This window comes from Gossypium hirsutum, chromosome D07, assembly GCF_007990345.1.
Source record: "Gossypium hirsutum isolate 1008001.06 chromosome D07, Gossypium_hirsutum_v2.1, whole genome shotgun sequence".
Classification (NCBI taxonomy): Eukaryota; Viridiplantae; Streptophyta; class Magnoliopsida; order Malvales; family Malvaceae; genus Gossypium; species Gossypium hirsutum.
In genome coordinates, this window is record NC_053443.1 from 51,133,075 (window position 1) to 51,205,163 (window position 72,089).

Here is a 72,089-nt window from a genome sequence, read left to right on the forward strand (position 1 = left end):
GACCCTCTCGTTTTAGAAAGAGAAAATGTCACACCCAATGAATTAAGGCACGATATTTTACCTCTTCAGAAATGAGTTTGTCTAAAAACTTGCACCATAAAATTTAAAAGGATATTCAATTGTTTAAGTCAAGTGAAAAAATTGCAGCCCAATACATTAGGGCACAATTTCTCAAAATATTAAACATTGAATATTTCATTTATAAGAAAAATCTGTGTCTCGAGAAAATAACGTGTCATATCCAATACGTTAGGACACAACGTATTGAATTCTTGATAATAAGCTTTTTATTTAATTTTTTTGTTTAAAGGGGCATTCTCGATTATTTAGTTTCAACGAAGAAAATTAGAACTCAATACGTTAGGGCTCAATTCTCTCGAAGATCCCAAATACCGAGTATTGCTTTTATTTTGAAATTTTTCCCTTTTTTTGACAAATCCGAGTAAAGATGGATGTAAAATAATGATAAAGTGAATAAAATAATGCGAGCAAAATAAAATATATGTAAATAATAAGACTAATATAAAAACAATCGTGCAAGCACAATAACAAATAATAAACAGATAAGAACTAAAGCAGAAAAATAACAATAACATACATGTAAATAAATGTATGAACAAAATTAACAAAATTATAAAAATATAAAAGTTATATATACATATATATATATGTATAAAATTATGTAAATATGAAAGACATATGCATGTACACATATTTAAAACTATTGTACATGAAAATTAAATGTAAGTATGTATGTACATATATATATACGTATATAAGAATCATCAAATACAAAAAGGTATATATATGTAAGTATATATAAATAACAAAGTATAAACAATATAAACAATATATTTTTTGAAAATATAAAGAATATTTAAGAATATATATATTTATGAAAATGAAATATATACATACATGTATGTAGGTATAAGTAAATATTATAAAATATAAAAACATATATGTGTATGCATATATATAAAAATATACATATATATTATGAAAATAAAGCTAAAATAATGAAAAAAAAGCTAATATATTCACATAATTGTAACGACTAAATAAAGGAAAATAAAACTAATAACAATAATAATAATAATAATAATAACATTAAAATAATTAACTAAATAATAAAATTGCTAAAAAAATAGACTAAATCGAAATAAATACTAAAATACTGGGCGAATTAGAAATAAAAAAATGAAAAGGATCCTGACCCTTGGATGCAAAACGGCGCCGTTTTAGTTAGGGTATTTTTTAAAAAAAATTAAAAGAACATTCAGCCCCTCATTTTTAAAAAAAAAAATTGAATCATCCCCCTCTTTTCACAAAACCTTCCCCCCTTTACTCCGGCCCGAGGTTCCGGCGCACCTTCGCCATAGCCCCGCCGGCGGCGGTAGTCGGAGGTGCAAAATCGGGTCTTTCTAGCCCCATTTGAAGTCGATCATTCCTTGGAACCCGGATTCGAGGTTGGGTTCTTAAAAAGGGGGCCAAAACCGAAGGGAAAAGGAGGAAGCCGTTCGCTTTCCCCCATTCTCCGGCGCGACGCAGGTAAGGCTTTTCCTTTTCTTTTCTTCTTATTTTTTAGTATGAACAATAAAGAAAAACAAAAATAAAAATCAAAAAGGAAAGAAGAAATGCGAAGAGAAAAAAAAACCTTTTAAGAAATCTTTTTCTTTTTATTTCTCTCTAATGCTTTTTTTTTTACAAAAAAATTCCCCCCTTTTGTTTTTACAACGATAGGCTTTATAGTCGAAAAGAAAAAATAGAAAATGAACCCCTTCCCCGTTTGTGGTCTGCTTCTGTCCTTGGTTGCGTGTTTACAGGTCAGAGACGTTAGAGGCGATGAGACAAGGCGAACGGCGGTGGCAGGGTTGGTGATGCAGAAGTGTACGGTGCACATGGGGGGAACTAGGGTTTTCTATTTTTTTCATTTTTCTGAAAATGGGTTTTGGGCTAGGGTTTTTAATTTGGGCTTGTTATGTGGATTTTAGGCCTATTGGGCCCGGGTCAAAATGGGTCGTACAGCTGCCCCTCTTTGCTCGTTGTCGTGTAACGAGAATAGAGCAAAGACTAAAAAAGGTCCATTTTGCCCGATCTTGCCAAATCTTGACTTCTTGGTGCCTTTCTTCTTCAGGTAGCCTCCTTCCCCTCCACTGGGTCTTGTTGCTTTGATCCACCTTACTGCATCTTCTGAGAGATTCGACTTGTAGCTTCGATCTTCTTCGCAGCAACTTCAGGGGGATGAAGTTCGTGTTTTTAGTCTACTCCTCTGCAACTTCAGGGATATAAGACTTGTCGTGGTAAATTTAATCTGACCTACTGCAATTTCAGAGGTATAGGATTCGTAGCTTCAGTCTGCCTCACTGCAATTTCAGGGAAGTAAGACTTGTATATTGAACCTGTTCCACTGCAACTTCAGGGGAATAAGGTTAGTGGCTTTAATCCGCCCTACTGCAACTTCAGGGCGATAAGATTTGTAGCCGGTCTTCAATTTGCTCCACTGCAACTTCAGGGAGATAGGATTAATAACTTCAGCCTGCTTCACTGTAACCTCAGTGAGATAGAACTTGTAGCTCCAATAAATTTTGATGTGATCCTTTCTACTGCAACTTCAGAGAGATAAGATACATCATTTTGACCCACTCCACTGCAACCTCAGGGAAATCGAACTCATATCTTCAACTGGTCCCACTGCAACTTCAGGGGAATCAAACTCATATCTTCAACTGGCCCCACTGCAACTTCAGGGGGATAAGATTTGTGACTTCAACCTGATCTACTGCAACTTCAGAGAGACAAAGTTTGTGATTTATAGCTTCCATCTATTCCACTACAACTTCAGGGGAATAAGACTTGCTGTCTTCAGTCTACTCTACTGCATCCTCAGTGAGATAGAACTCGTGGCTTAAATCTGCTTCCTTACACTTGAAGATAAGATTCACCATCTTCGATCTATCCCACTGCAACTTTAGGGGGATAAGACCTACTTACTTAGTCTGCTCCACTGCAACCTCAGGGAGAAAGGATTCGTGGCTTAAATCTGCTTCCTTACACTTGAAGATAAGATTTTTCATCTTCGATCTGCTCCGCTACTGCTTAGGGAGACGAGATCTGTAATTTCCAACCTATTCCACTGCTGGTCAGGGACATAGGACTTGTGACTTAAATCTGCTTCTTTACACTTGAAGATAAGATTCGCCGTCTTTGATCTGCTCCGCTACTGCTTAGGGAGACAAGATCTGTAATTTCCAACCTATTCCACAGCTGGTCAGGGACATAGGACTTGTGATTTCACCGATTTGTTCTCTGGGGAACATGACCTGTATAATTCGTTTATGAACTTAATTATAGTGATTAGGATGTCATGATCAGAATGAATCAAATGCTCCTAACTAGACATGTGTGAATGCAGAATTTTATTTTTTCGAGCATGATCCCGCTTAGGTTGTCATTACTCGAAGTTTATTAAGGCTTTGTGACTGACGTGCTACAACGCCTTCTCGCTTGACTGGCTTTTTTGAAGAAACATTTAGCCAAGTTGCCCCCTTCAAAGTTTAGTCCATTAGGGCGTACAATTTGTGCCATCATTCTCCCACTGCAATCCACGGGTAAAAATATGCGGCTTTTCATCAATCTTCTCTTATCCCAATTCAAGGATACAGGATCTGAATCGTTCTGGTTTCTTACACCATTCTTAGGGTGTCATACCAAAGACTTATGCTCAGATAAAGGCTCTCTTCTCTGAGGTAACCTCTTCCTATTGCCTGATAATTATTGCTTGCTTGTTCATTTAAGCTTTGTCATTAACTCGTCATCTTATCATTTTGTTCAACCAATGCATTTGAAAACAAAATCCAAAGAGAAAGTCCAAATTTAGACTCTTCCTTCTCAAATTTCCAACCTTTAAACCTGGTGCGTTCTAAACAATAGTCCTGTTTCAGGCTCCTATATTATTTAGAAACTTTTCAGAGTAATATACAAAACTTCCTTTGTGAAAGTTTTATCATTATTCCAATGCAACATGTTTGCAAAAAAGGTCATAACAATGGATAAGAATAAAGTTGGTTCTGAGCATAGCTCGAAAGAACAAATTATCGAAAATAGTAAAGAAAGGTGACAAAGAAATAAATTGAGAATGTATATCTTGGAAAATAAAAAAGTATTCCAAGAACAACAAATTCAATATAAATAATATGATAATTGAGTGCCCCAGATATCGCAGCTTGAACTTCTCTGTACAAACTTTCTGAAGGCCACTTTAAGTTTTACATGTGCTTAGGAGATCTACAATGCTTTGTCGATGCCCCAAGATGTCGCCTACTCTTTCCTGTTGATTCAAGTATAGAAAGATCACCACATGCCTAATCTAATCAAGATTCGAGTGACTTTGATTACCTCATGCCCTATTCTGGTCAATATTTGAGCCACCCTTTTCAGGTTTTCAACTCAAATCCCCTTTGGCCTAAGGTGCCCTTTGTGGGTTTTCCCCTTAGCCTCTCCATTTTTACTTTTTCATTTTTCCTTTCTCATTTTCATTTTCATTCATTTTTTTTGCTCAAAGCCCCTTTGCAGGTTTTCACCTTGGTTCTTTCTTCTTCTTAGATTGAAGTATTTCTTGACTAGACCTGAGTTTATAGGACTAGCAATCTCACTCAGGATCAGTGCTCTTCTGAAGAATGTCTTCTTTACAACATAGGGACATTCCCTGTTTGGCATTCATTTCTCTCTAGAATCCTTTCGAAGGATCTTTTTCAACATCCAGCCCTCTCGTGGAATTCTCTAAGACGACCCTATTTATTATGGGCTCGCATCATTTGTTTCTGGTACATCTGACCCTGATAAATAGCTTTTAACCCTTTTCCTAGGTCCAACTGGTCACGTCGCGATTGGATCCTTCCAACTCTAATACTCGGAGAGAGGGGATTTCAATAGGTAAAACTACCTCAATCTCGTAAACCAATGAGAACAACGTTGCTCTGGTAGAAATCTTGATAGATGCTTGGCAAGCAATGAGGGAAAATGGTGATTTCTCATGCCAGTCATTGTAAGTCTCAGTCATTTTTGCAACTCATTGCAGTGATGAACTATGGTATCTGATTTTGAATTGATCACAGACCTCAGCTATCATACTAACATTCATGATATCGTCTTCTCCATAATTCCATACAGGCATATGATGACATTGACGCATGAAGAAGCCTCTAGCAATGCCCATTAGAAACCTTCGATGATGATGACGGCCATGCCCCATTTGCTTAAAATTTGAGTCGCCCTTTTCGGGTTTTTAACTCAAAACCTCATTTGGTCACAAAGCGCTCTTTACGAGTTTTCATCTCAGCCTCTCATTTTCATTTTCCTTTTTTCATTTTTTTATTTTGATTTTTTTCATCTAGATTTTTCTCTTTTTCATTCTTCATTCTTTTTCTCTTATTTTCATTTTGACATTGATTTTGATTTTTCTTTTTTCTTCTTTTCGTTTTTTATTTTGATTTTTTTTCACTTTTCATTTTTTTACTTTGATTTTTTTCATCTAGATTTTTCTCTTTTTTCATTCTTCTTTCTTTTTCTCTTATTTTCATTTTGACCTTGATTTTGATTTTTCTTTTTTCTTCTTTTTGTTTTTGATTTTGATTTTTTTTAATTGGATCTGAACTCTTGGGATTAGGCAAGTCCTTGTTACCTCTTTCAAAGAATCTCCTTTAATATCAGATTTCTTTCATAGAGCCTCTTGGGGCGAAACTACGACTAAAACTTTAGATCGGGATAAAATCCCACAACATCTTGAAGGGATGAAAACTCGACTTCAAATGGGCAAATCTATGCTGACTCAATGAGAGAGGCATTGCCCCGGCAAAGAATTGCATCATTCATTCTGCAAATTTTTGACATCGCGCTGTTATGCAGATTTCACTATCAGCGGTTAACCCGGGCATATCCTGGTATGACCTATGCAAAGACATCTTTGAACTCTAGAGATCACACAACCAGGTGTTGCTTCGTCTTTGCAATCAGATCAATTCTAATATTCACCAAGCTCACAATTTCTGATGATTCCTTGTGAGGTAGGATCTGTCTATCCTCTTGTTCAACCATCCTTAACAAGCAGGAGATAAGCTACAATCTTTGTCATTTTCAAAGTTATGAGACTCCTCTTAGCACATGCCCCGCTCAAAAGGAAAACCTGGGTCCGTAGCAGAGTCATTCACATAATTGATATCTAGGGACCCATAATAAGTACCGAAGAATATACAAAAGAATGCATAAATTCATGAATAATTATTTGTACCATATGATTATGAATGAATGAATAACAAGAAAATCCAAAATAATGAAAGAATCAGGAATTGTTTGTAAAGAATGAAAATATTGGCTCAGTAATGATTGCAAAGATATATTTCATTAAAACAACAACATTCAGACATGAGCCTATTTCACAAGGAATTTCTATCATTTCTAGGCTAAAAACAACAAAATGTTCTGAACATTACTCTAAATAAGCTCTAAAAACTATAGGGATTTCTTCCGCAGTCTAATTGCTTAGAACACTCCAGATTTATAAGGGCTGATATTTAATAAGGTCCCTTTTCATTTGTGTCTTCATATATGTCATTGCTGTGAACTTTTGCCAACATTGTGCGCATGTTTTCCTCCTCTTTAATTTCCTCACAAAGCTTCATCCCCTTGTCGTCCCTCATGTCCTGAACCAAAGCCTTGAATTCCACACTCTCTTAGGTCTCGGACCCCCTCTCGTGATGGAAATCACCATGGCTTCCACCTGAGTCAGAAACAACTAATCCTCTACCTGCTCTAACGTCTACCCCATTATCAGTATGATTGGGTAGTGGATTTTCTGCATTAGACGATTCATCAAATCTGACAACACCCATGTTAATGAGGTTTTCAACCAGTTTCTTGAAGGCGATGCAATTCTCTATTGAATGCCCTGTAATTCCCGCATGGTAGTCGCATTGTGCGTTCACGTCATACCATTTGGGGTACGGGGGCTATATGGGCTTTAAGTAGAAGAGGGACACCACACGTGTATCAAATAAGCTTCGGTATAACTCACTATATGACATCGGAATTGGTTTGAACTGGAGCTTCTCAGTACCTAGTTTCACTGCAGATTCTTGCTTTAAAGGGCTCTGATGGCTGGTGGTTTCCGTCTTTGGTCGGCCCGCAGTGATTGGTTTTGAGTGGCCCTTGTTATACCTGCCTGCATTATCCCATTTATTCCCTTTCTTCCTCGGGGCCTTTGTAGTACCTATGTACTCCACCCTCGCTGCTTTGTTTCAGCCGGGTTATCGAGAGCAACAAGAAAATTGTTCCTCACATTGGACTTTGGGTCTGTCAAGCAACCCACTGGTGTTGTTGTACCAGTCTGATACTGTTGTGATCTAATAGTAAAGAGTGCCCCTTGTGGACACCCATCTGACTGGACTTGGACACTTGTCGGAGTATAATCTAGGGATTAGGCAAGATCCTCATTATCAACCCCAATGTGGACCACCAGGTCTTTCTTTTTTTCTAACTCTCCAACTAGCAATCGGTTGAACTGGCTCATCGTGGTTTTCTGTAATTTTAGCATCTGATCTCTCATCTCCTGTTGAAATTCAGTCAATTGCTCTTGCATCTGCATTTGCATTCGCTCTAATTTTTCCAACCTTTGTTCCATTTTTCTAACCTTTGTTTGGATACCGTAAGGGTGTTGGGTTGGTTGGTTTTCCAGGTTAGCTGAAATAAATTTATTCAGTTAAACTCTTTTAATGGATTTTAATACATGTAATGTGAATGCATGAAATGCATGCCTACAGAGACGTTGATTCTAATTCAATTACATTTAGGAAACTTTTCTAGAAAGCAAATTCTTTTACATAAAATGGATACATGTACGACCTCACCCTCATATTCCAAGAAACAACATCGATTTTTTTCTTCATCCGCACGTTTGAGGTAATCTCGCCAATAGATGCCATTGCTAGCTCCTTTTCTTGATCTTGGTCGCGATCCATCATATGTCCATCTTCATAAGGCTCGTCAACTTCTTTGAGGGAGTTGGGTCATTGAAGGCTCTTAGACAATCGCCTTGAATCCTCAGGCCACGAAGTAAAGATCACGAACTCTTCCATCGCTCTTGTGTTTCTCAGAATATATTCGGGAAGTCGTATTGTTTTCCACTTTATCAAGGAATTCATATTCCATGACAAGCTTTCTAATTTAGTAATCGGACTTGAATCAATATCTCTTTCCTAAGATGCAAATGCAATGCAATCACAATAAAAAAAACAAGAGGGGTTAGAACAAAACATAAGCAAGCACGGAAAACAAAAAGTACCTAATCAGGTAAATACTAGGGATTTGGAGTGGCTCTACCTAGGTCAAGTTCCTAAGTCAACTATATGAGGTTTGGCTCTAAAGGTAAGGTACCCGAACTAGCAGATTCCTCGATCTTCACCCATTATAGGCTCATACAGACTGAGTTCGGTTCAGGAGAATACATTTCCCTATGGCTGGACGGAGATGAAAATCTCACGAAGACATAGGTACAGATGTACTCCGAAAGTGATCCACTATCCTGCACGGAAGTGAAAACCTCACGAAGGAGTAGCTTCTCACTCCCACTTAAAAAGGGTAAGACTAAACAGTCTTTATGCAATATGATGACAAAATATAGAACTCAATCCATACTAATCAATCACAAACAATGCAATGAGAGGATCGTAATTTTTTCAAATCAAATTTTCAATTTTTGACAATAAGACCAAAAATAATTAATTTTGCGGCTTGACTCTCTAAAGCTCCCCAGTGGAGTCGCCAAGCTGTTGACACCATTTTTTTGATAAAACGGGGTCAACTTGGGTTTTAAAAAAATGAAAACGAAAACGGGAGTTGCCACCAATCTTTTTTAATGAGGTGTGATCGTGTCGCCTCATAAAAGTGGTTGTTTTTAATAAACGATTTGATTTTATTAAAACAACGATTTTGGTCCACGAAATTCAAAAAAAATGGGTTCGGGAGTCAGTTACGTACGAGGAAGGATTAGCGCCCTCGTAACGCTCAAAATTGGTACCTAGTTGATTAGTTAATGTCTTAATGTCAAAAATTGAAAACGTTGAAGACTTTTAAAATACGGTCCTTATTCTTTTAAAAAGCTTATATAAATCGGGTTACTTCTTAAGACCCTCTCGTTTTAAAAAGAGAAAATGTCACACTCAATGAGTTAAGGCACGATATTTTACCTCTTCAGAAATGAGTTTGTCTAAAAACTTGCACCATAAAATTTAAAAGGGTATTCAATTGTTTAAGTCAAGTGAAAAAATTGCAACCCAATACATTAGGGCACAATCTCTCAAAATATTAAACATTGAATATTGCATTTATAAGGAAAATCCCCGTCTCGAGAAAATAACGTGTCATATCCAATACGTTAGGACACAATGTATTGAATTCTCGATAATGAGCTTTTTATTTAATTTTTTTGTTTAAAGGGGCATTCTCGATTATTTAGTTTCAACGAAGAAAATTAGAACCCAATACGTTAGGGCTCAATTCTCTCGAAGATCCCAAATACCGAGTATTGCTTTTATTTTGAAATTTTTCCGTTTTTTGACAAATCCGAGTAAAGATGGATGTAAAATAATGATAAAGTATATATATATGTATAAAATTATGTAAATATGAAAAACATATGCATGTACACATATTTAAAACTATTGTACATGAAAAATATATGTAAGTATGTATGTACATATATATATACACGTATATAACAATCATCAACTACAAAAAGGTATATATATTTAAGTATATATAAATAACAAAGTATAAACAATATAAACAATATATTTTTTGAAAATATAAAGAATATGTAAGAATATATATATTTATGAAAATGAAATATATACAGACATGTATGTAGGTATAGGTAAATATTATAAAATATAAAAACATATATGTGTATGCATATATATAAAAATATACATATATATTATGAAAATAAAGCTAAAATAATGAAAAAAAAAGCTAATATATTAACATAATTGTAACGACTAAATAAAGGAAAATAAAACTAATAACAATAATAATAATAACATTAAAATAATTAACTAAATAATAAAATTGCTAAAAAAATAGACTAAATCGAAATAAATACTAAAATACTGGGCGAATTAGAAATAAAAAAACGAAAAGGATTAAATTGCTACACGAGCCGAAAGAGGAGGGACCAAATCGATAAATAAACCAAACTCCAAAACGTAGCGCCAGAACAGACTAAAATGAAACAAAAATAAAACTATGTGGCTAAATTAAAATAAAAGAAAATAACGAAAAAGGGCTGAATTGCAACGCACTGCAAAGTCAGAGGGACTGCGCGCGCAAATATCCCCTTTTGAGAAAACACGCAAATCCTCCCCCAGGGTCGGGTCACCATTCGGGTTAGGACCAAAACGGCATCGTTTTGGCACCTGACCCTTGGATGCAAAACGGCGCCGTTTTAGTTAGGGTATTTAATTTAAAAGAAAATTTAAAAGAACATTCAACCCCTCATTTTTTTTAAAAAAACTGAATCATTCCCCTCATTTCACAAAACCTTCCCCCCTTTACTCCGGCCTGAGGTTCCGGCGCACCTCCGCCGTAGCCCCGCCGGCGGCGGTAGTCAGAGGTGCAAAATCGGGTCTTTCTAGCCCCATTTGAACCCGGATTCGAGGTTGGGTTCGTAAAAAGGGGCCAAAATTGAAGGGAAAAGGAGGAAGCCGTTCGCTTTCCCCCTTTTCCAGCGCGACGCGGGTAAGGCTTTTCCTTTTCTTTTCTTCTTATTTTTTAGTATGAACAATAAAGAAAAACAAAAATCAAAATCAAAAAGGAAAGAAGAAATGCGAAGAGAAAAAAAACATTTTAAGAAATCTTTTTCTTTTTATTTCTCTCTAATGCTTGTTTTTTTTTTACAAAAAAATTCCCCCCTTTTGGTTTTACAACGATAGGCTTTATAGCCGAAAAGAAAAAACAGAAAATGAACCCCTTCCCCGTTTGTGGTCTGCTTCTGTCTTTGGTTGCGTGTTTGCAGGTCAGAGACGTCAGAGGCGATGAGACAAGGCGAACGGCGGTGGCAGGGTTGGTGATGTAGAAGTGTACGGCGCACATGGGGGGAACTAGGGTTTTCTGTTTTTTTTCTTTTTTCTGAAAATGGGTTTTGGGCTAGGGTTTGTAATTTGGGCTTGTTATGTGGGTTTTGGGCCTATTGGGCCCGAGTCAAAATGGGCCGTGCATGGTGTGTTGGGATGGTCGAAGTTGGTGTGTAAAGGATGGGGGTAGGATTTTGCATATCTGTACCTATGTGATTCCGTTATAATTCTATTTCTACAAAAGATTTACGTCTGTATCAGTTCTGCCATGAGATTGAAACTGAATTTATGTTTATGTATGCATTACACTTTGAGTTATCAAAACTCACTTTCTGTTTATCTGATAATTTCAGGTAGCCCCCAAACTTAGGCAGGTCAGTGCGACAGGAGCTTAGTTGTGTCCACGTTTTCATAAAACTACTTTTGCTTTAATTTGGCTTACTTAAATTTTATGTTTTGAGAGTTTTGTATAATTTGGACTCTTTAGACTTTTGGAACTATTTTTTGTTTCAGATTTTTATTTTGGTATTCTAGCATAACGATTGATAAAACGACTTTTATGAAAACGACAATTTTTCTAAAAATAACGGATTTCAAGGAAACAAAATAGATTTACCAAAATATAACGTTTTAAAAAACTCCACAACAAATTATCTGATTTATTTGAAAATGTAAACAATTGATGGTTTTAACTCATACGTATAACAACACTTTTTTAAATAAGTGGACTCTTTTAAACAATTCTCACTATCAATTTCTTTCCATTCACAAATCTCACCATCACAAATAACTTTATCACTAGAATAAGATCCAACAACATGAACAAAGTCACACTTGCTTTCTTCTTTGGGTAGGTATCGAATCAAACATTTGAAACTTCTACGACCTTTATTAACACACCAAAAACATTTAAAAATAGGTATGACAACATTCTTACTCTCCTTTTCTTGTACACATCTATTCTTTAACTAGTACTTGATCATATGCCCAGCTTTCCAATGTACCGTTTGACAATTGGATGAGCAATAAGAAACTAATTTACATCGAAGACACTTTTTTGAATGCAGGATTGTCACAAATGGCACATTTAGATCTCTCCATTTAAGAATCTGAAAGCCACAAACACTCAACAAAGAAAATATTAAAATAAAAAAACCTCACTGGTAACACTCACAAAAAATAACACTCTTGGAAGCAAAGAAAAAAAGATTAAGAAATCAAATCTTGTAAATTTTAAAGTGAATTCAACAATAAACTTCCATAATGATAAATTGGTGTTAATTCACTAACAATGAAATCTTAAGGCACTAGGAGACCAAGAAAAAGCTTGACACTAAAGATTTGAAGTTGCATGGAGGAAGAAAAGTACAACTAATATCGTACCTACTAACACAAGAAATAAGAAAATGTTAGGTAATGTAATAGAAGCAAAGAAAGCTAAATCAAATGAAAACTTAATACTAAGAGTCAAAAGAAATCAAATTTAACCTTGAAACCTTAAAATTGCGAAACAACTTAAAATTTTCGTTTGAAGTGTTCCAATGTACAAAAATTACAAACAAATTATGAGAGGCCTCCTCAAATGATGACAACCGAATCCAAAACTTTTGGGCACAAAATGTGTAGGATTATTTTTTTTTATCTTTTTTTATTTTTTTGTCTGCAAATATTTTTTCTTTAATGAAATACAATTGAAAACGACCAAAAAAAAGTTTTGGGGGTAAAAAAAAACAAGTTTACCCACCTTTGGAACAAAATGGTCCAAATTTCAATATAAAACAACTTATTTGAGAGGCACCCAAGAAATGACTAGTAAAAATGCAATTTTAGCATAACAATGATATCAAGAACGTCCCAAAATCTGATACCAAATGATAAAAGGCAACGGATGGATTGATTTCACGTTGCTGAAAATGTTTAGAATTTGAATCTAAAAATTACACAAACAAACAATTAGAAAGAATGAAAATAAAACATATTTGAAAAGAAAGGGATTGAAACAAGAGGAGATAAATTTTAGCTCAATTTGATGGATTTTGGAAGGAGAAAAGTTGAATCTTGTTCTCCAAAGAGATGATGTTGCATCTAAATTCTTGAATCTGAAATTAAAGGATAAATAAATTAGGAACAATTCACAAATAAAAGATTAAGAATAAATAAAGAGAAATGGGAAATTGAAGGGTGATAAAAAAGATGATGACAAAATGAGAAAGAAAGATATCCAATGGAACCCATTGAATAACAAGCTTCAATAAACTCCACAAATGGCTTTAATCGACCCTCCAAGTTAGATAACTTGACAAGCCAAAGGGTAAAAAACTCACACCAATAATCCTAAAGAAGATTAAGTTGAAAACTCTTCTAAAAGAACAAGAAAATATTTCTTGCAAAATGAGAAGAACTCAAAGAGTACTTTTATTCAAATTAAAGTTGGGTCCCTCTATGGTGTGTGACTACCTCTTTTTATACAAGAATGGAGTTGAAAAAAAAAGAAACAGATCCCTAAAAACTAGCCTAAAAATATGTTGATGGATAAGAAAAACCAAATCCATGGAATGTAGCCTAAAAATGTGGGCAACTATGAAATGTAACTCTTTCGTCCTAAGAAATTTAAAGAGGGAAGAAAAGATTAAATGAATCTGGTCAACTTTATGGGAGTTATGCATGGACTTAATTTATAAGAAAATAAATTAACTTGGGCTTAAAAATAAACTTCCTGATTGGACCATTGACAGATTAGGCCAAAAAAACAAAGCAACTAAATCTTCAAGTGATCCAAATGAGCTTCAAATGGGCTAATATTAAAAGGAGTATGCATTTGACTTGCTCACTTTAATACTTTAACTCTTTCAAGCTTAGAAATATCTTCCAATCAAGTTCAACTTTTGGGTTTGCATCCATGGTCAAGTTTGCCTCAAAATGGAGTCTTAAATGTTTAACCACTCAAAAACACTTCTTTGAAGGCCTCTTGTCACAAACTCTTGGACCAATACATTCAATTGGGCTCTAATCTATTTGGACTAAGAGTGAGCAATTAGGCCTTGAGAAAGCTAACCCATCATGTTCATGTTCTTGAAATTGGGCCTTGATTCTCACATCACTCAAGGTATTTGTATTACATTATTGAATATAAAAAATGTCGACGCGCCCTCAGGGTATTATCGTCTCATTTCATATAACATAAATCAATCTCAATATCAATACTTTAAACATAATCCATTATCATTTATAATTCACATTCATTTTATTATTTTGGCCCATATTAATCAACTCAGACTCGAGGATGGATACACTGATCAATCCACCAACACGCAAGAATATGTACATAAGTGCCAATCGGGCATAAATGCATCAATTCCTCCACAATATTTGACTCAAGGGTTTAGGTTCTTTCTTGGACCTTGGTGAATACTTTTCTGATTCTTGTTTGGCAGATAGCTATGTGCCAACCTCTACACTTAACTACCTTTTACACATTTCGTCCAATTGGCAGATCATATACTTCACCCCATAATTCAAATCCCATTACACATTTTATTTGCAGAAGGTAGTTGAATGCACTCCTCAAAATGATACTCAGCAGATGTTATTCTTGACGGATTCTTCCATATAGTCTTATACCTTCATGCCCTCTTGGCTTATAACATATGATGCCATGGCTATCGACTTTCCACATATTTATTTAGTGATCTGCCAGTCGGATTAGCACCATAGCTCTCTCACTGAAAGTTACACAAAAAAATCCCTATTTCACAATGATTTGTCTGTTCAGTTAGCAATATATCTACCATACTGGAGGCTACACAACATAATTCTTCTTCGCATTTATTCATATCACAGACTCGCCTGTACTGGACTCGTACCACATCAAAGATTTTTTTTTACTTAGACTTTGATCGTACACACACAGGTAACACTAATTATACTCTCTAACAAAAACAAAGACACTTATCATGCTACATTGTATTCAAACAACTTTTAATACTCATCTTTCAATTCTATACAGATATTTTCCTCAAAGAGATAAACCTATCTACAGAGGCATCAACCATTTATTCAAATTAGAATGATATACAGAAGTTGTTTCTAGAGACTCACCAGAGACTCACATTTACCTCGGTCTAGAGCTTCTACTTCGACAGTCCTTCCTGATCCAACAACACCAACTACTTAAATGATCATAAGATTTCCATTAGAATCCAAATTACAGACACTTTAATAATGTTTAACTACAAGCAACCCCCATGCAGGGCCTTCCTATAACACTTTTCCCTTCTACAGTCGTAACATGCAAAGTTGTAAGACTTACCATAAGGTAGAACCATCTACTCATTAAACGAGATCCTAGTCAAATCTTAATGAAGAAGAAGAAAAAGAGAATGTTGAGGTTAGAAAGAAGAACCTGAACATCAAGCAGATAGATAAACCATCTGAAATGTCCCTTTCCCATATATACTCTCGGTCCCCTTGATTTCCCTTCCCATACATATACTCTTCTATTGTTGCAAAATCCCAAAAACTTCTAACTAAACCCAATACAAAATCCAATTGGACAGTACTTATACAAATTGGGCGTACCATATCTTAGAGGTAACTCACATTTGGTGTGATCTTGTAGAGAATTAAGTCTCCTACAACTTCCTTATACGTTTGACAGGCTCTTATTGTTCAAACAAAACTCTAGAGCATACCCCATCATAGGCGCGTACTGTCTTGGGTGTAATTTTTGCGATCAATTCTTTAGATACCGCCAATAGACAGATACTTTAACGCTAGTTTGTGCCAATACTCTAACTCATCATCAAGCCAATAGGGTGGCAAATTATGTTACCACAGCGAGCCTAATAGTTTACATACCCACCTTACCAATCTTTTCAGATCTCCCGATTTTTAAGGTATGGCAACTCTCCCCTCTTTTAAGAAATTTCGTCCTTAAAATTTTTACTAACTTGGAAATCCTCATTACTATCGATGCATGGCCAATCTCCTTGGACCAGGCGTATTACACTACTTGGCAGAATGCCCAAACATAATCATAACAGACTTTTCATCTGTGGCGTACATTCTATGGATCCGAATTGGAACAAATGTAAACAGTCAGTCTCGATTCGTGGATTCTAAGCTCTTGGGCAAATATTAGTAGATACTCCCGTGTTTTCAAATGTCCTGTAACCTCAGCCTTGATGTGTTGAGCTACGATTAAATGATTTAAATAGTTTTCCTAAATTTTAAAACTTCTCATAGACGTTTGGTTCTTTCTTCATCAAAATCTTATATTTATTTTCTGTTAAAACTTCTTACTTCTTTTCGTCTTCAGTTTACATTTTCTTCAGAGGTAATTTCCTTTTTTCATCTTTCTTTCAAATTTTCAAAAATGGTTAGAACAACTACTCGTGGAAGAGGCCGTGGTGGTCTGCGTAAAATAGCAGAAGTAACTGTCTCTGAAACACTATCATGATCTGACCCAAGGGTCCCGATGGTATCAGTCATATACTGGCTCCCATGTAAGAATGTAACACAACTGAGAAGGAACTATCTTATCACTTAGGGCCTGAGCCATCCTTCGTCCCAACTTTGCCTTTGATTTTTGTTTAGTCAAAGAAGCATGCCACTCAAGTGACAACACCCTGGGATTTATTCTTCCCCCTTTTTACACATGGTTTCTTTTGTTCGGTACTTAACGAGTACAACACTGCACTAGGGCAACTCTCCATCCTTTCCTGATAGATTTTGGTAGCCTATTTCATTTACTGTTATTTGCATAATGAGCCACCCGTTCTTGGTGTTTTCCAAAATATTTACCAATTAAAAATAAAAAGACAGGGTCCTTTAGTTGGAATAGTCCATTTCAGTACACACTAAGGCTTCGAGCCCATCATCCAAAATTGGGCCTCAAAACATTACCTCAAAAAGAATAAGTTTGTGGGGATCAAATGTAAGCTTGAAATTGGTTTTGGCTTTCCCACTTTTTGGTCCCTACCCTCGAAGGATATTTGCCAATAAAGCCAGCATGTTGATTCCAAGGTTGCTTGGGAACAATTTAAGTGATTAAGGAAGGGTATGTCCTAAAACTAGGGGAGATTGTTAATGTCTAAAACATCTTCCAGTACTGTCTATAAAGGTTGAGCCCAAACAGTCGTCAAGCGAATGGTCTTCTACTTTGGGCGGCTCTCACAGTTCTTCTTATTGATAGGACTAGGCCTTACCACACTGACGATGATTTGGCATGGATTTTAGTGGGGAGGATAAAGGAGCCTCCCTTCTTTTTCTACTGTCATTGTGGACTGCGCCCACACCATTGGAACATCATATAGGCTAATTCTCCTGTTGATGCTACAGGGTCTACTATAAGTTCTCATACCTCTACGCTTGTTCCAATAGCCAACATGGATGTCTTAACCTTATTAGATAAGGTTCTTAAGAACGAAGGTGCTACCATTGTCCCAACAAGAACAATGACTACTAAGAAAACTTAGAAAAGGCCAAGGGTGGAAAGAAGCACCCAATGTATTGAAGATAGTGATTGCCTGCAACTGACTCGACGTAAACTCAGAAAAGGGCCTACTCTTCCGAGAGTCAACACTTCTCCAGTCCTTGCCCTCCCTCCTATACCTACCTAGCCAGTAGAGTCTACCAATTCTGTAGACTCTTAAGTTCACGCCGTTGATCCTCCTACGGCTAAAATTCCACCAAAGACAATATGCCCAAACCAGCCAGAGGCTCATTCTAGTTCCTTACCCAACAATGCTTCCACTGGTAAAGTAGATGAACTTTTTCCTTGGCGAAATTTGTTGAGGTTAGGGCCTTAACAGGTGGAAGAGGATTTTCTCTCATTCCTTTCTTCAAATTCTCAATTATATTCACTCTCGATATTGGCGATGCCTTCCTAAGCCTTAGCGGTTAAATACATGCTTATGAGTTGGGTCTGTCGTGTGTGAATATGATATGTGAGTTGCAAAAAGTATACACGCTGGATCAAGTAATAAAGTAATGAGTGATTATCGTTCCTATGAGAATCGGATTGATGCATTAAAATGTCAAGATTGGAAGAAGTTGTACACTCTGGCGAACAGTCTTTGGCTCACTTACACTAGACTTATCAAGAAGTTGTGAGCCAGACCGAGGATCTCAACTCTTATGTCCTAGCTTGGAAGGCCAAGTATAATGATGTAGAAGTAAGGTGCGCACAGGTGGAGGAAGAGAATAGTTGGTTGAAGGCAAGAGAGTCCTCTTGGAAGGAAAAAAATTCAAATCCTAAAAATAAATCCACTTATCAGAATTAGAATGTCTACGCCAATCCAATAAAGAAGCTCTAAGAAAGAACCAAGAGGACACAAGGAAAAATCTGACAAAGGCTTTGCCCAAACTGAGGTCCAATCTAGCCCTCCATGCCCAAGTTATTACGAGCCCTTTAAATATGATCACGGTGGACTTTAACTATCTTTAGAAGGTTTCTACCAAATCCCTGAACTTCAATGTTTAAAATCTTAAGGGAGAAAATTAGGAAAAATTCCAGAGGGAATGGAAGCAATCAACCAACTTCTTCATTCCCACTGTGCTCGAAATAGAGGAGGATGAGGAGAACTTAGAAGGTTCAATGGATCTGAAAGAAGTTTCTTGAGAACACCTCCATACAGAATAAGCTTTAACCAAACCAACTAACCGGTCAACTAAAAGAGGAAACTAAGGATTTTTCTACTTTTCTTTTATTTAAATCTCTTTATTCAGTTTGTAAGATCTTCTTGTCAATGAAATTATTATTTTCCCTTCTCAACTGTCTTTCTTACCCTATTATTAACAGTATACTAAAGTAATCACCACGTAAAATTCTTTAACATACCTAAACGACTCAGCCAGGTCTGGTGTATTATGCATATATGGCTGACTCTCACTTAACTTTCAAAAGATCGGCTAAACCAAAAGATTTGATACCAATTAACTTGTAACACCCTATACCAGACCTAATTTAATATATTCAAATATAAGATGTCACAATACTTACATACTTAGAAAATTTTTACAATCTACCAAAGCCATACTGAATGTACCTCTAATATTTATAAAATTCTTTCTAAGATAATAGGTTTGAATAATACATTTATCGTTTGTCACAAACTTTCAAAGGTAAAATAAAACCTTACAACAAAGTGTTTTATAGACATATTCGTAGTGTATATTACTATTTTTCATTTGAAAACATATTCCATGAATGTCCCTCTGTATGCATAATATTGCCCTCAGTCTACCACCATGGTGCAACCCTGGCTTGGTCCCTCCCAACGCATTGGTTCAATCCTCAGACCTGCATACCAAAAGATGCATATAACTTCAAAGGAACTTAATAGGTCTCGCTCATTATTACCTTTTTACAGGATCGTAGAATCATTCGACTCAAGGGTTTGGGTTCTTTCTTAGACCTTAGCGAATACTTTTTTAATTCCTAGTTAGCGGATAGCTATGTTCCAACCTTTACACTTAACCACCTTTTACACATTTTTCCCACAATTTCCTCCAATCAGTAGTTGTACACTCCCTTGTAATATTATCCTTATGCCCTACCATAATGTTATGAGCTAAGCATTCATATCCTGGTTTGACCGAGTACTCTCTATTATTGTTAAGAGCCCACACCCTTTTATCCATTCAACTAAAAATAGATAATGATCTTGATCTACATGTATTTACAATCACTTGACCATATAACCTCGCTAATCTATTCTCATCCCATTCCTCACTCTTGTTTGCCATCAACTTAGTCAAATTAACGCAATTGTTCAAACCAATGACTATAATATCATCTTTTTCATGTATATGTCCACTTGAAATGATCAACTAATGTCCACTTCTTATTTTTCAGTCCATCCATTGTTTACACAAATGTCTACCATGAATAATGTCTTTTCAAACCCAAGAGTCAAAACTTTTACTTGTAGCATTATCAAACCCAATCGTTAAACAATACTTCTTAAGCATAGTATTATGAACTAGCCAGTTGTCTCCATTATAAATTCTCCAGGCCGATTTAGTTAAAAGAGTTTGATTCATTAATGTAGTTTTTCAAATGCTTAATCCCCCTTCAAATTTTAGCTTGCATAGCCAATCCCAGCTTTTCATATGAATCTTTCTTTTGTCAAACTCATCGTTCCAGTGAAAGCTTTATATAATTTTATCATTCTAATCAGATACTTTGACCGGAGCTTTAAAACATAAGAGATAATATAAAGGTATATTACTTAATATATATGGATTTGATAAGAGTGAGCTTACCTCTTACTGATAAAAGATTAGCTTTCTAACCTTAAAACATGCTTTGTAATCTATCCATAAGAGGATAGAAAAAAATTAACTCTTAGACTTCATTTTATAAAGTGGGAAGTCAAGTACTTATCTTTTATTTGAAATTTAAAAAAAAAAATGATTCATAGTTAAAATATTGTTATAAATAGTTTAAATGTTTTTCTAATCTAAATGTATCAAATGTTATTATAAGTATATTTTTTTTTTGAATAATTTTATCCAATCATATTTGTTTTTTTTTAGATAATACTTAGAATTATCCATAAACATTTTCTAACTCATAAATAGTAAGATAATATATTTTAACATATTAAAACTCATGTATTTCTGTATTGACAATAATATTTATATTAATCGAATTAAAATTCGGCATTATGATATTTCGACAGATTAGGGATGGTGATATGTTATAAAAAAAAACAGACGAAATTATAGCAAATTTTAAAAGTTGTCCATTTCATGGTTATTATTACTATTATTTGGTCAGACTCGTTTTCATCCGTTTACAAAAGATACGATCTCAGTGTTCCAGATACTTCCCAATTGCGAAACGCCAGCAAATGCGTAAGGAAGACCCAACACAGCCGCGCATATTAGCTTAACACGTGTTAAAATGCATGTACCGCCTCGTATCCTACGCTACCCGTTCCTCCTATGTATATAACTAAATTAAAACCTCGACTACTTTGCTTATGTTTTTTTATTTTTGCCCCTTTATGTTAATCGCTCCTCAGGAAGAATATTCCCTCCCCTGTAAGAGAAAATACCCATCAATTCCTCAGGTAAAAACAAAATTCCATCAATTTTCTCAATCTGGGTCTTTTTTCTCATCCTTATTTTTTCATTTTAAACCTTAATTTGCGTGTAAAAATTTGTTCAATTCTGCTATAAATTGAGTTTTTTTTTTTCAATGTAAATAGCGATCTGGGTGCTGAAATTTAGTTGTTAAATTGACAACCTTGATTCAACAAACTTCAATTTTGAAGTCAGATATTTGTTTGGGAATTTTAAAAAAGGAAAAGATTGTGTTTGTGATTGTGATTGTGAGTGTGATCATGAAAATCTTTTGCTTTAGAAAGTGATTAAAAGTTTTTCTTTTTCTCTTTTTTATTTAATGTTATAGTGCAACACAGAAGAGGGAGAAAATATGGTGAATGTGACTGTTATATGGAGAGGAAACAAGTATATGGTGGAAATGGATTCTGGTGCAAATCTCAAGGAGCTAGGCGATGAGCTGCAGAAGTTGACTGATGTTAAGCCCGATACTATGCGCCTCATTGTTCCCCAATTGTCGGGCAAAGGCTCGCGAATGCTTCACCCTTTCTCAGATGACCATTCATGCTTAAGTTTGCAAGAGGCTTCAGTTTTCATGGTAGTGTATATATCCATTACAAGGTTTATTGTTTAATGCTAAGTACAATAAGCTTCCTTTCACTCCAACGAGAGGCAATTGGTGAATATGCTAATAGTCTAATCCCTATGAGTCACAATTTATGTTCAGTTGAAAATTGGTTTTTGAGTTTCAAAAGCCTGAGCATGTCTTTTCAGTTAGAAAGCAACTTGTTTGTGTTGTTTTGTTCATATTTCTTAGCCACGGGCGTAATTGTCTTTGGTTGAAATTTTTCTCAAGAATGGTTTGGAGGATTATTGCTAAAGAGGTTGAAGTAATTAAAAGGAAGTGATATATGGGCATGTTTAACTGGATTTTTCACACTTGTTTAACATTCTATGCCAAATTATGGTACTTTGTTTCATCTAATTTCAGGGAAAATCTGTCAGGATGATGGGGGTACCAGAGGATGAAGTTGACCGAGTTATACAAAACTCGAAGGTAGACATGAGAATAATTGGATTCAGTGAAGAGGAAAGGAGACTGAGGCAGCGAATGTCAGATGGGCCCTCCAATGTTCCAATAAGACTTCCTCAAGGACCTTATATCTTTTGTGATTTTCGCACTCTTCATATTCCAGGAGTAGAGGTACCTCTGACTTCATTATCATTGACAATATGAATCTAAATAAAGAATAATGGAAAAAGAAAGGCCATTGATGCAATTTTTGTTTCTCAAGATTCACTTGGACTATATTGATAATTAAAATTTTACACGAAAAAAAATGCACATTTATTAGTATTGAGGGTTATTGGGATAGGAGGGTTGTTGGTAACACAAAAACTATTGTTATATCTTCATGGTTGGTGTTACAAATAGCAGTTCTATGAAAAAGGTAGCCTCTGTTTGATGAAGAAATGATTTTTGGCTCTAAATTCCTGATTTTGCAAATTAAGAGATGCATAAGTGCATCAGTCATCTTAAATTATGTTATCTTCATGTACTATTTGTCATTATGTGAATCTAAGGAAATGACAGGCAACCATTTCTCTTTTCTGATATCCTGATTACTGTCTGTTACCAGTTACACCCACCAGCTTCTGAGGCATTAAAAAGGATGCACATGCTTGCTGCAGACCCTGGAATCATTGCTATCATGAGCAAGGTACCATCAGATCCATATTTACCCATACTAATTTGGTTAACTGACTCTTGTTAGCCCTGCTAAACTATTTTCTGCTTGTTCTTTTACAAAGCATCGATGGCGTGTAGGAGTAATGACTGAGATGGCTCCAGTTGGTTATGTTGGTGTGAGTCCCAAATGCATTCTAGGCTTTAATAAGGTAATGGCCTATTTTAGCTTAAAAAAATAGCATATCTTGAATCTCTCAACTTTTGTACTTCCCATTATTTTTTATTGTTGATCCTTATTTGTTCTTTCAGAATCATGGAGAAGAAATATCTCTCCGTCTTCGAACCGATGACCTCAAAGGATTCAGGAAATATGAGAGCATAAAAAAAACTCTTCTACATGAACTTGTAAGCATTCTTGAACAAATTTTAATTATGAGTAGTAGAAATGTTACCAATGATTAGTTATTGTAATCCCAAAAATGGAGGGAGGTGGTAGAGAAAAATCAACAAACGACTGATTGAGAATTGCGCTTCTTTATGTTTCAGGCTCATATGGTATTTTCTGAACATGATTCAAATTTTCATGCCCTTGATAAACAGGTAAAATTACCTTTTCTATGCACACTTTTATAGTAGGAAACAATGCTTCATGATCAAATTATTGTCTAGACAAAGAAACATTATCTTGATCTGATATTACTCTCTCTCTCCCTCTCTCTGCTTGCAGTTGAATGAAGAAGCTGCTAGCCTAGACTGGACCAAATCTAGGGGCCACGCTTTAAGTGGAATCGGACACTCGGAGAACTATGAAGAATATTATGTTGAAGATGGCAGAAATTCTCAGAAGGTTGGTGGAAATATGTCAACTTTGCTGGAAAATGCCCGTGCCTCTTCCGTAGCTGCTGCTTTTCGTCGTCTGATAAACACTCCTGCCAATGTGGACGCATCTGAAACACATGATGAGCCAGAACCTGATGATTCTGAGTTGGTTATGCATGATGGAGATGAAAATCTAGATATTCAAAGTCAAATTAGGGCTCAGGGGAAACATGCTTATGAATTAGATCCTGATGGCCATGCTGACAAGCAAAACAAGTTTGAGCCTGATCCAGATGATTTGCTTCATGCTGAAACTCTGCAACTGAAACATCGTTCTGAATCCACTGAAAACAGTTCTCAATCTCAGATGGCTCTTGGGAAATCAACAGCCATGAGTTCAAATGAAGAGCCTGATCCTGATGATTCCGGTGCTTCTTCAAGTTCTGGAAATGTGGTTGAACCTGTGGTGATGCCAGTTCTGGACACCAAGATTCAGACAAGTGAGACCATAGATGAGCCAGATCCTGATGATGTAGAAGCACAATCTAGCATTTCGGGATGTGTGAACAGAGCAATTTATGATCCTCGTCATCACATAACAACTGAAACCTTGGAAGATCAAGCACATTTCAACCAAGGTTATAAAGAACCTGATCCTGATGCTAAAGCAAATGAAATAGTACAAGCAGAGCCGGATCCAGATGATAAGCTATTACCACAATTGGGAATATCCAATATGAAAATTGATGAGCCAGATCTGGATGATCAAGAATTACAGAGAATTCAAGACTCTGTGACTGGTATTTGTAGCCGTCTGCAAAAGGCCATTGAGATGTTGCGGGCTGAAGTTAATCCCACTGAGGCAACTGTTGTTCTGCAAACTCTTTTTAAGATTATTGGGTATGTTTTCTTACTTGACCATCCTTAAATTCTATTTCCATTTCCTTAAAAACACAATTAAGCATTGATACCATGTAACTGGGCCTGCCTCTTGCAAACTCCTATAGAAGTTGTAGTTCATGCTTATTCTGCCTATCATATTTTGTTGTCTTTGTTTTGTGAACTAAAATTACCAATAAAAGCTGGAATTATTTTGCAGAAATGTGATTGAACACCCAGATGAAATGAAATTTAGAAGACTTCGGAAGGTAGAATATTTGTTACTCTTGTCCATGAGTTAATTTGTTGTATTAACTCTTTTATGTAGTGGAATCCCTTTTTTCATCCAATCTTTGTGTGCTTACTAATAATGGTGTACGTTGCAGGCTAATCCTATAATCCAAAGAAATATTGCAAATTACAAAGGTTTGTTTCTTTTTATTCTTTCTCCTTCCTTCCACCTCTTTATTTATTTTTGATATGCTAAAGAGGCTTTTTCCAGTAGAATTTTAATTAGATTAGGAGGAAAATGTGCATTTCTCTAGTAAGGATAAGAGCAAACTTTCTCAAAAAACTATATTATCCTCTGCTATTTTTATTGAAGTATCCATGTTTGACACATTTGACATGGTATGGAGGCATGTTTCTCCAAATACAAGGGGAAACTTTAAAAAAGAAAGGATACTCAGTGTTGGATATATACTTGTATTTGATATTCACCTTCAAGTCTGGGTAGCATAGTTAAAGAGTGCATTAGAATGGAGTTGGATGCAAAGAATTTAAGGCCATCTTTATTGACAGAGGTTTTTGTTGTTGCAGCTGCCATGGAAATTCTTCTTTTGATTGGTTTCAGTGAAGATGTTATATTGGATGAAATTGGGAAAGCAGAAACTTACCTAGTGTTAAAGCGGAACGACCCTGGTCTTTTATGGCTAGCCAAGTCCTCCCTTGAAACATGTATTGCCTACTAGTTTTATTATAAACCTTTGATGTGTGTTAATATATACGGTTAAAAGACATTCAAAATGGTGAAGAATTTGCAATAAGAGGTCAATTGTGAAATTGTGTGAATGAACAGACACAGATATAGATACGGGATTCTGCGTACTTGTATGGTAATAATTCCAGAAATTATTTGTAAAGAGCTAACTTGGGTTGGAAATGTTGCAAGTCAATGATGTAAATATCTTTTCTTTTGTACTTTATTTTTATAGGATGATATGAGAAGAGACCTATATTTATCAATGCCTCGTTGTTTAATGTTACTTGAGTAATATGTTTTTATTTAACAGTACTCCTGTTAAAATGGGAAGAGCAGCATATTACCTACTATAATAACATATTACAGGAAACTGTTTATACTGCTTCATAAAAGAATGTACTTCTAATCTGGAAATGAAGAAGAAAAAGAATTAGTATGGATGCATGGATGGACGTTATCTTTGTATATGAAATTTGGGACGAGCCATAAGTGTGGGCTTCATTAACATTCAAAGGCACCCAGAGAAAGAAGGTACCAACTCGCCAAATCTAACAAGCCAGAAAACTTAAAGATTTACTAGTAATTTAAAGCCATTTTAAGCGTTATCCATTGGAATATCACTGCCACTAGGGTTGGCTAGGTTTTCAGAGAGATTTTTCTGGGTCTGACCGGCTCCAAACGTGAACTCCTGTGGTGGCAGATGGGCAAATATAGATGCACCGCCGAGATTGCTGAAAGCAGGAATAGGAACCGGAACTGGATCCTTTACCTCTGAGAGGCCGAAGTTGAGTGGAGCTCCACCAGGTTGGAAGGAAAGCAGAACAAGATTACTACTATTTGATGATCCATAGAGCTTTTGCTCATATTCCTGCAATTGCTGGTAGACGGCTACCAGTCACCAAACAGCAAATGACAATCAGAAGATAGTACAAAATAATATACCAAAAATTAACAACGGAAAAATCACATATGAATAAACATCACAAACTATCATGTCTACTGGACCTAAAGTTTAACTTCAGTCATGCAATCATTTACGCAAGTTTTGAAGTGCGAATTTCCTATATCCCCGGACAGCGGCCTCAAAAGTGTATAATATCTAAACTAAATTTCAATAATACTGAAATTTGCAACATTTGCTACTTTTTACACAAATACATTATACATGATTACTCGTGAATAAAGCATTTCTACCGCCACATTCTCTCCCAAATGGAAGTTAAACACAAACACAAGGAAACATAAGCATCGACCCTTTGCACACGATCTAACAAATTCGGACTGGAAACCAAGAACATAGTGATGGCAGCAGCATTAGACCTTTTCCTCTTCCAAATAATACCAAGTGGCATTCGTAAGTTTTAAATTAAGCGAATGAATTCAATCAGCTAAGGTAACAACATAAAATGGCTTCCATATATATTAGGTAACCTAAGTCAAAGCTAGTAAATACCTTGACCTATATCAACAGATGGTCTCCGTTCTTTCACCCACTGGTAGCTTTGTAGAAGCCTCCATCCTTTAGATTTCATCAAGAAAGCTACTACAATAGCTGGTGACCTGTTAGAAAGAATATAATCATCCTCACTAGCAATTTGTTCCATTTAAATAAGCGTAAACACACCTGAGCATTTTTGCCTCAATGCTAGTCGATCCTCCTCCTCCAATTAAAAGAAAAAGGAGGTATTACACACATACAAAGCAGGTAATCTCCTATTTGCAAAAACACACCTGGGTGTAAGGCATCTTATACAGAAAGATTCAGAGGTGAGGTCCAACTAGGTTCTTCCACCGTAGTTTATATGCAAAATCCTATTTTCAGCATTCAAATTTGAATTTTCTTTCTTGTATAATATAAGATAAAAGAGAAAGAGGAAAACACTGCTTCAACATGCTCATGTTTGTTTTAGTGTGCATTACTTGGATAACAAAAGAATGGAGCAGTAAAATAAAAATCAACCTATTTTTTCCTGACATGCAGTGAACAAGGACTCGAGCCTTATCCCTCTCACATTGCTCTGCAGAAATGAAACCACATGTCATAATATACCGATGAGAATATAAAACTATGCAACACGTCAACTCGAAGTGTCTGAGCTACTACAATGCAACTACCAAACATTATTTACTTCGTGTATCTGCAAGCAAAGCTCTCCAACTTCCATTTTTAACTAGGTTAATGAAAGGGCATCATGAGCAGAGCAAATCACACAAGTTTATGAAGTTGGAAAAAGTGATTGAGATGTAAAGAAAATATTTCAGCAAGGTTTCAAATTTGTGAACATGCAGAGCTCCTAGGAAGCATATATATTTAATTCTGCTCAGATCAACCTCTTGAAATTTGCAAAGGAAAAAATGTTTGATGCATCAAAGAGGGAATACCAAAGTCATGCACAAAAGAGGTGATACCAAAATTAACCTTTTGACTGTAAACTGAAACTTGATAATACAACACAAACATTCCGCACCTAAAAATTGTATTGCATCATCAAACAGTAAAATTTTGCCATCTTGCAGGCAGTGATAGGTAAAGGAATTCTTGTAGAGATTTTGGCAAGCAGGTACAGTCTGCAAAGAGATGTTGTAAATAACATAAGAATATGCCATAAGTGTAAGCTACAAATTAGATGCATGATAGCCATTAATTTGTATTTAAGCAGATGCAACATCAAACAAAGAGAACAAGCTGTACAATGAAAACTGAAAAAGAATGGATCTTGACACCATTGACCTTACCACCTGCCAAAACGATCCTTCCAATTCCCTCCTGATGGAATTGGAAGGTGGTTAGAGTATTACTATCAACTTAGTTTAACAGTTATGATTTCCAATATCAAAAGCATATCCTGTGGAGACAGTCCCCAATTCCATTTTCTCCTCATCCCTAATACCATTCTTTGAAACAGAAGTGTTCTTACAGCTTTGACCCCATTCCTATAAAATTCCACTTTTTGCCCTTGCAAATGGCAAACAGAATACATGGGTTTGGATATTGTGTAAATCTAACAAAGAAGCTATTCATTGGCTGCTATGTTTAGCCACCTTCTGGTTCTATATGTATGATGGCTGTGTATAGAATTGTAATTTACTATCGAAAGGACATCCCTTTACTATAGTGAAAAAGTAGCTCAGTACATCTTTCTCAATAATGATGCATGTGATCCAGTACCATGCAAGGTTTAATGTTGTATAATTCTCCATTAAACACTACGAAAATCTTAAAACTTCATTTTGTGACGAACCCTCAGGTTCTCCTTTCAAAGGCTAAGGACTAAAAGATCAACAGAACTGCTCTTAGGACCATTTGACTATCAAATCTTACCATTATTTCTAGTTCTAAGTTTGATAAATTGCACCCTCACATCCTGTTCTGGTGTTGCCTCGTTAATATCACACATTTTATGTTAAACTTCTTCCCCATGTTTCCAGCTTAAGATCAATAATAGTGGTCTCAGACTCATCCGCAAATAGAAAGCACCAATGAATAATACCCATTATTTATCCTAGATATCCGGTTTAACTCAACAGTAAGTTTACCCGAAAGGTAAAAGCCTAAAGTAGAGTCTCAAGGAAAATTCATTAAAACTGGATAGTACACCTATTAACTTCACACTATTCCCAAAGCTGTAACTAATCTTTCATTCACACCACTAAGCATGCAGATAATCATAAGACTTCCATAATAGGTAGTACAACTGACATAGGAATTTTTTAGATCAATTTAGTTACAAGATCCTCCTCCATTAAGCTTTGGTTAAGCTATAAACTAGGAAAGTGGTTATGAATGTTTATAATTTATTTAACAAAATTCTCCATTCTCACTCCCTTCCATTCTTCATGCTAAGCAAAGCCACCCTTTCTATACTTGGAAACAAGCAAAGGCAAAAGGAACTAAGTCAGTCACTAATTTCCTACTCCCGATGCCAAATACTTGGAATGCAGAAATCCCATTAACATTATACAAAAACAGCAGCAGAAAAACCTTAAACATACAGCACTAAAATCTATTCCTAATTTACCCTTTTTATATGAATTAGAGAACAATCATAAGTCAACTTTTCCAAACTACATTGGATCACAAAATCCATAAATTTAAATATAAAAACCATAAGCTGATAGTAATACTACAAGCAAACATAAACATTAATGAAAGGAGAAGAAGGGGCCTACATTAAGGACATGAGTAATTCCCTGAGACTTTAGAAGCTCAGAGCGAGAGGCGTTATCATAGCTACCCAAATAAAGAAAGCCAGGCAAGATGAGGGAGGGAAAAGCGCTGACTTGAAGCGATGATTTGTCAGAAGAGAGGGGAATTCTATGGCCACATATCCCACAAACTTCCTCTTCTTCGTACTTGTGATAGTGGCCGCATATCCCACACGGATTCTCCCTTTCCCTCTTCCTCATCCCCACTCACCACCCCCCAACAAATTTTCGATTATACCCAGATCAACAAAACCAACAAGGATCAAAACCCAGAGTGTTTCTTTTTAAGTTGGAAGGAAGAAGGGATTGTTAGAATGATAAAAAAAGAGGGAGAGTGATGAATCCAGAGTTATAGGAGAGGGGATATGTGTACTTTGAATGGGTTTTCGTACAAAAAGGAAAGAGAGTATTAATATAGCGTTTTGTCTCCCTCGACTCTGGGAAATGAAATTCAAGAAGCATACAGAAAGTGAGGCTTGTCCCTTGCCTTATCGGCACGTGCGTCAATGTACTCATCAGACACTCCATGTGCTTTCTTCTTTTTATGTTCTTTTCTCTCTTTTATAACGTCATCAAATCAAAATTTTAAGTTTTTAAGTTTTAAAATTGGTTTAAATCTTAAAATTATTAAATTATTAAATTTTTATGATTTTATTAATAGAATAAATTTAATATTATTTATGAATTTATTTAATTTATTAACTATAATTTAATGGTTGTGAGTTTTTTTAAAATTTTAAGGTTAATTTAATAAAATTTAGTTGTTAATATTATTGATTAATTATGATTTTTTTAAAAATGATTCCTAATCCCTTATAAATTTGTCAAATAAATATATCAGACAAAAAAAACATATGTATCAGATTAAAATTTTTTTGTTAAACTCAAATACCAAATAATATATTAAGCTAGAAATTAATTTATTTTTTTTTCTTTTAAAAATTTGTAATAAATTTCAAACATATTATTTCACTTATAAACAACTTCAATTATTTTAAAATCTTAGGGCGAGTTATGAAAAAAAAATTTTGATAATTTTAAGTATTGTTGTCAAAAAATATTTTTGAGATAATAAAATATCTATTGAGACATAATATTATAAGATAAAAAATGTTAGATTTTTTAATAAAATAATTAAAGTAATTTCAATTAAAAGCATTTATAAAAAATGCCAGAAGTCAAAATAATTTATTTGAGTTTAAGTTGCAATTTAAAAACATAATTTAATTTGAAAAAAGTTTTTTTTGGCTTGAAATCATAAATTAAAAATATAGTTTGAATTTAAAAAATAATTTTGAAGCCTCAATGATAAAGGAAACTTTAATTCGTTTAATTCGCAAAATTAAAATATTAAAATATTGAATATAATAATAAAATACATTGCATCCTAAAAAATTGAAAGAAGAGATTATTGAAAACCTACATGAAATACCAAAAAGACATTCAGAAAAATGAAGATATAAGAGCTAAAAGGATTGGCGGTGCTGTAAACACGAGGTCCTGTTTAATTTATTGGGACAGTGATGTCTCATGTCAATTATAAATTTTGTATTTTTCAATTAAATATCATTTCCTACATTCATTGTCTTCTCTCGTCTGTTCACCTATTGTTAACTTTTTAAAAGCTAGGTGTTTATTATTATATTATTATACAAACTTTTTAAATTTTATATTTACTAAAATAGTTTTTTTTTAGTCAATTTTCCTGCCGACTTTCTTTTTCTATTCGGTCTTTTAAGTTTCTTTTTTTTTATATTTTAAGAAAATAGGTTGTTTTTGAAGTTGACTGCTTTAACATTGTAACAGTTCGTTTTTTAGTGGTATTGAAAATAGTAGTTTCGGGACTATTAAATTTGACGAGTAAGTTCGTAAATATTATTATTTAATATTTACGAGTCAAATGTAATTTTTAAAAAGATTTTTGATTTGATAATTTATGTTATATAAGTGATTTATTAAGTTCATGTGGTTTTAAAAAATAAGGTATCGGGATCTTTTTTTATAAACTGAGCTATAAATATTTTTATAATTTTTTATGGAGTGTCATTAAGGTGGTATTAAAGCTTCGTTAAAAAATTTTAACGTTTCGATGGTTAATTAATTAAAAAGGATCAAATTAAAAAATGCATTTTCGGAACTCCGTTCCCATAAATTAGACTTGTAAATATTTATTAAAAATATTTACGAAGCTAGTTGTGTAGTTAATTAGGTTTTGGTTGGGTAAATTTGCATAAATTAAGAGTAATTATGTATAAGGACTAAATTGCATATAGGGTGAAAGTTGAATTATAAATTAAAAAAATTAAAAGAGACTAAATAAGCAATTATGCCATTGTTCTTTAGGTGAGGTGGCATAAGTTAAATATATGTGAATTTAATATATATAATATTATTAAGTATATATATTATATATTATAATAATAATAATAATAATAATAATAATAATAATAATAATAATAAAAGAAAGAAAGAAATAGAAATAGAAAGGTAGAAACGAAACAGAGAAGCAAAACGAAAAAAAAAAAAAAGGAGAAAGAAACAACGAAGGGCCTTAGGGTTTTAAAAGTTTCAAATTCAATTGGTTAGTCAATTTAATCTATTTTTCTTATAATTTTTATGTTTTTGGAACCCCAGTGTTAAATACTACCCGACCCATGTCAAAATTTTAGAAATTATTGAGTTTTTAAATGTTTTTAATGTTGAATAATTTTAGTATTAGGGACTAAATTGATAGATTTTTAAGCTAGAAATGAAAAAGGATTAACTTGTAGAACAAATTGTAAATTTTGAGTAATAGGGACTAAATTGTGAAAATTTTAAAATTTAGGGATTTAAGTGAAATTAGAGAGTTAAATCTAGTTTAAAGTGGAAATTGAATAAAAATATAAAATTGATTGTGAATAAGTAAAATTAGTCTCGGTTTAGGGACTAAATTGGAATTTAGAGAAATGTTGAGTAAAAAGTTGAAATATTCAATATGAAATTTAAATTGTATTGTATTGATAAATTTTAATTGTTTTAATTCCATAGCTAACGTCGTACCGGAACCCTCGACTAAAAAAGAGAAAGATAAAGTCGACGGGGAATAGCTCAGAATTTCTGGTTTGTATTTCTATAATCCGAAACTAGTTATTAATTGTGTATTTTTGTTTATTGTTTATGGTAAGTAGTTGAGGTGAGTATATGATATTTTGATATTTAATTGAATTGAATTCATTATATATGTGATTTTATGGAAAATTGATATTTGATATTGATTATTATTGAATTGTGAAATTGAAACCTTATTAAATGTATTAGGTTGAGTCGAATATAGATGGCATGCCATAGGATTGGAAGAGTTCAGGGATTTCTTCGACTTCGAGTCAATGAGACACTGGGTGTCAATTTACTACTTCGGATTAATTCGATGAGGCACTGGGTGCCAATATACTTCGGTTTAGCCAATGAGACACTGGGTGTCAATTTATTACTTCGAATTATCCAATGAGGCACTGGGTGCCAAACTGCTGTGTTTTGGTTAGATCCGTGTATCCGTCTGAGTCCGAGTCGTGTTAATAGGGGTAAATGAATAATAAAGTTTTATAATTGATATTGAAATGGTACGGTATGAGAAATGGAAGTGAAATAGTGAATTGAAAATAGAATGTGAAATATGTTGCAAATATATAGAATATATGAGTTATATACTCATGAAATGACTATGGAATGGATATTGCAATTGTATAATGAAATGTGAAATAAATTGTGAAAAGTTATTTATATAGCAAGTATGAGAATTAAGATATTTGTGAAACAAATGAAATATGATATGGTTGTTGTAATAATTAAATATTAATATGTGTTTATAATTCAATTGTATATTGTAATTTCTTATCTTTAAATATTCGGATTATAGAAATACCACTGAGTTTATACTCAGCATACGGTTTTGTTTCCCTTACACAGGTTAGGTACTTAACTTTTGATCGTCGATTCAGCATCCAACAATGATCCCGAACTCAAATGTGGTGATATTTATCCTTTATGTTGGCATGTACTTAGGGTGTCTAAATAATAGTTATTTTGTGGTTTGATTGTAAATGAGGTTATAAGTTTAATTTTGGTTGGTTTTATACATATAAATATGTGTTTGTTTTTGAAGCCATATTATGGCATGATAAATTGAACTAAATCTAGATAGGTGCATGTGAATTTAATTCTATGCTTAAGTGCTCATGAACTTGAAATTAACAAGAATAAGTGGAGTGAACTGACCGGGGTGTGGCGTAGACATCGGCTTGGGTTGGAGCTGGTGACGAACCTGTCGCTGTAGCTTTTTTGGACCTACGCTATTGGGACGCTTGTCGTTGCCTCTTCTAACAAAGTTTCCTACTACTTACCTCCACCAATAGTAGATACGGCTTGTCGACGACTCTAAACTAGAGCATATACTCCAAACAGTCCATCGTGTCCGATGAGAAAAATGGTTCACGGATGGGTAAGAATTTCATCTTACGATCTCAAATGTCGATGTACTCTTGTGGCAATCTTGTCAATTCTCATCGGTCTTACCTCGTAGATCCAACTTATGCAGTGCTTCCATGTCTCGCGGTGGCAGTGGAATTTGTTGCCTACACCCGAACTGTCGCATCACTTGATCCGATTTGTGTATTTCCACCACTACGTATCCTATCAATGGCACCTTCGTGTCCCTCATACTCTGATTGGCCAAAAATTCTGGTGGGATACATTCTATGATATCTAGTTTAGCGTAAGAAATTCATTCAAATTGTTGCGCACAATTGTAAATTTTGCTATGTACGAAATTTTATTTTGCAAATCATTGCATAATTATTATAGGTATGAAAAAAATAAATAACTAATCCCAGCTTCCAAAAGTTGATCTAACAACAATTAAATATCTTCGAGCTACGCGGGTAGTCCCACGTAACTTGGTCCATGGTTCCACCTAAACAAGCGGTATGTTAATTCAAACATGTAATAAATAAACAATATTTACTATACAAACTACATATTTATTAAGAAATGATTTTTACCTTGTCACCAATGGGAATATATACAGGTCATCCACTCGGGGATATAGAAATGATAATCGCCACCAGGCCTACAACTGCAGTAGGAGTAGTCAACCACTGATTGATATATTATTTGGTTCTGTTGCCCAACACAACTCTTGGTACAATGTAGCCAACACGGCTGGTCCCCAACTCATTCGTCCGCTTTCTTTGAAGTCGATTAAGTGTAGTAACCACTTTATGTGTACCAAATTTTGAGATTTATCGGGCATTAAAATGTCCTCAATTAACCTTAGAATGAATGCTCGAGCGTATTATTCTTTGACGATATTGGACGCATTTACAGTAAGATATTTGAAATTGGTTTCCAATCGCTTCATATTTATCCAACCACCATAAAACTTATTCAGCACATTCCTCAAAAATGCCTCGAAAAGGTTCTCTTTACCGGGAACGACCACTGACCTCGTGACGATTGACCCATTCACCAGTAAACCGAGTTGTAAAGTTATGTCCTCAAGTGTGATTGTACACTCACCGCATAGAATATAGAGAGTGTGTGTCTCGGGCCTCCATCTTTCCACCAATGCGCTGATGAATGTAGGATTGAGTTTGTAGCCCTCGAGCATAAGGGACACATGAAAGAATCCCTCGTCTTGCAAGTAACACGAATTTCAGTATCTAGGCTCTTTGACAGGTTATGTATAAACCCTTCCAAAACATGATCATCCACCTATTTATATCTACAAAAAAATTAATTTAAAATATTTAAAAAATAAAATACTTTAATTTTTTTCAATTAAAAATAATGAAATTTAAATTTTTGTCTTACCATTATCGCTTGAGTGATGAAAATGTGCTTGTCATCGAAACGAATCAAAGAGGTTACCATTTGTGATAATTTAATCAAAAATAATATACAAAATAATTAAATAAAACTATAATATTTTTAAACAAACGTATCGGAAAAATTAGAACAAAACTTGAGAAAATTGAGAGAATTGAGAGAGTTAAGAGTTTAGAAAGAATTGAGAGAGTTGGATTTGAGTGAAAAGAATGAAAAATGACCTAGTATTATAGGAAAAAAATTACCGTTGGGCCCTTCAAAAATTTTACCATTGCCAACGTTTAAAAAAATGAATGTTGGTGGAAAGTTCTCTCCAAAAACGATCTATTTCTTTAAATTAAAAAAACCTAAAAAATTCAAATAAAAAAATCGACATATCTTATTTAGCCTTCCAATTTATTTTTGATTTTTATAGTAGTTGCATATTTATTTAATAATAATGGTGTTTAAATTATATTATATATTTATATAACTTAAAATTTTTATATTACATAAATGTTAAAATGTTTATATATTAATATAGTTCTAATGGGTTTTTAATTAAAATAATTACGAAAATAATAAAAGTTGTAGATTAATTATAAATATGGGTTATTTTTACAATATTATTAGGTGTCGCCAACCTATCAAGTGGCATTACTTTAAATTCCACACACTTATCTGTTAAACATTGTTGAAGGAAAAATATTCTTTTAAATTGTGTCACCAATATGTTAGACGAAATAAAAAAAATATATGAATATTTTTCCTAAATACTAAATAAATACCAAATAAATACCATATGAGAAGAAAAAAAATCATGTTTTTAAAGTGGTGCTGTTAAAGTGTCGCGACATCAAATTTGAATTTTTTTTAAAAAATTTGCACCGACGCATCCCACTAGTTAAGTTGATTGGCACAAGAAAGTCATTGCTCTTCCCAAAGACACATTTCACCTTCAGGTATAGTGTTGTTACATGTACCTTGAGTTACCTTATTTGTTGCTTGGTAAAAGAGGCTTTGCGCACATTGTGAGTAACCATGTTGAATTAGTGAAAGCCCAATTTTAGTTTCTACAGTGATTGGCTTTTTTTTATATAACAACAATTTAAAAAAAAAAGTTTAAACTAGTGTTGCAACTTTAAAAAATGATGTTTTTTTTTCCTATATGATATCTATTTGATATTTAGGGGAAATACTCGTATATTTTTTGGCATCGTCCGACATGTTTGTAGACCAGATGAGTGTGTGGAGTTTAGAGTGGTGCCACTTGACACATTAGTGACATCTAGAAACACTGTAAAAAATATTTCATTTTCGTAAATAACCTACCACCCATACTATTTTCATTATTAATTTTTTATATTATTTTGATAAAAAAACCCAGTTTTTGTATTCTTTTTCTCATGTCATATTTTATATCTTTTTATAAGAGGCATAATCTACATCAAAATAATTCTAGATAATACAAATTTAAAGTTAGAAATAAATATAGATAAAGTTTACACATCACTTAATAAGATAAAATTCAAATCTAAAATTTTAAAGTGTCAAAATCTAAAATTTGAATCCAAGTTATTGTTCATTAGTTGAGTATTTACTTTCCCAAGAAATTATTTGGTTTGGAATTGCAAAAGTGTTACTTATTGTGATGTGTGGTGATAATGATTTGTTGTTATCAATAGTGCGTGAGAAGAAAAAGAATTGCAAACACATTTAGAGGCCTTTTAACTTTTTTTCATTCTATGGTGTATTCAATGTTGTTTGGTTGGATTGGAAAATGGTTAGGGTATCAGTTCGGAGACGGCTTTGAACCGATTAAATTGATAACTGATACAAATTAGTTAAATTGACGATTGAATCGAATTTTTTTGAAACTTTTAGTAATTTTTAATAATTTTTATTTGGACTACTTGAATCAGCTGAACCAATTGGACCAATAAATCGATGATTTGATCGATTCAACCACCGGTCTGTTGGAAAATGTGCCCGTATTGTAGTAAACATGTAACTGTTTTTATTTATTTATTTGAATGATGAATAAATAAAGTTAATTTCACATTTCACTATTATGTCTTTTGTATTTATGTCTTTTATATTTTGCATGCATAGCGAAATTATGACAAGCAAATATTAGCTTATTGATTGTCTAAGTTCAAACTGAAGATAAGTGACATTGTAAGGATGTTTACATTACGAGAAAGACAACTTACTTCAGCAGATAATCTGAATGAGTCCGTAATCTCATAAAAGAATCAAAGTGAGCATTTGATTCAAGTATTGAGAAGGATCATTATGTTGTCTACAATTCCAATTGGGGAGATGACTAGTCTTGGCAATCGGAGCAGTTGCCTCCACGAGTAGAAACATTGGACTGGACCCAAGATGAATTAATTCGGAATCCGTTTGTGAATTAATTCACTTGTGATGTTCATGGTGTGATTTACCTAAATCCCGAGTTAGTCACTGACCATGTGTATGCAACTCATGTGATTTGATATAAGTGGAGACTTATGCTCTAAAGATGATCGAACCCATAGCCGGTATGTTGGGTACATGGCTTGTGTGTGCATTGGCTTTACTAGAAACAGTGGAATTCATAGCTCAATTAAAGAGTTAATGATATTCTCTCATTGACATTATGTGGAATGATAAATATGGAATGTGGCCACAGGTTGCTTGTTCTCGAACGAGCAATTTATCATAGTCATTTGTTGACGGTGATCATATTAATCATTAAAAAGACACAATGGTGACAATGAGATAAAATAAGATTGTATTGAGTGAACGGGTTTAACTCAAAGGAATCAAAGATATCATATGAGGGTAACACAATCATGAAGAGGTCATTGGATAAAACAGTTGGATGAATTATTTTCGTAAAGAGTATACAATAAGAAGTTTTCAATCTTGGTACTTTTTGTGGACTGACTCCATGATTAAATAATTGCAAATTATTGGACGATGCTTCGGAACATAATTGCAATTATTAGAGCCTAATTGTATATGTCCGGTTGGTCCCTTCACTAGCTCAACAAAAGCTCGATCGGACTATCTTAGAATTAGAAGAAAATTCTACTACTTTGGAAATAATTTAATTGAGTTGATTTATTCAATGTAAAATTAAATTAGGTGGTCTTCAGAATTATTCAATTAGAGAATTTGATTGAAAAATTTTCTTGAAAAATTAATTTGGAAAATCTAAGTGATTTTTGGATAAATTAATTTTGATCAAGTAAAGTTAAATTAATCAAATTAATTAAAATTAATATGATATTTTTGGAAATTAATTTTCAAGTCAGATAATTGGCCCAATGAATAATTGAACTTGAAAATTAGACCTGAGATCGTAAATTGGGCATGAGATCGTAAATTGGATCTGGGAACCCAAAATCGAGACTAAGACCCAAAAAATGGTCGAACTGGGTCCGACATGTGAAACAGGACCGACGGTCCAACAAAATGCTAGACCGGGCCGGTCGGGTTGTCATTGACCTGTACCAAACCGACAATAATCGAATCGGCTCGGGTGTCGTAAGGGTGTTGCACTTGTATCACCGGACACAACGGTTGATTTTCGGTGGTGGAGTAGTGGAAGAGTTCCACTACTATTGGAACTCTACTAGAGAATTTGATTTAAGATTAGCTGTTCCAAAAATAATATTATTTTGATAGTTTAATATTAAATTAAATTTAATACTTATCTTAATAGTATTTTATTAATTTAATATTAAAGTAGTTATCTTAATATTAAATTTTTAATACATTCTATTATTTTAATAAGATTTAATATTAAAGTAATTAAGTTTAATCATAGTTAAACTCTTTAAACTCTCCCTGTAAAAGAGAACATTGGGTTATTATTTTAGAAAATTTTTAAAGATATTTCTCTAATTTACAATTTGACCCGAAAGTTTAGAGAAATAGCAAAATTACCCTACAGATAATTTTTGTGAAAATTTTTTTGATTCGAAGTGAGCCCACACTCGAACTTGAGGATAGCGAAGAAGACTACTTGGTCGAAGCATTCATCCTAGACAAATCGAAAATGTACAATTTTGATTAAGTGTTTATTATTTTAGATATCACAATCAAGATCTTATTTTGAAAAAAAATTAAAGTTTTATTTTTGTCTAAATTTATTTTCCCCTCTATCTTTCAAATCCATTTTTTTCTAACACAATCTAATTTTAAAAACATTGATAATATTCATGGATGGGCAAGAAGAAAACCCATGTCATAGATTTAGAGGGATAGAGAGAGAGACGCACAAAACTCGGGCGGGCTCAAATCAATTACCCAAGCCCAAGTTTTGAGTCTTGAACGTGATAGCCATATGTTAGCGGAATTCTTAAGCTAGGGTTTGGACTTTTTGGAATTTGTAGACAAAGAATCAAATTCCTTTCTCACAATTTCTATTTATCTTCTTCTTCTTCTTCTCTTTAGTCTTTTACGCTGCTGCCAGAAAGGTATTCATGTATTTTCTCTTTTTTTTGCTTCAAAATTTCATTAATCAATTGCAGTAATTTGATCTTGAATTTTCCTTTTTGTTGCTTTCTGAAAGTTTATCATTTAACGGTTGTGTCATGATGATTGAGTTTCTGTTTAATTTCTTGATTATATGTGAGTTTATCAAGTCTGATTCCAACTCCTAACTTTTCATAAGTTTTATATTTACTGGATTAATTTTCCCTAATTCCCTTTTTTTGTTTATCTCCTATTAAATAGAATATACAATTTCCCCCAATTTTTAGTGACCAACCTCGTTTAATTTTTATCATGATGTCAGAATTATTAAAATATCTCGTTTGTTTCGAGCATGATATGTTGATGTCAATATCTTCCATTGTGATGATGTTGTGCTTTTTGGCGCTTGTAAAATGACTTGTTTTTTTTTTCTTTTTGGGCTTTTGGCACAGTATAGCTAGAAGAAACCATGCCGAAGAACAAGGGAAAGGGAGGAAAGAACAGGAAGAGAGGAAAGAATGAAGCTGACGATGAGAAGCGTGAACTTGTGTTCAAGGAAGACGGGCAAGAGTATGCCCAAGTGCTTCGTATGCTAGGCAATGGCCGGTGTGAAGCCATGTGCATAGATGGTACTAAGCGCCTTTGCCATATCCGAGGAAAGATGCACAAGAAGGTTTGGATTGCAGCTGGTGATATAATTCTTGTCGGGCTTCGCGACTATCAGGATGACAAGGCTGATGTGATCCTTAAGTACATGCCCGATGAAGCAAGGCTCTTAAAGGCATACGGTGAGCTTCCAGAGAACACTCGTCTTAATGAAGGTATTGTCGATGAGGAAGATGAAGGAGGTGCAGATGATTACATTGAGTTCGAAGACGAAGATATCGATAAAATATAGGGTTATGGAGCTGGTTTTGTTTGAATGATTTGCTTGAATGTTGGAAGAGAGATATGGTGGATGCTGTTTAGAAGGCTACAATATGTGTGATTTCTCCCGTAAGGTATTTATATGTGCTGAATGTGTCAACTATTAGATATATGTTGTTACTTTTACTGAAACCTTGTTCCATATCTCAAATTTACTTTTGACAGAAATGATGAAAGTTTAAGCTTATTATGAGCTGTTTGATACAAATGTAAATGTTTTAAATGTGTGTTTGATAAAAGATGTTAGTGCTTCCACACAAATCCTGGTTTAAATACAGGCTTGGGTGAAGTAGGTTAGGATGCATAGATATGCATACCATAAGTTCTATATTCTCCTCAGCATCAATTTAAATAGTTTTTATCAATTAGAGTATTAGTTTAACTGGTATCGATATTAGAAGTCGTGGATTTAGACATGTAATGTCTTTATCAGCGGATTTAATTAGATAGGGATTTGGGAATTAATGATAGATTAGGAAATATTAAAGAATCATATAGTTTTAAATCTAAAGTAGATAACTTTGATTTAAAAAAAAAATTATGCACTGCTTTTTTCATAATGATTGGGGTTAAGGGTGATGAGGATGTGAGGGATTGAATTCAAAATCTTAAATGTGACACAAACAATGCTAAGAAACTTGCCAATATGCTAAAGATCTGTTGGTACGTTACAAATAAATTGTACCACTTATAATTAAAAATGTTGATATGTTCCTTAAAAATTTTTGATAAGTTTGGTTGGGTTTGGATTGGATTGGACTCATTCATGGTATCAATATCATAGTAGTTATTCAAATATAGTTTAGTTAGTAATATGAACTTCAAATTTTGCTATTCTCATTATATTGGTTTATTTAGATTTATTTAAATTATTATTTTCATAAAAAATACAAATATTTTATTTTGGAGTTAATTGCACCCTTTTTCTAAATTAGTTTCTAACTTTAAAATATTCTAATTATGTTATAAAATATGATTTTTTGTTAAAGGGTCTGATTGGGCATCACATGGTAATTGGATGAAAGTGTAATTACTATGGTAATAATTACATTATCTTGTAATTACAAAGAATTGTAATTTCCTTGACGTTTTTGGTTGATAGAGTTTAATTATATTGTAATTTCTTATGTTAGGTATTTTATAATATATAACATGGACGCGTAAATAAGTTATGTTTATATTTTTTTGCCACAAATTTTTATAAATATAAGGTAAATTACACCAACAGTCATTCAACTTTGATGTAGCGGACAAAACAGTCACTTTGATTTTAATTCAGCCACTTAACTTTTGAAAACAAAAAAATCAATTACTAACGTTATCGAAAAGTGACAAATCAATCACCGATTAACATTTTCTGTCACAGGCTTAGTGGGATTGCTGACGTGGCTAGTTAACTAGTTGATGTGGCTAGTTAACTTGCTACGCTGGACGAGACAAAGTTGAGTGACTATTTTTTTTGTCCTTCCTTTTCCGTTTTTTAATAAATGACTCAATATTTTTACTTTTTGCGTAAATTGCCCAATATGTTTATGTTTCTTCTTCTCTATCCTAACAATCTCTATTTTCAAATGTGGTGATTTGCTTCTTCTTCACTAACACGGATATGTTCAACTTTAAAAAAAGAAAAGATGCAGTTTCCATTTTCCACGAAAGAGAGATGATTGTCAACTTTAAACATCATCATCATCCATTAACTATTGTGGGTCTAAACCTCACATGGGCATAACCAACAAGATGCGTTAGTTGACAAGTGAGTTATTTTTCAATACAAACCATATGTACCCAACAAAAGACTCACAATTAGATACCTACAAAACATCACCATGGTAGTAAGCTGATAAAAAAGTTTTAAGACAAAAGGTAATAAAGAAAACAAAAACCCCATACAGAAAAAGAAAATGGAAACAACAACAATAACAATAACACCGTTTTATCCCTAAACCATAGTAGATTCTAAGCCCAAAGTATCTGGTACGAAGAAGAAGAAGAAGAAGAAGAAGAAGAAGAAGAAGAAGAAGAAGAAGAAGAAGAAGAAGAAGAAGAATAAGAAGAAGAAGAAAAAGAAGAAGAAGAAATAAAGATGAACTAAGAAGAGATGAGATGGTGCATTTGGCTGGATATGGCGAAGAAAATCTCTCGACCGTTCTCATCTCCGGAATTGTTCTTTGTCAAGCTTGCCTCTTCGCCATCGCCGCGATCCACAACCTTTTTCTTTTCTTTTCTCAATTCCTAATTCAGTCACGGCTCTCAAATCTTGTAACACTCCTAACCTGCCTCTGTCGTCAGATTAGTGTTACGGAGCATTACAAATCAATCGAAAAACATTAATCGTTATAACATAAAATAAATTAATCTCATTCAAAACATATCAAACATAAGCATTTGGTCCCCAAATTGAGCCTTCGAGGCCCTAAAATTAGTTTAGGAGCTACTCAGGACTAATTTGAAAGAATTCAAAATTTTTAAGAAAAATATGCAAAAATTGAAAAACAGGGGTCACACGGCTGTGTGGCCAGGCCATGTGACATAACCCAGGCCGTGTAACATTCGAACAAAAGGGTTACATGATCGTGTCCCAGGTCGTGTTCTCACCTATGTATCTCACTGAATAGGGTCACACGGCCATGTGCTAGGTCATGTAACTCACTGACTTGAAACACTAAGAAATTTCAAATGACATACGATCGTGTCTCCAGACCATGTGTGTCACATGGTCGTGTGACAGCCCGTGTCCCAGGCCGTGTGATCCATAATTTGACCCTAAATTCATGCCATTTCAAGGCCAAATCATACCTAGCCGTCCATACCATTTGGGCATACATTCAAGGAGTTTATAACATCATTCACACACACCTAACATACGATTTCAATCATCCCAAATCATCAAACCAATATGCCATTCAAAGGCACCACAATTATACCAAAACATCATTTACCAAAGCAAGCCAATATTACCATATTCCAAGCATGCAAACCTAGTTCATTTAACCACTACATGATACCACAAAAGACCATTTCCAAACCATCACATACATACCAAAAGAGCCATATATACAAGCACTTAAAAGTGACCAAAATGACAAAACTTGGTAGGGCATTAAAGTTCATCAAACCAAACCTAAACTCCAAAGCATTTGCATACCAAAACATCTATTTCACATCCATGAACTACCATTACAAAAGACCTATACATGCCATTATTAACATTGGCCAAAATATTCAAAAACTACCGAAATGGTTGTTGGATAGTGTAATAGGTCTCTGACGAGTTTCTAACCAATCGAGCTTTCGATAGTCTATAAAACAAAGAAATGTAACTATGTAAGCAACCAGTGCTTAGTAAGCTTGTACAAACTTAAACATAACTTACCATTTCATTAGCACAATTCATAGTTTAAGCAAAAAATCATTACCAATGCCATAAGCTTAGTATAAACCTATACAACATCATCAACTCACAAGTTAGTGAACTTGTCCATGACACAAATGAATTCAACCATAAGATAAGTAGATTTCCATACATAAACACACCATTTAACTCATCAATGTTTTCATAAGATCATGATTCATCTCATTTGCATACGTACCTTTTTATTTCCTTTTCTTACCTGTTGAACCATCTAGAATTACATCGGATATTCGGGAATGCTCACACATAGTGTGTCTTTCCATATAATCGTAACCTCTCTTTTACATCAATGCTCACACGAGCTATAGAATAGGCCTGCTCATATGAGTTATGGGTTAGAATGTAAGCTACACGATGCTGCTCACACGAGTTGTGGAGAATCCGCAACAAATGCAGGACCTTAACCATCAGTTGGATATTCAAGACCAACACCCGAAACATGAAATCCCTAATGACATATCATTCGTATCCTAAGAATTCTTAAGGTTCAAACTGGATTTGTTATCTGTCAATTATTCGTACATCGATACATTTACAATTTCAAGGTTTGCAAAATAACCCTCGGGCTAGCTAGATTAAGCTAAAACGAACTTAGAAACATAAAAATCATTAAAAACGGGTTGAAAAACACATACCATGCAAAGAAATAGCTTGGCCGAATCAAACACTAAACAATGGAGTTCTTCCCCCTTAAAATCGGTTAAAGATGAAAAATAAAATATAATACATGCTTTAATTTCCTTTGTTGTAAGTTTAATTTCTAAATCACCATTTTAACCTCATTATTAACCAAAAATTTCATTAAAACATATCCATAAACATCCACTAATTCTTTAATTGGTATATTTATCATTCAAGTCCATTAACTTTCCTTTCCAAAGCCATGTAACCCTTTTAACTAATAGAATTCAACTTTTATACCTTTTACGATTTAGTCCTTTTTACTTAATTAATCATTCAAAAATCAAAATTTCTTATCGAAATTTTAATACGACCTTAATATAATTTCATAGACATTAAATAAATATTAAAATAAGATTCACTCGTTAGAATTGTGGTCCCAAAACTACTATTTTCGGCACTACTGAAAACGGGCTGTTAAAACTCTCTTGAAACCTTAAGCCTTTCTCATAATTATTTGTTCGAGAAATTACTGAAATCGTTTAACTCGCTTACAAGTTTAAAGAGACTCGACCCCGAGTTACAACAAACTCACTGGGTTTCTACCAAAACTGCCATTTAACTTATTGGCACTTGTTTTAAAAGCAAATTCTTTATTTGGGAATGTCCCGAAATCAACTTTCGACAAGTTAACTTGGTTAGAAGTCGTTGAACTTCGTGGCAACTTATTTTTCGATACCCTAGGAGCATGGTTCTTCTACAACCTCATGCTGTTGCTGAACCATTCTAGAATTTTTTTCTCTTCTCCTCCTCCTCCTTCTCTTCCTCCTCCTCCTCCTCCCCCTCCTCCTCATCATCATCATCATTTTCTTCTTCTTCTTCTTCTTCTTCTTCTTCTTCTTCTTCTTCTTCTTTTCCGCTTCTTCTTTTTCTTTTATTTCCCAGCCCAGCTAGGGTTTTAAATTGAGGCCGTTTACACAGTAGGATGCCATGTCACTTTTACGTTACGTCTATACCACTCATACATATTTGTGCTTATAATATAATTTTTATAACTTAAACTTATATAAAAATAAATTCTAATGTTAGATCAGTATAATAGAGTTCAACATTTTTGACCATAAAAAGCTTCGTACGGTGTTATTTTAATGCTTATTTGATAACTATTATTATAAGCAAATTCAACCAATGGAAGAAATTTCTTCCAGCTACCTTCGAACTCTTAAATACAACAATAGAGCAAATCTTCGAGTACCTGAATTACTTGCTTAGATTGACCATTGGTCTGTGGATGAAATGTTGTATTGAAATGCAATCGAGTGCCTACAGCTTCGTGTAACTTACTTCAAAATCAAGAAATAAATCATGGATTCCTATCAGAGATAATAGACATCAGCACACCATGCAGTCTAACAATCTTAGAAACGTACAATTCTGCCAACTTCTTAAGTGAGTAATCCATACGTACTGAAATGAAATGTGCGGATTTAGTTAAACGATCCAAAATAACCCAGACAACATCTTTCTTTCGCGGAGACAAAGGTAATCCCGATACAAATTTCATCATAACTCGTTCCCATTTGCACTCTAGAATCATTATAGGCTGTAAAGGTCCAGAAGGTACCTGGTGCTAGCTTTGACTTGCAAATAGATCAAACATTTCGATACAAACTTTGAAATCTCTCATTTCATACCTGGCCACCAATACATTTGTTCCAAATCATCGTACATTTTGTTGCTACCAGGATGAATCAATAAATTACTATTGTGAGCTTTTTGTAAAATCTTTTGAATAACATCAAAATTCCTCGGAATACATATCCTGTTTCTGAAATACAAACTACCGTCAGAACTAACATGAAATTTTGAATCAGGTGTTGACTCAATCTGTCCCTGTTTAGCAATCAACTTAGAGTCACTTTTCTAAGCTTCACAAATTTGTTGTAGAAACGTTGGTCAATATTTTAATTCGACTATAATAGAACCATCATCAATCAACGTCAACTGAGTGTTCAAAGCCGTAAAGCAAATAAGGACTTTCTACTTAGAGCATCAACAACGACATTAACTTTTCTTGGATGATAGTCGATGATCAAATCATAATTTTTTAACAACTCTAACTATCGGCGTTGTCTTAAATTTAATTTTTTCTGCAACATCAAATACTTCAGGCTTTTGTGATCCGTAAAGATATGACATTTTTCTCCATACAACTAGTGTCGCCAGATCTTTAAAGGAAATACAATAGATGCAAGCTCTAAATCATGAATTGGGTAATTTTTCTCGTGCGGTTTCAACTGTCGAGCAGCATAAGCTACCACTTTTCCTTCTTGCATCAAAACATAGCCCAAACCATTTAATGAAGCAGCGCTATAAATCACAAATTCTTTACCGGACTCTGGCTAAACCAACACAGGGGCTTCGGTCAATAATGCTTTCAACTGATCAAAGCTTTGCTGACACTTTTTAGACCATTCGAACTTGACATCTTTTTGAAGCAGTTTCGTCAACGGCGTAGCAACCATCGAAAATCCTTTAACAAATCTCTGATAATACCTGGCTAGACCTAGAAAACTTCTAATTTCTGAAACATTTCTCGGAGGTTTCCAGTCCACTACAGCTGATATTTTACTCGGATCAACTCTAATACATCTACCGATACCACGTGTCCCAAAAATCCAACTTCTCTGAGCCAGAACTCACACTTGCTAAATTTAGCAAACAACTGTTTATCGCGCAAAATCTGTAAAATTATTGTCAAATGTTGTACATGCTCAATTTCATCTCGAAAATAGATCAGAATATCATTGACGAACATAACTACAAATTTGTCTAGATAAGGTCGAAGTATTTTGTTCATCAAATCCATAAACATAGCAGGTGCATTGGTCAAACCAAAAGGCATAACAAGAAATTCATAATGTTCGTACCTGGTTCTAAAAGTAGTTTTCAGCATGTTCGAATCTTTAACCCGTAATTGTTAATATCCAGAACGGAGATCAATCTTTGAAAATACTATTGCACCTTTCAGCTGATCAAACAAATCATCGATACGTGGCAAAGGATACTTGTTCTTGATCGTGACTTTGTTAAGCTGTCGATAGTCGATACACAACCGCATTGACCCACCATTTTTCTTGACAAACACTACAGGAGCTCCCTAGGGAGAAAAATAAGCCGAACAAAGGCTCTGTCTGTCAACTCTTGCAACTGTACTTTCAAATTTTTTAATGCTGTAGGTGCCATTCTATACGAAGCTATCGATATTGGAGAAGTCTTGGTACTAACTCAATAGAAAATTCAACCTCTCTGACTGGCAGTAACCCTGGTAACTCTTCTAGAAATACAGTCGAAAACTCACAAATAGTCAGAACTGACTCTAATTTCAATTTTGAAGCCTTGGAATCAAATATATAAGCTATGTATGGCTCAAACCCTTTTTGACATATTTATTTGCTGACATAGCTGAAATAACATTATATGTACCATCAAATCTATTTGATGGATTATTTCACCATTCTGACATTTCAACACAATTTACTTTCATCTACAATTCACAACAGCATCATGCAGAGTTAACCAGTCCATACCCAAAGTCACATCAAATTCAGCAAATGGTAATAGCATCAAATCAGCTGAAAAGTTTTAATCTCGAATCATCAAAGGACAGTTTTTATAGACTTTATTAATTAACACATACTGACCTAAAGGATTCGTTACTTTGATCACTAATTCAGTAGACTCATAAGATATTTTTCTTATTTGACACTAAAGTTGTGCATACATGTGAGTGCGTTGACCCTGAGTTAGTCAAAGCATTAACACTAGTATCAAAGATAGAAAATGTATCAGTAATCATATTAGGTGCCAAAGCTTCCTCACGAGATTGAATCGCATAAGCCTTAGCTGGTGCTCGTACCTCAGATATAACAGTAGAATATTTCGTTCCACTTCGACTATTACTTGCGTTTCCACTATTTCTAGATAGTCTTCCTCTCACAGCTCTGTTACTTGGATGAGTGTTCTGAGCTTTCTCCTTATCAGATCTTTTAGGTAGTCTTTGAGGAAATGATAGTAAGAACCACATTTAAAGCATGATCCATCTCTTAATCTGCACTCCTTGAAATGTCGTTTATTGCATTGTTGACATTTAGGTTTATTATTTCGTACACTACCCACACTAGCTATAGATGTAACTTGAGGTCTCGAACTCAAATGTTGCTTCCCTTTATCTCTTCCCAAGAATCCCACTGAAGCTGATGTAAGACTGTAAAATTCCTTTGATTTCTTCGATGGAGATAAAAATATTTTTCCCATAAGTTGTTTACCAATGTCACGAGCCTCAAAATCCACCTTTCTTTTAGCTTTACTGAGTTCTTCAACTTTATGTGCTCAATCCACCAAAACCACAAATTCTTTCAACTCTAGAATCCCAACTAACAATTTGATATCTTCGTTTAGACCGTCTTCAAACTGGGTACACATAACAACCTTGGATGGTATACATTCCCGAGCATATTTACTGAGTAGCACAAATTCTCTTTCTTACTTGGGTACTGTTATACGACCCTATTTCAATTCAAGAAATTCTTTTCATTTCTTGTCAAGATACGTTGACTAACATATTTCTTCCTGAATTCTGTTTGAAAGAAATCTCAATTCACACGGTCCTTTGGTACCATAGCAATCAAAGTATTCCACCATTGATACTCTGAGTCTTTTAACAAAGATACTGCACACTTTAAACATTCAACAGGTGTATAATACAATTCATTAAAAACCCTCACAGTGCTTTCTAACATAACTCAGCTTTTTCAGGGTCGTCTTCAGCTATACTGCGAAATTTCTCAGCCCCATACTTATGAATATTATCAACTGGAGGCTTATTTACCCGTACTTGTTCCAAACCTTGGGGAATAATAGGGACAGGTTGGGGTAGGGGAAGGGGTGGAGGTCGTTGAGCCATCAAGTTCGTACTAACGAACTCAGAGAACCATTCTAACATCATTTGGAAGAAGGCTTCTTTCGCCTCATTCCCAGGCCCTCAGCTACTGGCCCATTGCTAGCTGCTTCATGTACGGAGGCTTGCGCATTACTTTCTACCTCATCAGAATCAGCTCGATTGGTTGACATCTTTTATTTATACAGAAACATAGTTTAGTTTAAGGCAGGAGCTATCACACTATCACAAGTTATATAATTGCATGTATTTCTAAACTCCATACATGATACGTTTAGCCTGAGAACTGACTAAATCGTAGCTCTGATACCACTAAATGTAACACCCTTAACTCGTCTCTGTTATCAGATTAGGGTTAAAGAGTATTACTGATCAATTAGAAAATATTTGGTCCCTTAATTGAACCTTCGAGGCCCTAAAAATACTTTAGGAGCAATTCAAGACTAATTTGGAAGAATTCAAAAGTTTTAAGAAAAGATGCAAAAATTGAAAAATGGGGTCACATGGTCGTGTGACATAACCCAGGCCGTGTAAAATTAGAACAAAGGGACACACGGTCGTGTTCCAGCCCATGTTCTCACCTGGGTATCTCGCTAAGTAAGGTCACACCGTCGTGTCACAAGCTATGTAACTCTCTGAGTTGTCACACACGGTCGTGTGTCAGGCCATGTAACTTACTGACTTGAAACACAAAGAAATTTCAAATGACACACGATCGTGTCGCCAAGTCGTGTGTGTCACACGGCTGTGTGATAGCCCGTGTCCCAGGGCATCTGATCCATAATTTGACCCTAAATTCATGCCATTTCAAGGCCAAATCATACCTAGCCATCCATACCATTTGGGCATACATTCAAGGAGTTTATAACATCATTCACACACACCTAACATACGATTTCAATCATTCCAAATCATCAAACCAATATGCCATTCAAAGGCACCACAATTATACCAAAACATCATTTACCAAAACAAGCCAATATTACCATATTCCAAGCATGCAAACCTAGTTCATTTAACCACTACATGATACCACAAAAGACCATTTCCAACCAGTATATACATACCGAAAGAGCCATATATACAAGCACTTAAAAGAGACCAAAATGACATAACTTGGTAGGGTATTAAAGTTCATCAAACCAAACTTAAACTCCAAAGCATTTGCATACCAAAACATTTATTTCACATCCATGAACTACCAATACAAAAGACCTATACATGCAATTATTAACATTGGCCAAAATATTCAAAAACTACCGAAATGGTTGCTGGATTGTGATAGGTCTCTGATGAGTTTCCAATCGATCGATTTTTCGATAGTCTATAAAATAAAGGAAAGTAACTACGTAAGCAAATAGTGCTTAGTAAGCTCGTACAAACTTAAACATAACTTACCATTTCATTAGCACAATTCATAGTTTAAGCAAAAAATCATTACCAATGCCATAAGCTTAGTATAAACCTATACAACATCATCAACTCACAAGTTAGTGAACTTGTCCATGACACAAATGAATTTAACCATAAGATAAGTAGATTTCCATACATAAACACACCATTTAACTCAATCAATGTTTTCATAAGATCATGATTCATCTCATTTGCATACGTACCTTTTTATTTCCTTTTCTTACCTGTTGAACCATCTAGAATTACATCGGATACTTAGGAATGCTCACAGATAGAGTGTCTTTCCATATAACTGTAACCTTTCCTTTACATCAATGCTCACATGAGCTGTGGAATGGGTCTGCTCACACGAGCTGTGGGTCAGAATGTAAGCTACATGATGCTGATCGTACGAGCTGTGAAGAATCTGCAATAAATGCAGGACCTCAGCCATCGGTAGGACATTCAATACCAACACCCGAAACATGAAATCCCTAATGACATGTTATTCGTATCCTAAAAATTCTTAAGGTTCAAACGAGATTCGTTATCCGTCAATTATTCGTACATTGATACATTTAAAATTTCAAGTTCATATATATTACACAACATAGGAAATAATAAATTTAACTAGCATGAATACGATCATAGTTCATATGAACTTATCTCGATAACTAAGGTCGTAGAAGAAGAGTCGAACTAATCCGAAGCTTTAGCTTTTCCTCAATTTGTCCTATTGTGCTTTATCTTGGTCTAAATAAATAATTTCATTCAATTAAGTAATTCTAGTATTCAATTAATCCCTAGTTCATATTTATGTAAAATTACAAAATTACCTCTAATACTTTAACTTTTCATAACTTAGTCCTTAAACTCATAACTTAAATATAACTCATTTTAACCTAAAGCCAACTTAACCAATGTTACAATGGACCTTAAAACAACCCATTATTACAAAAATTTAATAACAAAACCCATATATTTACACTTTTAACAATTTAATCCCTAATTGCAATTTCACCAAAAATCACTAAATAAAACTTGTATATTTCACAGTCAAGATGAATAATCTATCAAATAACCTCAAAATATATTCAAAAACATCCATGACAAGTCCCTCAACCTTTAACTGTAATATCCCTAAATCGAGTCTAGTAGTTTCAAGTATATTTTTTTGGTTTCGAGTGTGAAACTAAGAATTTATAGGGTTTCTAGTAATTTGTAATTTAATTTAGGAGGTTAATTTGATCTAAAATCGATTAAACAATAATCCAAAAAATTTAAAAATATATTTTCAAAAAAATTAATTTTAAAGATTTTAAATAATTATTAGTGAAAATAATCAACTTGGGATGAAAAAGAATTTTAAAATAATTTTTATTGGGGGTAATTTAAGTAAAATTTAAATATTAATTAAATAGGATTTACTTGTAAAAAAAGCGAAAATTTAGAGTATTTATATGCAAAATAAACCTTAAAATTCAGAATTTTGGAGGGAAAGGATTAAATGATAAATTAAGGGAAATGTGGGAGTGATCATTAGGCAAATTTCCGAATTTTTAAATTTCTTATGGGTGGTTTCAGTTTTAAAACTAATGTATCTAGCCCACTTTTCACACATTTTATATCAGATTAGGGAGCTTTAATATTCGCTTTCTTTGCATGATTTTAAATATCATTAGAGAATAGATCAACCAATTTCCTTATCAAAATACTTTATCAATTCACCTGAAATTATTCTCAAAAGTGGCCAAAAATATTATGAAATTTCTCAAATTTCTTGAATCAAGATTTCAATCAACGAATTTAGAGCGAATCAAAAGTAATCTTCAATCCTAAACTTGTTTTTATGTTGATTAGAAACATGTTTACATGATTTGAGAGTCAATGAAAGGATTTTTATCAATGTCATCTTCTTCCAAGAACATATGGTTCTTTAATGGTGGATCTTGAATTTTGAGAGAAAATCCACAAATAAATGGATGTTCCAACTCAAAATCGATCTATTAATAGGTTTTTGGTCTTATTTATCAAGTTTAAACATGATTTGTGATGTAATTTAAAGAAATCTGAATTTTATCATCTTCATGAACCGATTTTCTGAAATTTTGTGAAATTGATTTAAAGATAAATTTGATGCTTAGTATAAGTGTATTTGGTCTAATATTGATGATTGAGAGTGTTTAGAAGGGCTGGAGAGATTGATTTTGTGAGGAATCGAGTTTTCAACTTGATGTTACAAATCCAATAAGGTATCTTTGTGAGAGGATTTCGATTAGTATAGTTAATTAAAATTCGTATTTATTATAACATTGGAAAGGTGGTAATGTCTACTTTATCTTTGTTGAAGCTCCGAATCTTGAAGAAGACTGAGATAATCAGAATTGAAGCTTGGATTTGCTTGGTTGATCACTTATTTATGGTAGAATAAATTGTATGGTGAGTGTTTCTAACGCTGATTTGGTAAATTGACCCTCATTTATGCTTAATTAGTAGCTTAACTGATGATTTCAATTGATTAATTATGGTTGAATGACTGATTTTTGCAAGATTGATATTATATATACAAGAGTTGAATTTTTATTGAATAATGGTAAGTAAGCATTTAGGTGGTTTTGTACAATTTAATTAGGCTAATTATATTGATGATTAAAGTATGTTTACTGGAGATTTTGATCATGATATATTGGTGTTACAATTGGTAATTTAACATTGGAAAATGACAAATAAAATGCTTGATTTAATTTGATGTTAAATGGCTATATTACATGTTACACATAAGAATTTTGTCACATTAAATTGAGCACAATAATGACTGATTTATATGCTATGTTCAACTAAATATATTGGAAACATGCATGGTGGATCCATTGGATATAGTTGGTATGCCATAGGATTTGTGAGTACTCACATTTATTTGTGACATTTTGAGCATATGGCTCTAGGTGGACTGATTTGTTTAGAGTAGATAAGGGAGTGTTGAGCATGAGTCTCCACTTATTGGGTTATTTGAGGCATTATAAGGGAGCATGTTCTTTTCCCCACTCAAATCAGTGGGTTGTATTTGATATTTGTATGAGTTAGGAGATCCGTTTATCCGATGTATGATCACCCAATTAAGCCATGAAAAGTGTATGCTAATATATTTATGTGTGATTATTGTTATATTATTCGATGTTTGTAAGCCATGAATAATTGATTCTTGATATTGATAAAGCATATGGAAATTAAATTGACATGTTTCATTATTTTGGCTGATAATTGGCGATTGATTGGATGTGATTTAAGCATGATTTGGATGTTGATTTACTAGTCGTTTTTAGTAACATTCACTAAGTTTTTTAAAGATCACACCCGTACAATTCATGCAGATACTCATCAAGCTTGAGGATCTAAGGAGCCGAGCAAGAGAGTTCCAAGAGATTTAGGCTTGGTAGAGACTTTATTACACGTTTTAGAGACTGTAATCGGGCATTATGGAACTCCTGAGAATTAGTTTAATTTTGGTTGTAATTGGACTTTGGACATTGGACATTTTACTTTGGATGGTTTTATAATAATTTTGATGCATGTTTAAGTTTAATTATTGAATGATTTATGGTGTATTGTTGCTTGATAACACGATGATTGATAACATGGTGTGTGAGCCACGAAATTTATACTAGCGATTGTTTAAATGAAGCTTCCATGGAGTGGTTTACTAGCGACTAAGGTATGCCACTTGTTTAATTTATTCGGTGTTTGTTATGCATGAAATTGATTGTCTAATTCTATATAATTGAGGCTTAATTGATGTCAATAAATTCAATAGAAGGTGTATGTATATGTATGTTAATTAATCGTAGTTAAATTGGGTTTAATTGGCCATTAAAATGTGCAAAATCAGGTTTTAAAATGAGTTTTTCACAAAAATAGGTGCAGTGGTTTTCACACGGGCGTTGCCTGTCCACATGGGCGTGTGAGGGGTTGCACACAGGCGTGTGGGAAAGTGACACAGACATGTGGAGACTAGAGGTATCACATTTGGGCGTGTGGGATTTCCACACGGGCGTGTGCGATCCGCCTAAAAGTTTTTCACGACGTGAACATGATTGTTTAATGACACACGGTCTGGGGGACACGACCGTGTGGGTTTTGGGGTTTGAATTTTTTTCTTTTTAAATTGGTATTCTAATTTGTTTAAGTTACAATTTAGTCCTAAAAATTTATTTGTCTAATTAGAGCCTTAGATGATAAGGAAACTTCGTAAAATTTTAGGATTAGTCTCGCAATGGGTAAAATTCGATAGAAATGCACTTAACGTATAATTCAGAAGAGGTTCTAATAGTTTTCATTTGTTGCAATTTAGTCCTTAATAGTAAAACTTGAATTAGACATAGTAAACGAACTCAAATTAAGCTGAAATGTTTAGGCTTGCATAATTTGACTAAAAGAAGGTCGGAAAACACTTAGACATAAAATTGTGTTAGTTTTACCATAGGTGATAAAATGACGAAAATGCCCTGAGGTTAAATTACCTAGGAAAAGTTTAAAATTGGCTCATAATTTGCTTCCGCATTAATAAATAACTAATAATTAGATAAGATTGAGGTGTTATAAGGTCAGGGTGTGTCTTGGGTGATTGTTAGCCGGAGAGTCACTTAGGTGGCTAATGTAATGCTTCGAATTTGGACCAGTCCGTCCCGGTTGGGTTTGGGGTGTCACATTAATAGTTTTGTATAATAACCCTCGAGCTAACTAGATTAAGCTAAAATGAACTAAAAAACATAAAAATCATTAAAGCGAGTTGAAAAATATATACCATGCAAAGAAATAGCTTGGCCGAATCAAACACTCAACAATGAACCTCTTCTCCCCTTAAAATCGGTTAAAGATGAAAAATAAAAGATGATACATGCTTTAATTTCCTTTGTTGTAAGTTTAATTTCTAAATTACCATTTTAACCTCATTATTAACCAAAACATTCATTAAAACCTATCCATAAATATCCACTAACTCTTTAATTTGTATATTTATCATTCAAGTCTATTAACTTTCCTTTCCAAAGCCATTTAACCCTTTTAACTAATAAAATTCAACTTTTATACCTTTTATGATTTAGTCCTTTTTACTTAATTAACCATTCTAACATTAAAATTTCTTAACAAAATTTTAAAATGACCTTAATATAATCTCATAGACATTAAATAAATATTAAAATAATAATTCACTCGTCATAATTGTGGTCCCGAATGCACTGTTTCTAACACTACTGAAAACGGGCTGTTACAACTCTTTTGAAATCTTAGACCTTTCTCATAATTATCTATTCAAGAAATTACTGAAATAGCTTACCTCACTTACGAGTTTAAAGAGACTCAACTCGAGTTACAACAAACTTACTGGGTTTCTACCGAAATTGTCATTTAACTTATTGGCACTTGTTTTAAAAGCAAATTCTTCATCTAGGTATGTCTCGAAATCAAATTTTGATAAGTTAACTCGGTTATAAGTCATTGAACTTAGTGGGAACTCATTTTTGATACCCTAGGAGCATGGTTTTTCCACAACCTCATGCTGCTGTTGAACCACTCTAGAATTTTTTCTCTTATTTTCCTCATTTCTTTTCTTCTTCTTCATCTTCATCTTCTCCTATACTTCTTCTTTTTCTTTTAATGCCTAGCCCAGCTAGGGTTTTAAATTAAGGTCGTTTACACAGTAGGATGCCATGTCACTTTTTCATTACGTCTATAACGAAAAATGGTTAAAAGGACTGATTTGTTATTTTTCGAAAGTTGAGTAACTGAATTGAAATCAGAGTGACCGTTGGTGTAATTTACCAATAAACATATTATAAAACTTTTTATATTTTTATAACACATAAATTATTTCTATAATATATATTTTTACCATAACTTTAGAATTGAAATAATATCTTTTAGGATTTATAATCTCACTTTAGAATTTTTTGACATAATCATTCCAAACACTCATACATGTTTTTGCTTATAATATAATTTTTATAACTTAAACTTATATAAAAATAATTTGTAATGTTAAATCATGTATGAGTGGCTGGAAAACCATAAGGTAATTGGATTTGGGTTTAATTACCCACTTAATTACTCAAATTCTCATCCCTTTAAGATTTGGAAAGTGTAATTGGGTGCTCCAATTACAACCTAATTTAGTGGGACCCACCAATTACAATGATTATTAGACATGCCACTTTTCTATAATTACAAGTAATTACACTCAAATCCAATTATTAAGTAGCTTTCCAAACACTTCATAATATAATGATTTAAAACAAAAAAATTAAAGAAAAATAAATACTCTAAAAATTTTTGTTTTAATTTTTTTTCAATATTTTTGCAAAAAGGTCTGTAACACCCTAAATTTCGTAAGGTTAGAATTAATAAAATCATTAAGAAATTAGCCTTAGTCTTAATGGTTAAGAGATTAGTATATTGCTAAAAGAACCAAGGTTCAAGCCTCACTTTTCCTATTTTTTTTTGTTTTAATTTTTCAACAATTAAGGAACAAACTCAATCTAGTATATATATATTAAATGTGGTAGAAATAAACTAAGAATGGGTAGTAGCCTAAGTGATAAAGCTTTGCATTTCCCATTATCCGTAAGTTTAAATCACATCACTTTCTTCCCGTTTCATTTTTTGGACGACAAGAAAAGCTATTTGCTCAATCAATCACTCTAATTTTGAAACCCTAAGTATTTAATAACTTTTCCTAATTATACATTGCTTTCAATTCTTTTACCCCTAAATTGAACTCTTTTTTTTCTTCTCTTTAAATCCTTCATCTTCTTTTATTCCCTATTTTTCTTTTTACAAAAATTTTACATTCTTTCATGGAAATTGATCTTCTGAAATCCCAAATCAGAATCAATTCACGATTCAACCCGTTCTTTCTTTGAGCGTTGAATTTATCATCGAAAACCTTCAAAATCCTATTAAGAATCCATAAGTACGCCTCAATCCCAATGTTTAGATCTCGAATCTTTAAAGAATTACTATCTAATGGTAATCTTGCGATCAGTTAAACGATCTTTCTCGATTTTCATCAAAACTTTTGACCATATTTTTTTATCTTGAAATCAACCATTAATCCTTATGTAATTGTGATTGAAGGATCTGTTTTAGGTACCCCATATTAGATTTGAATGAGAAGGATGTTGCTCGGTCTCACGGAAAAAGGTGTGTGTTCTTTTACAAGCGAATCGAGGTGAAACTATGCCTAGGATAGGGCCACACGGGCATGTGAACCACATGGCCATGTCCCCCTACAAACCCTAGGATAGTTTGCTTCTCACATGGGCACGACTCTTCCACACGGTCTGCCACATAGGCATGTAGACCACACGGGTGAACCACACAACCTACCACTTGGCCATATGCCTTGGAAACCCTAGTGTTATTCGTAAACCACATGGCTTCAGTCTATTACACTATAGTGTAACCCTTCCACATAATCTGTGGCATCTAACACAACCTAGCAACACGACCATGCGCCTATTATTTTTAAGATTTTACATTTCTAACCAAAATTTATGATTTACTCAATTTAGTCCTTGATTGATCCTCGAACCATTTTGAGTGTTTTATTTTATTCAATTAAGTCCTTGATAATACGAGTAATGTTAGAATCCATGATCTGATTGACTGAATTGTTAATATTATGTAAAAGTATGATTTGTCCAGTTTAATCCCTGTACATTCTTTAAATTATTTAGAGTTTTCCCTTACTCAATTAAGTCCTTGATATTGTGTGAATTCTAAAATTTGTGTTTAATACCTTAAATGCTCTTATTACATCGCATGATACGTAAACATTATGTGTTTTTTGATAAAGTGAAACTGTTAAATTGAAAGTGATAATATTGGTACCACCTTGCGAAGAACATGATAAGCATGTTAAGTGTTAGTGATGAATTGAGTACATGTTACATGTTTACTACTAGTGTTGATTTGTAATAATACAAAGCATGAAATAGTGCATTGCATGGGGCGGGACATTGTACGGAGGAAGAGTGACAATTTATTTAACCTGCAAACAAGTGGTGGCTCGTCCACAAAACCCAGTGGCATTTTGTTTAATTTACAAAAATGTTATGCACCCACAACAAGTGGCAGTAACTAAAAATATTTTTTTTATCTAAAATACTAGTGGTTTACCCATGTTTTTCTTTCCAAAGTGGCAGCTTATCTGTAAATCAGTGGTGCCTCATCCTCAATCCGAAGTGATATGGTAGATGACTTCTAGGGAACTCATAAGTGAGGTGTGTAGCGGAGTTGGGTAGGACTTGCCTGTTAATTTGAAACTACATTGTATTCATAAGCACATGCATATAAAACTATGAATACCAAAATAGATAAGTGAAATGTTTTATGTGAAAAATTGTTATGGTTGTTTTTAATCTCAAAATTGCTAATCCATGTGTTCTATTTGTTTTTTTTGTTCTGGTTTTTCTTATAATGGAACTCACGTACTACGCTTCATAGTTCACCCCATTTTATTTTTCATCCTTTCAGATAACCCACCAAGTTAGGATGCGGACACGACATACAGAGGGTTTGGAAACATTTTACTTTTATGAAATTCTTATTAGGCTTGTTTTTAAAATTTCAGTTATTTTGGAACTGTATTGTTTTATATATTTTGTGGCATGAGACTCATATTTAGGGTTATTTAGCATGCATGACATTTAACTTAATTTTAAAAAATGACTTTTACTTAATTAAGACATGAAAAATTGTTTTATTAAAACCAAGTAAAAATTACTTTTCCGCTACTAGGTGATAATTAAATTCTGTCTAATAAATAAACTACAAGTTAACTAAGTTTTCAATGGTATTCACCTTTTACAAGAAAAAAATATTAACTTTTACAAGAAAAAAATATTAAATTAATCATTTTTTATCAACCCATGAGTCATTCTTTAAAAATAGACTTAAGTCTTTCTAAAAATAAACAAATGTTTTAATTTGACTATTTAAAATCTTGATCGCACAAGGTCATTTCGGTGGCCGATGTAATCTCTTGGATTTGAGCCAACCGTCTAGACCGAGTTGGGGAGGTTACAAGGTCTTTCTTCTTTAGTTTTTTTTTGTTACTTTTAAAAGTTATGCAACAACGTTTTACACATTTTTATAAGTTTCATTTTAAATTCTGACTCATAAAATTTGACGCTTCGTTTAATGGTTAAATTAACATTTTTAATAATGGAAGAACCTAATTGATATAACTTGGATAGTTTGGGATGTAATTAGAATTCTATGAATGATCAATTTAGAATGAGATCCATAATTTAGGGATGCCTAGTACAATTATCTTTTTTAATTTAATATTTAGTAATTATATACATTTTTTGCTATCACATATGCTCTTTATATTTACATTATAGTATAAGATATAAAAGAAAAATATATATTATACACTTAAAAACGAGTCAAAGTTAAGCTTTGATTTTTGTTCATATTTTAAATCGATTTAACTTTTTTAAGTAAATTTATTTTTTTAGATTTAATATTTTTATCTAAACTCTAAATTAATTTTTATTCTTGAATAAAACATCTTAACAAGTTAAATAATGTGTTTTTTAGGCCTTATCCTAAAGAGTTAACTCATAATCATATAAATTTGATAAAAGCTAAATGACATTTTAGTGTGTTTTAATAAAGCTCTTTTAAATATATGATGAAATAGCAAAAATGTATTTTTTTTGCTTGTCTAAATAATTTAAATAAAAATTATAAAAAAGGTATATGGCCTTGTTTGGCAATTGGTTGATAGTTAATAACAAATAAGAGCATGACACATTTTATTGTTAAGTATTTATTTGTTTATAATACTTTAATCTTTATTGGGTGAAATTATTGAAATAAAACACTATTACCAAGGAATTAAAACATTCATTATGGAAATGAATTAGTGAATATTTTTTTAAAATTTAAATAAACAAATTCTTAAGTTCCTTATTTGCAAATATTAACCTTGTGGAAATTTATAAATATTACTAGTATATCAATATAATTGTAAACTATATTCTTAGTGATAATTATTTCACACTTAAAATAAATTTGTCAAGTAGCATCTTTCAATTAATATAAAGTTGCATAAGAAATCATTTTACACAAGTAAATTGAAAATAAATTATGAGTACATAAATATTTAAGGGTGAATGTGCTCGATTGAAAATTTCTCACGGCAATATTGATTTTTGTAGATTCACGATGAAGGTTTTATTTTTATCTTTTTTGAGATTACTTTGGACTTTGGAGGTGAAAGTGAAAATGGAAGAATGAAGGCTACTGATATCTTGGCACCTCTATTAGGTTTGAGAGCATGTGGCAAAGGGAGTAATTTTTAAGCAAGTATGGTCAGATATGTTTTCCACATATCTCATTCCTAATCAACTGTTGAAAAAAGTGGTTCATCCCAATGCTTTTTGTTTTGGAGGTTTTAGCTCAACAAGTTCTTGCATACCTCCATTCACCAAACACTACAATTAGAGGGTTTGATTACCCAATCCTCCATTTATGCCCAAATCAACTAAAAAAAGAGAGGCTCAAAACGCTATTTACCAAGCACCTAAATTTGATGCAATGTATAATTTATAGTATAATAAGTTTCTAAGTATCATTTCAAAAAAAATATATATGATTCTAATTTTTTTATTTATAATTTATAATTTGATATAATAATTTTTTAGGGAGATATAATAAATTTAATAATACATCGTTTAGAATTTCTTCAAAATATTGACTTAATTATCTCCGTTATAATTATTAATGTATGCATTCATACTTTTTATTGTGTATTTTATGCATTCATAATAAATTTAATAATATATCGTTTAGAATTTTCTATTTTGTGTATTTTATGTAATTTTAATCCATTCTATATTTAGTTTAATTATTTTAGTTAGTTTAAATATATTTTTAACATTAAAATTTTAGATTAAATATATTTAACTCTGATATTTAAAAACATATATTTGTTTGGTTATAAGAATCTATATAACTATTTATAAAAGGACCTTCCTCATGCTGATGTCACAAGGCTAAAACTTTAGTATGACAAACCGCGCAACTTTAGATAATTTATTTTCTTCAAATTCACTTAAGTAAGCTTAACACTCAAAAGATGAGAATTCACAAAGGGAATTCTCTAAGGCATGGAAATAAAGATGAAGCAAACTCAAAGACAAATAAGCAATGGAGAACCGAATAAGCCATAAGAAAGCAATACATACAAGGTGTTTGAGTAAATACTCTCAAATATATACAATAACTATGAATGGAATGATTATAAATGATGGGAAATGCCTCTATTTATAGTTGAGCCCCTCCAGATCTAACAATATAGTTTAAAATACATTGATGGTCAAGATTAAAGTCTATCTATAAGATGAGAGTCCTAAGAGATTTAAACTCTATACAATCTTATCTTTTAAGATTAAAAAGATTTAACATGGTAAAATATAAGTTACTTTCCATATTCAATAGGCTATGTAGATGGGCCTTCAATCTTTCTACGTAGCAGGCCAGTCTTGTTTGGCCAAATGAACCCTTGTGAACAAGATAGATAATCCAAATGTGCCTTGGATGCGGGCTCCCTTGCACAGCCTGTGACATTCTCCCCCACTTGTTGTTATGACGTCCTTATTGCATCCTTGGAATGGAACTGGTCTATCTTGTCTTGGAACTACCATAAAGCCTTGACAGGTCTGCAACTAGTTTCCTTGTTAGGAAGTCCCTTCCATTGAACAAAGTACTCATACCTCGGCCTACAGTACTTTCGTCGAATCACTCAGTCTACCATGGTGCATTCAACTTCACGATCATAGAAGACCTTTACCACCATTGGTGCTTGTTTAGACTTGCTTCGATTTGGATCCTCTTGATCGCCATGGAAAGGCTTAAGCATACTAATATGGAACACCGGATGAATCTTGAGTTTTGCTAACAAATCAAGTTTGTAAGTCACCTTGCGTACCCTCTTCAGAACTTTAAAAAGTCTCTCATACTTTTGTACAACCCCTTTGTGCAAGCCAGTGGGGTGCAAAATCAAGTGCAATTTAACAAGGACTGAATCACCAACCTGAAATTGCACATCCATGTCATTCTAATCAACCCACTTGTTGTGTTTACTTGCCCTGTGTAGGCAAGCTCTGGATAAGTCATTCTGCTCTTGCCAGTCTTTAGAAAATCAATAAGCTACTGTATTTGGTATTGTATAACGAGTTTGTAACACCCCTTACCCGACCCAATCGTCGAGTCCGAGGAACAGAGTGCCACATTCATTTCTGGAGTAACTACTGACAAATTCATAGTAAAAACATAATTTTACTTCATCAATCATGCAATCAATCAATAATACAACATAGAATAACATGAATATTCTTTTTCGAGTCTTATACGAGCATACGAATGCTTTAAAGTCAACCCGAGATCAAATAAGGACCTTTTTGCAACACTTTTAAAATTTTAGATCAAATATTTTATAAATAAATAATTCAAAAATTCAATCATATCATAAACACCTAGATATTATGATACAAAACTAAATCTATGTCTTAATTGTAACACCCTATACCCTGCTTGGTCGCCAAGCCCAAATACAGGATGTCACATCACTGTCTTAAGTCACATACATCAAGTAGAAAGCTCATTGTGAACAAAACATCCATCATTTTATTTTTCATAAAGGTTTTAAGTCATCCAATCAGATAACTGTCGTTATTACATGCAAATCACTTGTTAACCGGTCTTACATACAGTTAGAAACATGCATAAGGGCCATTTAGCAAAAATTCAGGAAAATGTCTGTATGTATCGATATTGACATTAACTGGTATTGATACCACTTGGAAAAATGATATCAAATGAGTATTCTGTTTCTCGGCCAAATTCTCATTTGTCAAAAATTATCGGTACTCGCTATAAATTATCAATACTTTAATCCTAAGTATCGATACTCGAGAAAAGGTATTGATACCAAATTCCTATTCTGTTTCCCTATACGTTTTAATTCACAAAGGTGTCAATTTTTAAAGCCAACTATTATACCTATACTTCTGAAGCTAAAAATGCAACATAGAAGAGGAAATAATTCATCTCAAATAGTTCTTATGTAACATGCATCAAGTACTTTGTTTATTTCATCATTCAACGGTTAAATTTAACAGTCCAAAACATCAATCATCCAAACAAGAATTTTCATGCCAACATGAATGTCTATTATTCTAGCATAATAATGACATGAAAATCTTATAAGCCAAATCAAAATGTTTAAAATTCAATAACCCAAAATAGTTCTACCACATTGCATGTTTCTCCAATACAAATATAAATAATAGAGCACCTACGATAAACAACCAGTCTTCCTTGGATCGCTCCCTAGGAATCCACATCGCCCACACCGTGACGTCACTAATCTGCATATGTTGAAATGAGTGGGTGAGCTTCAACAAGCTCAGTGAATGTAAAGAATTTCCACAACGCAAACATAACATCATGCAACACAACCAATCATTTACTCACAAGTACCTTATTCTTAAGTCTAACATCATATAGAACTAAATCATGCATCATCTAATAGTTCATTCTCACAATGCATACATACTCTTTCAAGCATAGAACATATTTCACATGATTACATAATATATGATAAATTATGATAAGATGGCACTTGGATTATGAAACATGCAGAGAGTTTTATCATCACACATTGGATGCATAGATCTTCATTACACCACATAGACTCATAGAGTCAAACATGTCCCAAAAAGTGAAGTATAAAGCTAACACTCTCCTTATTTCCCCTCACGTGTCACATTGAATGGAACTTAGCTCACATTTCCTTATCCCTCCACACATGTCCCAGGGCCTCAACGCCCAAAAGCAATATACTTATAAATGAGTACTCACAATCCTATGGCATGCCAACTATATCCAATGGTTCCAAAATAACAAGGCCAAAATATCCAAAACAACACATATTACATACTGATTGGCTAAAATTGGTATCTCGATCTATACTCAAACTTTTTGGCTAAAATTGGTTCCGTTCATCTAATTATTCATCTACGCCTAATTCACAACCTTCAAACTAGACAAATCTACTCAATTCATGGTATCGACATTTTTCGACATCTTTTAAGCAATTTTCACAAAATTCATTTAAATATGAAAAATCCATAACGAAACTTCAAGATAAGTTTAAAAACCTTCTAATCATGCTAAAACAAGTTGAAAAACACTTTGAAACCAAGTTTTGACTCAAAATCTCGAAATCCACCATTAATGGCTCGATTTTTTACTTTTATTTAAAACATGCGATTTGAGGGCTAATAATTCAATTTTAAAGTCTAAATAACATTAAAAACTAATGGATACATGAACAATTACCTTTTTTTAAAGAACGAACGAGTTTTGATGTAAATCCAAAAAAACCCACGTTTGGAGAAGATGATGAAATCTATAGAGTTTTGGGTGTTTTTCTTGAAGATTTATGATGGTAAATGACTTGGGAATGATGGGAAATCAAGGTATTGTGGTTTGGGAATAAAAAATCGATTGAAATAGCAAGGGAAAAGCAGGGGGCGGCAAGCACAATGAAGTGGAAAAGAAACCGACGTGAAAACATGTTGATGGGGAAGAAATAGGTTCAATTTTATAAACTGGTTAAACTGCCACATAAATGCACACAATTTTGACTCTGTTACAAATCAGTCCTTTCTCTAAAATTAGGGGTTTCTAGAACACTTTTCAAAAAATTGATTTGACAGCTAAGATGCCATAGTCGAAAACATTATCGAGTACCAACCTTACGAAATTTCGAGCTCATATAGGCCAAAATTCCTAAAATACCCCTAAAACTTCTAAGCCCTATTTTGGGATGTGACATTAATTGAGCTTACGAAAGCTCTTTTATTGACCTATAGCACCCCTATACTCAATCCAACCTTCAAGACCCAGTATAGGACTACTACATTTGGTGCCAAAGTGATCTTGGCTGAACACTAAGTAATTTTAAACATTTAACTATAGTATTTAACTTATTCAGCTCAATAATATAATTTTGAATGTTTGGGGTCATTATTGGTTAATCCTTTACATTTGAAAATAATTTCAAATATGGTTTTTAATCAAAATAGGGGGCAAGTATAGGTATTAGAACATCATTTGTCCAAATTTTCATTTCAACAATTTCTGAGTCTATAAACATCCTTTGTATCCAATTAGCCATTGAGGCTTATTTTTAACTCAATTTGAATATCATTTATCCAATTTACAGTTTTTTTTATCCCTATTAACCTGACTCAGACTCGGACAGATACACGAATCCAACCAATCACACCAGTTTGGCACCTAGTGCCTCATCGAACAATGCCGAAGTAAATAGTTTACGCCCAACGCTCATTAATGTGTCCTCATCGGTATAACTGAAGTGATTTAACACCTAGTGCCTCATCAACACGTAGTTGAAGTAACCTTGAACTCTTCCTATTGTAAGGCCAATTTATGCCCGGGACCGCACCAGAAATTATTTACAAAACTTTGACCCAATTACACACTAAATACAAGCCCAAATAATAAAAAAACCCTAGCCCAAAAACCTAAACTAATTTTCAGCCAAGAGGTGAAGGAAACCCTAGCTGCCGCCTCACATGCCTCTGCCACCACTTGCCACTTACAGCAACTGCTTCGCCTGACACCTCCGTCAACGCCTGCAAACAACACGAAAAAGAAACAAAAGCCAAACACGCAAAGTAGAAGAAAATAATGCAAAACAGTAGAAAAAATAGATAAAAATATATTGTAAATGGCTATAAGAGCCATCTCAAACCAATGTAAAGGGGGGAGGATTTTCTTTTGAAAAGAATAAAAAAGAAAAAAAAAACGGTTCAAAAAAGAGAAAAGATTCAAAGGTTGCTTTCTTATTTTTGTTTTTTTCCTTTGTTATTTTTATTTTATTTTCGAAATATTAAGTAATATAAAAAAGAGAAAAAAATTACCTTTTGAATTTCCACGGTGGCCGGCGCGGCGCCGGTGCGACGACTGTGCGGCGGGGCCTGGTCGAAATCTGGACTTAGTCCAGAAAGGAATTTCTTCCCCCCTTTTCTTTTTTTCTTCTAAGTGACCAAATGACTGTTCTTTTTCCAAAAATTACAACTTTTATACCCTTGTAAAACGACGCCGTTTTGGCCGGCATCCTTAAGCCCTAAAACGACGTCGTTTTGACTTGGGTCGAACCGACCTGACCCGAACCGCTTGGGATCCGCGTGTTTTTGGACAAAGGGGTTATTGGCGCCCTCAATCCTTTCGCTTTTGAGGCTGTTTACAATTGGGTCCTATCCCCTTTATTATTTGTTTTAATTTTGCCCAAAATTTCCATTTTTCTTGCGATTTGGTCCATAGACCCTCTGCACAGACCATGCGTGAACGACGCCGTTTAACCAACGGGGGAATATTTCCCTTTTAGTCCCCTCTCTTTCACGCGTGTTACAATTTGATCCTTTTTGTTGTTTTTATTTCTATTTCTGATCCCGAAATTTAATTTAGCTTCTAATTTAACCCTATTTTTGTTATTTAGGTTATTCTATTAGAAAAATTAATCATTTTAATATCACTAATATTATTATGCAATATTATTACTATGGTATTATTGTATTATTATATTCATGTATTTATACACTACACATATACATATTTGCCATGTTTCATAATCCTAAAATATGTACATAGGTTTTTTTTTTATAATTTTACGTATATACATATTTATTATTATTATTTCATAACTTATATACATATCTACACATCTATACATATTTTTAATTTTCATATATACATACTTTATATCTTACATCATTATATATCTTTATATACGCATTTTTTAATTTTCATATATATATACCTTGCATCTTATATTATATATCTTTATACACGTATTTTTAAACTCATGTATACATACATACTTACACGCATACACACACATTTTTAATTTATATCTATATACATATTTTCTAAATTTTTATAAGTATATATATTTACGTACTTATATATATTTTATACTTTCTAATTTGTATATACATATTTACATCCCTATTTTTAATATATTTTAAACATATATATATATATATATAAATTATCATTATTTACTTGTTTATATATATTTTTATTACTTTCAAATTTTGATGTATACTTGCATATATATCTTTTTACATTTTTATAATTTTATTCATTTTATTTATTGACATTTTTTACGTTTTCATTATTATTTTAAAAGAATGTTTTACTTTTATTTACGTACATGCTTGTTATCTCATATGTTATTGGTTTGTATTTCATTTATTTTATTTTGTTTCTATAGCTCGTATTATTTATGCTCACATTATCGAATTCATTATCTTGTTACACGTACTAATATCGAGTTTCATTTCTACTATTTCATGTTAGATTAATTTTATTCAATGCATAAATTATGATTTTTGAATAAGAAAAATCTCGTGTTTAGATTCGAGAAGGTCACACCCTAACTTACTGGGTTTCGATTTTCATAATAAATCTAAACACACGAATCTTTTCAAACTCAAGTTTTAAACGATCTCGAGAATTAAGAAAAGATCGTGTCTTAACTTACTGGGCGTGATACCTTTTTCTAAAATCTGATATAGTTAAATATCTTTTAAATAAGTAAACTTTTCGGCATGTATTCTCATATCAGGAATTCGATACGTTGTATCCTTACGCATTGGATATGACATGTTGTTTTCTCGATATGAGGATTTCTAAAAAACTAATAATAATAAATGCAATATTTTGCATTTGGAAATTCGAGAAAGCGTATCCTAATGTGTTGGGTTTCAATTTTTTCGTTCGACCGAATAGCCAAATATCCTTTAAAATTTCAAAGTAAGGTAATATTTTGCGTTTAGAAATTCGAGGAAATGTGCCCTAATGTGCTAGGTTTCGATTTTTTTGTTTGACCAAATAGCCAAATATCCTCTTATATCTTAATCCATGTCATTCGAGTTTTCTAAGGATCGTACTTTAAATCTCTTTAAAGTTTTCAATATTCGACATTAAGACATTAACTAATCAACTAGGTACCAATTTTTGGGCGTTACGAGGGTGCTAATCCTTCCTCGTACGTAACCGACTCCCGAACCCGTTTTTCTGAATTTCGTGGACCAAAATCGTTCTTTTAATAAAATCAAATCGTTTATTAAAAACAACCACTTTTCAGGGTGATCCGATCACACCTTATCAAAAAGGATTGGTGGCGACTCTCGTTTTCGTTTTCAAAATCCAAGTCGACCCCGTTTTATCAAAAAAATGGTGTCAACACCTATCCTATGACATGCCAACTATATCTGACTTTGCTTGAACAGATAATAAGGTAGCAATTTACTCAATTTCATTTATAAGCCAATTTCTCAAGTTAAAGCTATCATTTCATCAACCAATTATCAATTTGTATGCATAAAATTGTAATTCATCTTAACATAAAGTCAATTTTGCAATTACACCAACATACAATATTTCTAAATTTATTCAATTTAGTCCTCTATCTCGAAGATCACACGTAATCATATCAATTTGGTTCAATTCAACTGATCAATCTCATATTGCAATTCATTATATTCAATTTATTAGTCAATTTGTCATTCTTTTATGATTTAGCCCATATCCCACATTTTTGTATTGAATCGTAAATAATCCAAATTTCAATTAAACATATTTACAATTATAATTTTAGACACATAAAAATTTAACAAAAATATACCATTTGAACTTACCTGGTCAAAACAACAACAAACAACTCTCTAAGGACCAATCAACAAATTTTGTCATTTCCTCAATTATCTTCGATTTGGTCTAATTTCTAGTCTATTTAATAATTCAATTTATCAATTCCAACCCTCTTATTTCATCCTATTATAAGAATTTATTAGCTCAATGACATTATTCTAATTCCCCTAAAGTTTTTCATTTTATTCAATTTAGTCCATAAAACTGAAATTACCAAAACTTTCAAAATTGAGCTTTCATTTTGAAATCAATCTCAATTTCATCATTCTATAGCCATCCGTTATCTATAATTATATAAATTTCAAGTAAATTTCAAAATATTTACACTTTAGTCCCTATGTTCAAAATTAACAGTTTTCACTTTACAAATTAGTCACTATTTACATCGAAGCTTAAAATCTAACCATTTAACACCAATCCCATCAAATATTCAACTATGGAAACTTTTAAAAACTTTAACAATTTCACAAATTAGTACAGAGCTAGCTACATCAAGTTCCCAAGACCTCAAAAACAAAAGAATTATAAGAAACAGACTTGAAATTGCTTACTAATTAAGAGGCCAAAGTTAAAACGCTTAAACCATCTCTTCTTCATTTTTGTTTCCTATGAATTAAAAAGATTGATAAGAAAATGGCTTTCTTTTCTTTTAATTTTAACATATATAGTTATTTAAATTATTATTTCATTAAAAGTAATAAACAAGATTAGTTGATGAAAACTTAAATCCACCACCGTTTGGCATATAGAAGTTGGTCCAATTGCTCAATTGGACCCTCAATTAACTAAAATCCATATCGATTAATTTTTATCACTTTTAAAATTTAGTCATTGTACCTTAATTAGTCACTAATTCCACGAAATTACCTATCCAAAATCCAATTAACCTCTTTAATTACTCCATAAATAGTTAATAAAAATATTTATGGAGTCGGTTTACAGAAATGAGGTCCAGCTACCTCATTTTTTAATACCATTGACTTTAGGTTAATACACTTGTACCATAACTAACTATCCAGTTACCAAATTCATCAAACTAAAATTTAATATAATATTATAATTGACTTGTAAATATTAATTAATTACATTTACGGACTCGATCATTGGAAAATGGGGTTCCGAAACCATTATTTCTGACACCACTTGCTTTCGGGTCGTTATAGGGTCATAACAGTATTGGGTGTGATGGTTGTTGCCCCATCACTATTTCGAATGGACTCCAATTCATGGCCTTACTCTGCTGCAGGTTCTAAGAAAATTTGGCCACATCTAACAACTTTGGCCAATCCCTCTGTGTCGTACTCACATAATGCGAAAGATAAGTATCCAATAAAGCATTTACTCTCTCAGTTTGTCAATCAATTTGTGGATGCATGCTAGTGAAAAAGTTCAAGTTTGACCTCAACAACTTGAATAACTCTTTCCAGAACCGACTCGTAAATCGTCCGTCTCGATCACTAACAATAGACTGTGAGACTCCTCAATATTTTAGCACATGTCTAAGGAACAAACGAGTTGTTATAAGGAATGAGGTGGATGAATGTGGAAGCGGATCGTAAAGTTTGTTCAAATCACGGATTTGACTTAGGGATCTAGAAGTTCGAAAAGAAACTTGGATTTTGAAGCAACATGAAACAAAAATGAATCCAAGTTAGATAATAAATTGAAGAAAAAATTTGAAATAAAAAAACGAAGATAAGTAAAATAGAACAATAGAACAATAAAGAAGACAATAAGGAAAGTAGATGGAAAAGATAGAACTTGGCGTGTAGAAGTCCTAGGGAGCCTTGGAAACAAGATGAATCCACAACCCCTTTCAAGCAGCTTTAGTTTCCCCTCCAAGAAAAACACTTGGCAATAAAAAGTTTGAAGAT

The 72,089-nt window shown here is 33.3% G+C and overlaps 3 protein-coding genes across 4 annotated transcripts; 2 read left to right on the plus strand and 1 right to left on the minus strand.

Moving 5' to 3' along the window:
- Positions 1 to 20,962: 20,962 nt before the first annotated feature.
- LOC107955046 (uncharacterized) lies at positions 20,963 to 25,830 on the plus strand. The gene is made up of 11 exons (XM_016890755.2): positions 20,963 to 21,205; positions 21,547 to 21,795; positions 22,189 to 22,401; positions 22,838 to 22,918; positions 23,010 to 23,096; positions 23,197 to 23,292; positions 23,434 to 23,487; positions 23,615 to 24,606; positions 24,806 to 24,854; positions 24,972 to 25,011; positions 25,405 to 25,830. The coding sequence occupies exons 1-11, from the start codon at positions 21,116 to 21,118 to the stop codon at positions 25,554 to 25,556; spliced, it is 2,103 nt and encodes a 700-aa protein (XP_016746244.1). The 5' UTR covers positions 20,963 to 21,115; the 3' UTR covers positions 25,557 to 25,830.
- A 151-nt stretch (positions 25,831 to 25,981) lies between these two features.
- Positions 25,982 to 30,309, minus strand: LOC107955048 (protein-tyrosine-phosphatase IBR5). Its single transcript, XM_016890756.2, has 5 exons — positions 29,738 to 30,309; positions 28,036 to 28,135; positions 27,528 to 27,585; positions 27,021 to 27,127; positions 25,982 to 26,455 (listed from the first exon to the last, which is right to left on the minus strand). Exons 1-5 carry the CDS (start codon positions 29,972 to 29,974, stop codon positions 26,163 to 26,165), a joined length of 795 nt encoding a protein of 264 aa, XP_016746245.1. The 5' UTR covers positions 29,975 to 30,309; the 3' UTR covers positions 25,982 to 26,162.
- A 9,484-nt stretch (positions 30,310 to 39,793) lies between these two features.
- Positions 39,794 to 41,219, plus strand: LOC107955045 (eukaryotic translation initiation factor 1A). Of its 2 annotated transcripts, none has more exons than XM_016890754.2 (2): positions 39,794 to 40,086; positions 40,542 to 41,219. In XM_016890754.2, exon 2 carries the CDS (start codon positions 40,554 to 40,556, stop codon positions 40,980 to 40,982), a length of 429 nt encoding a protein of 142 aa, XP_016746243.1. In that variant the 5' UTR covers positions 39,794 to 40,086; positions 40,542 to 40,553; the 3' UTR covers positions 40,983 to 41,219. The 2 variants fall into 2 exon arrangements, with proteins under 2 accessions (XP_016746243.1, XP_016746242.1); XM_016890753.2 differs by having other exon boundaries at positions 39,857 to 40,086; positions 40,537 to 41,219.
- The last annotated feature ends 30,870 nt before the right edge of the window (positions 41,220 to 72,089 follow it).

Coding starts and splice junctions, on each gene's coding strand:
- LOC107955046 (XM_016890755.2), top strand. CDS start 21,116: ATGTTTTTTTATTTTTGCCCCTTTATGTTAATCGCTCCTCAGGAAGAA. Junction 21,796..22,188: donor AAGAGGCTTCAGTTTTCATG/GTAGTGTATATA, acceptor ATCTAATTTCAG/GGAAAATCTGTCAGGATGAT. Junction 24,607..24,805: donor ACTCTTTTTAAGATTATTGG/GTATGTTTTCTT, acceptor ATTATTTTGCAG/AAATGTGATTGAACACCCAG.
- LOC107955048 (XM_016890756.2), bottom strand. CDS start 29,974: ATGAGGAAGAGGGAAAGGGAGAATCCGTGTGGGATATGCGGCCACTAT. Junction 28,136..29,737: donor GAATTACTCATGTCCTTAAT/GTAGGCCCCTTC, acceptor ATCTCTTTGCAG/ACTGTACCTGCTTGCCAAAA. Junction 26,456..27,020: donor ATCTGTTGATATAGGTCAAG/GTATTTACTAGC, acceptor GGTGACTGGTAG/CCGTCTACCAGCAATTGCAG.
- LOC107955045 (XM_016890754.2), top strand. CDS start 40,554: ATGCCGAAGAACAAGGGAAAGGGAGGAAAGAACAGGAAGAGAGGAAAG.